The sequence below is a fragment of the Cebus imitator genome, unplaced genomic scaffold (genome assembly GCF_001604975.1).
Source record: "Cebus imitator isolate Cc_AM_T3 unplaced genomic scaffold, Cebus_imitator-1.0 Scaffold539, whole genome shotgun sequence".
Classification (NCBI taxonomy): Eukaryota; Metazoa; Chordata; class Mammalia; order Primates; family Cebidae; genus Cebus; species Cebus imitator.
The window spans coordinates 630,973-703,061 of record NW_016107854.1 but is presented as its reverse complement, the minus strand read 5'-3'; the positions used below and the strand labels follow the sequence as shown (position 1 = coordinate 703,061).

The 72,089-nt window shown below is 40.1% G+C and overlaps 1 protein-coding gene and 1 pseudogene across 2 annotated transcripts; both read left to right on the top strand.

The window, feature by feature from the left end:
- The first annotated feature begins 17,325 nt into the window (after positions 1–17,325).
- On the top strand, positions 17,326–56,541 carry SUCLG1 (succinate-CoA ligase GDP/ADP-forming subunit alpha). The gene is made up of 9 exons (XM_017514958.2): positions 17,326–17,632; positions 28,023–28,126; positions 36,644–36,760; positions 38,571–38,783; positions 38,925–38,982; positions 45,632–45,715; positions 47,433–47,584; positions 54,447–54,635; positions 56,296–56,541. The coding sequence occupies exons 1-9, from the start codon at positions 17,536–17,538 to the stop codon at positions 56,320–56,322; spliced, it is 1,041 nt and encodes a 346-aa protein (XP_017370447.1). The 5' UTR covers positions 17,326–17,535; the 3' UTR covers positions 56,323–56,541.
- On the top strand, positions 29,949–34,355 carry LOC108293515 (annotated as a pseudogene). Its single transcript, XR_001820719.2, has one exon. The product of XR_001820719.2 is annotated as an adenylyl cyclase-associated protein 1-like (transcript).
- Positions 56,542–72,089: the final 15,548 nt, after the last annotated feature.

Sequence of the window (72,089 nt, the reverse complement as noted above, 5' to 3'; positions counted from 1 at the left end):
CCAAATGAGCTCATCTGTGCTCCCTGTAACTCACCATCTACATTCCCGCCTCCAGTCTACACATAGTGGCAGCTCACCCCAAACAAAGTTTGGTTCAGCAGTAATGGCCCTACATCATCATTTTAATGCCTGCTATGGTAGAAAGAATAATAGCTTCCAAAGTTGTCTTGGTCCTCATCCTGGAACATGTAAATATGTTTCCTTACATGGCAAAAGGGACTTTGCAGATGTGATTAAAGTAAGGATCTTGAAATGGGGAGATTATCCTGGATTATTCAGGTGGGCCCAATGAAGGATCCTCATAAGAGGGAAAAGGCAGGAAGATCAAATTAAAAAAAGAAGTGATGGCAGAAGTAGAGGTTGGAGTGTTGTACTTTAAAGCTGAAAGAAGGGACCAGGAACCAAGGAATGTAGGTGGCCCCTAGAAATTGGAAGAGATAAAGATTCACTCCTAGAGCCTTCAGAAGGGATGCATCACTGCCCACACCTTAATTTAGATTTAACTTAATTTTAGATTTCTGACCTCCAGAACAGCAAAAGAATAAATTTACATTGTGTTAAGCAACATTACCTTTGTGGTAATTTCTTACTCCCACTGTAGAAAACTAACATTATCTGCCTAGTATTTCCTATCTTTGGGCATCTAGACCAGTTCTTATTTTAATTTGTACATCTTTGTAAGCATAGATGAATTATTTTCTTAGGACATTTTTTTAATGCCTAAGAACAGAGTACTTGATTTATATTCCCCAAACTGAGTATAAAAGTAGACTGGAATCCTAAGTGTGTCAGTTGACAAAAGACAGGATCCCTTTAAAAAGACAGCTTTGAAACATACAAATATCCCACTGTGTCATGATGTCCTAGAGTAGAGTGTTTGTCCACAGGAATGTACTTTCTTCTCTTTGCAGTTTTCCCCATAGACAGGGACTTGGTACCAGGTCCAAAGAGTATAATCACAATTCAGTAACAGGTTTTAAGTGCTGATCTCAGGTCTCCCACTGACCTGGAAAGGGGGCCTGCCCTTGCTCTCTGGCTTCTTCCAACAGTGGGCCCAAATATTTGTGAAATTCAAGCAGTGCTTCATCAGGAGCAGAATTTGGCCCCTATTCACTGGCAGCATTATTTGGCAAGTGTCTACAAGTGCTGCTTAGGATTTAACAACAAATCTTCCCTATATTGTCTATGGCTTTAATGCAAGAGGTAAATTTGGGTTCTGTCTCCTCCATCCAGGGATTGGAGATAACAAGCATTGTTGGCTCTGCAGGAAGTACTTTTTGTGATCCAGGGGTACAACATGAGCCAGACTCCATATGGCTAGGGGGATGAATACCACCGCAGTTGCTCAAGCTGTCAGTGATAAGTTGGGTTTTTTCAATTCTTCACGGGGTCCATATTCTAGTCAAGGCTGTGCCTTTGATAACTGTGGTGCCTGGATTTGAGGCATTCAGATAATATAATATCCTATATTTATGTAGCACCTTCTACTGTCCAGTGGAATTTCAATGCACATTGGATCCTCGAAATAGTTCTGGACCAGAGGAGGGGTAGAAATAAATGTTGCTACTTGGCAGATGAGAAATCTAATGCAGAGAGAAATTGTACCTTTAAAAGTCTTATGTAATCAAAGCCAGTATGAAAATTTTGGGTCTCGTGACTCCCACAACATATTTACCCCTTCTGTCTATGGTGAATGAGTAAGAAAGAAGAATGCAAACCTGTGTGGAGCTAAAGTTTATGTTGTCAGACCTACGGCCTGTTTTTTCTGGGCTCCTTTGGCATCCACAGGTGAGTCTTTGCTCTCCAGGTATCAGAGAGCCTCTTTTGCTCACCATTATAACCTGCCACTGAGCAATGGTCCAAACACATAGATGATGCTAAATAGATATTTGTTGAATGAACAAGTGATTGATTGGTTCAAATCGTTAAATGCCTAAGCCACTGAGTCCAAGGAACACTATAGATGGTTTTGTAGAACCAGTTTCCTCTGGCCTCTTTGTCTCTTGTCTGCTGAATGTTTTGTTCTTCTACTGCATTTATGGTGAAAGAGAACTCCTTCTTTCTTGCCATGGGAAAGGCAAACAGCCACGTAGATCTGGAAGACAGCCAGGTTTGTATGGGCAATAAAGAAGGCAAGCCAGTTAGCTATTAACCAGCAGACAAAATAATTCAGATGCTTATCACATTCTAGTCACCTGCCTTTGGAGGCCTTTTCCTGACTTTTTCCAGCCCAGAGTGGTAAGATTAAGGCCTTGGGCAATCACTATGTACATTTGTTTCCCTGCCTTTCTCCAACTGTATCAAGGTGTCAGCAGGTTACAATAAACACCAGGCAGCTTGAGGTGGAACAAGTAACAGACAGTCAAGCAATCTGCAGGATAAGGGGTGAGTAAAGCTGGAGGAGGGGGAACTTCAAGAAACTGATGACTTCAAATTTATTTGGACACCATTTAAGGAGAGCCCCAAGCTTATTACGCCCGGTGGCTTCTCAAGGTTTTGGGGTCCTTGTATTTTATACTTAAAGTAAAGGTACAGAATTGTGAATATGTTAGCATGTGTTTTAGAAAGGTTGAGTAAGGGTAGTGTGTGGGATAAACTAATGTCTTTAAGAAATGAGGCAGAAAATGGAGTTTGAACTGAAGCTATAGAAGTCTCAAAGGGGTAAATGCACCAGTTAAGATAAAATATTTTCCGTGTTATGATACAAAATTGGTATCATTGGCAAAATCCCAGTTTTAACCTCTTTTTAACAACTTAGTATTGCAAGTACTTATCCTATGAGGAATGAAGATTTTTGAACATGGGGACACATCAAATAATTTAAAACTTTCATTTCAATTCTGTTTTGGAAAGCATGGAAATCAAATAAGGAGGTTGGAATTTGGGGACAAGGCCAGCAAGGTATCTTGTGAGCCCTGAAACATTTCCAAGTCCCACAGATGAGCAGAACCAGTAGTTGGGGCTGTATTAGTGTGGAGAGGGTGGAAGATCCCACAGAAACATCAATTCAGATGAGCAGACAGATGATGTTGCACTAAGAACCACTCTTGCTATAAAGACATAGAGCTGGGTTGAAAACTGAACTGGGCACATAACTGGCCTTTAGGAAGGTTTTGGGAGTGTAAATCTCCAATACTGAAGGAAAAAAACACCAAATCTCTCTTGAGCAGAAAGGATGTGTGTTTACAGCAGCACATACTACAGCCTAATGTAATCTTATTTTTCTGCCCCTCTATAGGTTCCACCCACTATCCGACTTGCTCATCCTAGGTCTTCAGGCAGGAAGATCATGAAAACACCTAGAGTTCAGATGATGGTCCAAATCGCTTCTTTACTGTCCCCATAAGGACTTTGATTCCATCAGAGTCAGTCCTCAGTGGATACCCAAAGCCCCCACTCTCCTCCCCTTTGTTGTTTTCTTCTTCTTTACTTTCTACCCTTTTGCCCTCCCCAGGGTTTTACCTGCATCCTGCCCCACCTCCATCCTGTATTTGAGACCCATGAAACTCATTCCAGACTCCCTCCTGGAAGGACAATGGTGAACAGGCTAATACATTAATTCTTAAGAGTAGAGCACCTACACCAACACCCCTCCATTAGATAACATTGATCATTGTCATGGCTTAAATTCAACACATTATTGTTTTTTAAAATTTCCCTTTCATTAGAGATTAGGATGGAGAAGAATAAAGGAGGTCAGAGAGACTCGAACTCTATTCTGTCATACTTTTACAGTTATTTAACTGCTTCTTGTATCTTGGGCTTATCTTCTGAGTTAGACTGTTAGCAAAGGCTGAATTTTTGCCTTCTCTTGAATTTCCTAAAGCACCCAGAACAGGACTGGGTTCAGAACTCAGAATTACAGAATCTCTGTAATAAAAGAAAACTTGGTGGTATCATTTAGTATTTGCAGCTCTGATACATACTTGAATAACTGGAGTGCTGTGGCAGGTAAAACGATGGCTCCTCAAAGATATCCACATTCTCATCGTTGGTATCTGTGAACGTGCTGCCTTACATGGTGAAAGGGACTTGCTGATGTGACTAAAGGATCTCAAGATGAGGAGATCATCTCAGATTATCCATGTAGGCCCAATCTAATTGCATGAGTCCCTAAAAGTGGAGGACCTTTCCCAGCTGTGTTCAGAGGGAAATGTGACTATAAGAGAATGGTCAAAGTGATGCAGCATTACTGGCCTTGAAGACGGAAACGGAGGCCACAAACCAAGGAATATAGGCTGTCTCTAGAAGCCAGAAGAGGCAAGGAAAGAAACTTTCCCCCACAGCCTCCAGTAAAGAAAGCAGCCCTGCTAACATCTTGCTCAAATATCGACTTTTGGTTTTGGTGAACATTGTGTCTGTATTACGTAGCACAACACTTTGCTGCCAGGTTTTGGTTCCAAACCAAAATGAAATAGACACACTTTACCCTATTCTTCCAATTTATTACAGCTAAAATATCTATACATTATAAGTAAGTATAAGGAGACTAAATGTGAAGAAAGATGGCAGATTGACTAGGGATCTAAGGACCTAAGGGATGATGTGATGATGAGTTTCCTGGAATTTCTTTCTGGCTCATATATCCTGGACTGGATGCAGACGTCAGCAATCCAGAAATGCTGATAGGAATAGAAAAGCATGCTCTCTCTAGCCAAAAGATGGGGAAAGGGTAGCCTAGCAAGAAAGAAATCTTTTAGAGTATAACTACCCTACCCCAGCCAAACACAATGGGCAAAAACAGTACCATCCCTGTTTCTGTCAACAAAACCCAAATAGGCAACCTAGATTTCCATCTTGCTCAGCTGTAACAGGTGTCCCCTGCACCCCCAGAGACCAAGATAGTAGGGTGATGTCTTTGTGGGGAGCTGGGATTTTTACCCCTACTCAGAAATAATAGAGCCCTCCCCAAAAGGTGTCATTGGGGGCCACACACGAAGATGCTGGACTTCCCACCTGACAATAATGAGATACCCTTCCCTCTCCCTGTCTGTTATATCAGAGGAAGACAAATGGGAAGCTGGATATGTCAGCATTAGGCATACTCCATGTCCTGAATGTTCATTGTACTTCCTATAAATCTATAATTATTTTAAAATAAGGTTTTTATATTAAACACATAAACTTTGCTGTGCTCTTTCTCATGCCCTTATGCTTATTCTAGGTGACTGTATATCCCAGGGAGGTGGGGGAGTGGAGAGAAAGGTGGGGAAAGAGGGAAGAGAGAGAGCACACAACCCACCATGACTGTGCAAATTTCTAAGATCCATGTCCAAGTTTGTGCTGTCTCTAGGCTGATCATTCACAGTTGGCAGGTAGTTTGAGCACTGCCTCTCCTTGTGGCATTCTGCTATCTTCAATATTGGCTGGCACACGTGTAAATAGCATAAGGAGGAGTATCAAGGCTTTGAGTATAAAATCCTGAGAGCTACTGGTCAAAAGCAGGGAGTTGCCAAATGTCAGAGGCGGGATGAGAGTCAGGTGGGAAGCTTTTTAAAAATACAAATTCTTGGCCAGGCACAGTGGCTCTCACCTGTAATCCTAGCACTGGGATGCCAATGCCAGAGGATTGCTTGATCCTGGGAATTCAAGACCAGTCTGGGCAACCTAGTGAGACTCTGTATTTACCCAAGAAAATTAAAAAATTAGCCAGGCATGGTGCACATGCCTGTAGTCCTAGCTATTTGGGAGACTGAGATGGAAGGATCATTTGAGCCTAGCAGTTGGAGGCTGCAGTGAGCTATAATCATACTGCTGCTCTCCTGCCTGGGTAACCTAGTGAGACTCTGTCTTAAAAAAATAAAATAAAATAAAATAAAATAAAATAAAATGTTTTACCCTCACTGCTTTGTGTTTACCTCCTACTTGTCTGACACCTGCATTTTTAAGTGTCTCCTCCTGGAAACTTGAATCCTGCTGGCAGGAAAGTAAGCCAGGAAGGCATGGAAGGCTTCCCAGGCCCCCTACACTCAATCTGTGCTCTTTCAGCACTATGATTGCCTTCAACAATAAGAACAAGTTGACCAAAATACCTACAGTGTCATTCAGAGCCACATCTGCTAGGCCCTGATAAGTCATATGCACATCTGCCCCGAGGGGCTACCTCCTGAGTACCAGTTGTTGGAGAAAATAAGCTGTGAATCTGGGGTTGCTGCCTGTTACGAGTGAGACAGCAGTTGGTCTGGACAGATCCCTCAGACTGTTTTAAGGCTGCAGGAAGACAAAGAACTCTCAGCTTCCTCTAGAAGGGAGCAGTTTGTATTATCTCTCTTGATTTATGTTTTTAAAATGAGATGATGCTATTCAATAGCCTGAATAGCATCAAGGCACATTAAGTGCCTTCCTGGTTTTATTTCACTTTCAGAAAGATCCAAAACTTTGGCCATCAATTTCACCTGGAGGTATGACTTAAATGCCAGTCAGTTCCAATACTACTGTAAAAATAAGTTAATTGCATCAGAGGGAAAGAGAACTGACATTTACCAAGGACCTTCCTTGAGCCAAGAAGTGTGCAACATACTTTTCTTGTGTGTTGTTCTTTCTATTTTGTATCATAACCCCATGAGGTAGGTGTTGTGATCCATATTTTATATATAGTAGAAGCTATACAGGAGGAATATCCCCCCAAAAATTAAATCTGTGAAGGTGTTTGCATGTGTTTGTGTTTGTGTCAGGAGGTGGGTTCCCTCTTCTTTAGCAAAAAAAAGTTGCCAGCCATGTCACAGCAGAGCCAGAGGCGGGAAACTACCTGGGAGCCTTTGAAAATGGCTTCCTTCAGATGAGCAGAGTGGGCCCATCTAGGATCACAGGGTGTGGCTTCTCTTAGAGGAAGGTATAGAGGCAGAGCCAATATTGTCTGGTGAGAATAGAGTGGGTCACAGAAACAAGGGAGGATGGTGGATGTACAAGGTGGATGTACTGGATACCTGAACCAGTACTCTAGAGTCACTGTGGTACTGCTTAGCAGGAAAGGATTGCTCAGCAATGCTGCCTGAGAATGCAGGCTTCTACAGCCTAACCTCTGTCACCTCTAACTCTTTCTGCCAGAATAGCATAGACACTTACTGCCTCCTTATGATTGTCATAAGCATCAAGAGGCAAAAATGGGGATGGGGGGGTAGATTTGAACAGCTGACCTCCTTGGTGTTTGCAGCATGTGGGGAACAAAGTCGAGCATATGAGTTGCACCTTGGGTCCTGTTAAATCCAAGCGAGGAACCTAAGACTCATAGAAGTTAGGTGATTTTCCCAAGGTAACAATGCTGTGATCTCTGCTGAAGCAGAGACTATTGATGGTGAAGTCCATGTGCATTCTTTTCCACGTTAGTGAGTTTTGTCACTTTCACCAGCACTCGGTGAATATGTGAGGCCATTTTCATTTGTTTTTCAAGGTACATCTTGTTTCTTTCCTACTTGCCATTTTATCTTGCTTCTCTTAAGTTCATAGAGACATTTTTTAAAGGAGAGATATCATCTTGGTGTTACCAAGCACTTGAAAGTCTTTGACTAAAACCATGGAGTAAATGGAATAATCTGGGACATCGGGGTTGGTGTAAGGCTTTGGGGCCTTAAGTGGTGGTAGCAGGACACAGACTCAAGGATATGCAGCTATTTGCCTGGAATATCTGCTGCCCACTGCTGCCCAATCCACTGGCATCTGCCCTACAAGTACACACAAGTCTTTCCAATCAGTTGGTCCTGATGTGTTTGCTAGAGGATCCAAGACAGAGGCGTTCTCTTATTGAAGGATTTAGACGGAACTGTGAGGATGCAGGCCTCGAGTGAGACAAGCCCTTATGACTTTTTTTTTTTTTTTTTGAGACAGAGTCTTACTCTGTCATCCAGGCTGGAGTGCAATGGTGTGATTTCAATTTACTGAAACCTCTTCCTCCTGGATTCAGTCAAGTCTCCTGCTTTAGCCAACCCAGTAACTGGGATTATAGGCGCCTGTTATCACACTCAGCTAATTTTTGTATTTTTAGTAGAGACAGGGTTTCACCATGTTCATCAGGCTGGTCTCAAACTCCTGACCTCAGGTGATCCACCTGCCTCAGCCTCCCAAAGTGCTGGGATTACAGGGGTGAGCCACCACACCAGACCGTGACTTCTTTAAGTAACTGGATCCAACTATGCCTGAAGGTTTGTCCTAGTTTTTCAGTTAAATGAGCCTAAGAAAATAATGGTCTACATTTGTTTAGTATTTATTACTGTCTACTAGGATTTAGTCTCTCTTCTATGTACTTTACACAGATTATCTCATTTAATCCACACAATAACTATATGAGGTAGGTACTATTATTATCCCTATTTACAAGTGAGGAGCTGTGGCACATAGATTTCCAGGTGAGATACAAAACTGAGAAATGTACTTACAGTGCAACAAAACCATAATCTTTGGGGTTTTCTTTTCTGCTGGATAGAAATAATTTGCATTTCTACCAGAATAAAAGTCTATTAGTCAACAGAACTTCACAGAGTCTCAGTCCTAAGCACATCTCTTCATCTATAAAAAGCCAAAACTATTGATTGTTCTTTTTATAAAAGTAATGAAGTAACTGAGGGGGAAAATCTGGAAAACAATCATAAATCCCAAAGTAGAAGTTACCTGTAAAACTTATAATGAATAAGCATATAATTTTTGTATTAACTGTGAAACCAAATCAAGTAAAGGCTCATCTTTGTAGAGAATAACTCTTTAGTGGGCTTGTTAGACAATGATGCAGAATGGCACTGAAAGGGCATGCTTCCTTTTAAGTCCAAACAGACCCCATCAACTGCTGTTAAGTGACATCACCCTGCAAAGCCCAGCACTCTCACTTATTTCACAACTACAGAAAGCTCCAATGAAAAAGACAACTTTTTCACGAAAATGCTGAAAAAGATGAATGGTGGTGCCTGAGCTAGAGCTTCCATAACCTGGTAGCTTTGGGTTTGATTTTTGTGGCATCCTTTGTCCGTCAAGAACAAGGAAGGGGGGTTATTCTTTTCCACCTTGGAGTCCTTTCGCAGGCCACAACTAGCTTCCCCAAAACTGTCTTCTTTCTTCTCCATAGGCCTCAGGGCCCGACTTTTCTCTCTTTTTAGTACTAACTCTTGGGACTCTTTTACGGTTCCCTCTCTGCTACAGAGTGGGTACGGAGTGGGTTACAATATCTTCAGTTACATTCAGGGTCTCAGGGACTCTTGCTCTCTTCTGGTGTCTTTCCAGAAATTTCAACATGAATCACTTCTTATGTGGAAACATTGGCAATCTCTGTTAGATTGCAAATGTGTAATTTGGAAGAGGCTATCTATTAAATATATAAAAGCTCTAATGTATCTAATTCTTCTGAGACAGCATTGCCCTGAAAATAGGGCAAAAGTCTTCAGAAGTTCATAGAGGTGGTGGAAGAACGGCAGGATCCAGTGTTGGACAGTATGAGAGTGGTAGAGAAACGGGGCAGGGAAATTCTGGGCAGAAGAGGCTCCCAGTGAGGGCCCCACTCTCAAGCTGAAAAGCTTGGTACTGCAGCCCAAAGTGAGACCATACATCCCTGTTTTTCTGCTCAAATGTTTCCTTTTCTAAAACCACCAATGACCTGCCCTGCCCCCCATCCTGTGCCTATAGAAACCCCAGAACTCAGCTGGCAGAGGGGATAAGCAGCTGAATGTTGGAGACTACGGTTGGACATCAGAGAGAAGCAGCTTGACTTGAGAGGGACAGCTTGATGGCATAGCATTGGAGAGGAGTCCAGCCAGGGACAGCTAAACTCCAGGGAAGATTACCTTCCCGCTCCATTTCCTTTTCAGCTCCCCTTCCCACTGAGACCCACTTTCATCAGCAATAAGATTCTCTTATTTGCCATCTTCAATTCATTGTGCAATCTCCTTTCTCCTGGATGCCAGACAAGAACTCAGGTGGTCTGACCATCTTGGTGCAATTCAGGACAATTCTAAGGGCTTTGGCCAAGATTGTTGTTGGGCCTGTAACAAACAGCTGGATGTTTCCCACTACCCAGTCTTGCTCTCTTCTCTTCCTTTCAACAGGCTTGGTCCCCAGGGTACTCTTGCATAGAGTATTTAGCATTGGCTTCCCAGGAGGACAAATCTGCAACAGGGCTCAAGTATGGGGAAAGGAAACTATATTTGGAATCCATTTCTTCTGGAGGAGAGGTCAGTTCTTGACTTTCCTATAAGGTCCAATGCAGATGGAACCTCCCCTTCAGAGGTACTGAGTAGATCAAGCATTCAACAAACGTATCACTGGCTTTCAAGAGGACCCTGCAGGTGCATTTCATAAAGCTCCTTGTCCTCATTATTTGGGAAAGGCAACTCCCCAACTAGCAGTGCCACTCCCTGTCAGAGGAGAGGGAAAGAATCTGCCTCTGCTCAAATTGGCCAGTGGTATTAGCTGGTTCTTTCTTAGAATTGTGCTGTGTGATTTTGTCTCTCTTTGAGGCTACACTTCAGAGGAAAATAATCTTTGATGCTTCTGACTCATCTTTCCTCCTAGTTCTCCCAGGAGGAAGTGTTAAGTGTTCTGATTTGTGTTGTACCATCTTCCCTAAATAAAGTGAAGGATACAAGCTCCCTAATCCCTCTGCTGGTTTTATGAAGGGATTAGTAGTACCTACAATGGGGCCTTAGGGCTTAAGCTGGCTCATCAGCCCTAGCAGCCTGACTCTCTTGGCTACACTATATTTCTCTTTAAATGTGCTTGTATCACTGGGGATGAAGCAGCTGTTTTTCCTTTGGAAGGCAGATTTTATTTTTCCGGAAAGAAGTTGTCAGAACTGGGCCTGGAGAAGGTTCTTCTTGTTCCATTTCCATGTAGCAGAGTCAGATTGCCTGGGTGAATTCATGCAAAGCTTTAGCATATCCAGATTACAGCAGTAAAATACTTTGTAATACTTACAAATGCTTTCCCTTCCCATATTACCTTCTATTCTTTGACCTTCTCCTCACAAATATTCAGCCCCCTTTCCCCAACCAATTTCTATTTGGCTTTCTTGGTCCATTGATGCAGGAAGGGAATGTGTAACTCAAAGACCTCAGGACAGAAATAATTTAGATTTAGGACAAAAATGTGAGTTAATGTCTCCAGGATCAGAAAAGGATCCTCAGGTTAGGGAAGAAGGGAAACCAGGAGAGCTCAGGTGCCATCTCCCCATCCCCACTACCCCAGCATGGAGGTGAGGGGAGGTGGGGTAGTCAAAAGAATTACCAGACAGGTTTGAGGAGTCTGTCAGAAGCATGTGAACCAGAGTAACTCCATCTTAAACAGGAGCTGGGTAAAATGAGGCTGAAACCTACTGGGCTGCATTCCCAGACGGTTAAGGCATTCTAAGTCACAGGATGAGATAGGAGGTCAGCACAAAATACAGGTCATAAAAGCCTTGCTGATCAAACGGGTTGCCATAAAGGAGCTGGCCCAAACCCACCAAAACCACAATGGGTACCAGAGTGACCTCTGGTCATTCTCACTGTTACACTCCCACCAGCGCCATGAGTTTACAAATGCCATGGCAATGTCAGAAAGTCACCCTATATGGCCTAAAAAGAGTAGGCGTGAATAATCTACCCCCTTTAGCATATCATCAAGAAATAACCATAAAAAATGGGCAAACAGCATCCCTTGGGGCTGCTCTGTCTATGGAGTAGCCATTCTTCCATTCCTTTACTTTCTTAATAAATTTTCTTTCACTTTGCACTGTGGACTCACCCTGAATTCCTTCTTGAAAGAGATCCAAGAACTCTCTCTTGGGGTCTGGATTGGGACCCCTGTCTTCTAACAATTCCACAAAGCTGGAACGTCCGGGGGAGTAGGAGAGAGAGTGAGACAGCAAGAGTGCATGTCAGAGCAAGGATGCACTGGTGGCAAGATGTAGCTAAATACTATGTTTTGGCAAGTGGGGAAGTTTCTTGTAGCCCACAGAGGGTGAAAGGTTCTCATATGCCTCAGAAGAGCCCAGAGATACCTGGCAGAACCAGAGCAAAACAAGCCATCAAAGTAGGAGTCAGTGATGATGCAGCATCAGTTTGGACCACAGCTAAGGACCAGATGGAAGGATGTACATATCAGGAGATGCCAGCACAGACAGAAGGCCAAATGCTCCTTACACTACATTCACCTCACCGTAGCATCACTTCAGGAATTTAGACCAAACTCTGGTGAAAGGAAAAGGATCTGACATTCTGGTAGGATGGGGACTCACATAAAATCAAGGGAAGATATATAATTATAATTACTTTTAAATATAAAGAGCCAATATTTCTTAAATAGGCAGAAAACCCATTGTGGATAACACACATGAGTGACTATAATCAATTTATTTTGTTAAAAACAATGTAAATGAAAAAAATGCAAATGAGAGACTTTGCTCCAATAAATTGAAACTCATTACTTAGCTCAGTCTTGTCAAGATTCTTGGTTGCAAAGAACAGGTACCACTTTGGGTTAAGTTATTCAGAAAAAGACACCCCCTGGAGCTGCTACTCTAGACACCAGCCACCCAGACTGCTGAGTCTCCTGACTCCCCCAGGCACATACCTTTAATTAACCCTGCCTATTCACACATTAGTGAGAACATGGAAGGGTAGGGTATGGGAAATGGATACATATACATATGCTTTAATACACACAAAAAATAGCTCTGGAAAGATACACAAGAAACTGGATCATATTGGCTTCCCCTGGGGAGAAATGGGTGGTGGGGAGACAGTGGAGGAAGATTTCTCACTGCTCATATTTTAATATTCATTGTACCGTTTGAATTTTGATCCATGGTAATAAATTACCAATTTCAAAAACCAACAACTAAAGGTTCCATCTAATCCAATTAAAAACTTCAACCTTATACCTAATTTAAAACACCTCCCTCCCACCCCCACTCCCAGGTCTGGCATGATCTATGGCTCCCCAACTTGCAGCTGGGAAGGAAGGGGTTGAGGTCTGTTTCCTCCCCTTCTCTTTTACTCCTCCTCCCTTCACACCCTTGTTGTACATTGCTGGAGTGGTGGGGTTTGGTTTGGACAAAATCTCTTAGATGGTGTCATTTGTGGTTCTCTCCTAATGGTCCATTCTCTCTTTGGAATGCTGGCTCTTTGTGAGAACCTCGTGGATTTTTCAGAAACTCCTCTCCCACTACCCTGCACAGTATGCTGACATGAGTTAGGTACTCTTAGGCTGGCCTTCTTATAACTCTCCCTGCCTTCCTCCTTCCTCTGGGAGTTTTCTACAGTCTTTTATGCTAGGGTTCCTTGCCTCAGAGGATGGCATGTCTCTAGGGGGAAGCTCAACTTTCTTTCTTGGCATGCATTTTACTCACGGGATTATTAACACATTTTGATACAACAAATACTGCCCTGCCTGCTGATGAGGGCTGCTCCAGCTAGCCTCCTGCCTTTACAATTCTGTAGGAAGGAGGCAGACATAAGCCTTAACAGTTAGGTCTGCCTTCCAAATTCAAGTTTTCTCAAGCATTCTCTGACCAAGACCTACTCTAGCTAACTGTTAGAAGCAAATGCTTGTTCCTTGGAGCTGAAAAGAAGAACTAGCGCTCAGACAAAGAATTTTCTCAGCAAGGCAATTTTACTTTCTGCTGAAAGGGTGCTTCACAGAAGCCTGACTGTCATGAGAGCACCATGAACAAAGAAAAGCAGAGATTTTTATCCGGACACACTGGGTCCTTACTGCTGTGTCCTATCTCTATTGGCTGAAGCCAGACTGCACAATCTAGACTGATCCCAACTGGGTAAAAACTTAAAACTTTCCTAAATAGGAAAAATGTGTGATGGAGAACAAAGAAAGGAAGGGGGTTGTTTACGGGAAACTAGGAGAATAAGAACATTTCCAAATAAGGAAGAGGTGTAAGCTATAAGCTGAGAAATGCCTGGGCATGTTTGAACATGTCTGAGCAGGCTGTAGGCCAGAACAAATGACATGGTTAAAGTAGGACATAGAATGTACCTATTCCCTTACTATACTTAACAACTACATAGGGCTTAACAAAGAGCTATTAGCAAAAACCAGGAAGCCCAAAGGAAACGTTTTTAAAAGAAACTGTTATTTAGAACACATTATTTATTCTTTAACAAAAAGGGAAACTTTGAAAAGGAACTTTTTACTCTTCACATAACTAAGGTGGGCTCATGAATTTTTGCAGTTCTGTTGGGTTTTATCCTGAAATTTAATACCAGCAATGTTTTGGTAAGAATCCCTCACCCACAAATTTGGCTAGGAGTGGAAGGAAAAGGGAACATTAAACTGACAACTCTAGACTCAGAAGCAACAAACCCCTTGTTAACCCAAAATATCTGAGACAGGTCTCAGTCAATTTAGTAAATTTACTTTGCCAAGGTTAATGACATACCCATGACACAGCCTCAGGAAGTCTGAATGACATGTGCTCAAGGTGGTTGGGATACAGCTTGCTTTTATACATTTTAGGAATGCATGACACATCAATCAATATGTGTAAGATGTACATCGGTCCATCCAGTAAGGCGGGGACTTCCCAGTTAGAAGTAGATAAGAGACAAAAGGTTGCATTCTTCTGAATCCTTGATCAGCCTTCCCCAGAACACAAAATTTAGTCTAGCTCAGTGAATCTGCATTTTTACATAAATAATAGGGCAGAGGAAACAATCAGATATGCATCTGTCTCAGGTGTGCCTTAGAGGGATAACTCTAGTTCTGGCTGTCCTTTGAACACAAGACATTTCCTGTGGGCAAACTGTGAGGGAGGTATGTAGCTTATTATTTTGTAGGTATATTATTTATGAATAAAATGGGAGGTAGGTTTGCCTGATGCAGTTCCCAGCTAGACTTTTCTCTTGGCTTGGTGACTTTGGGGTCCCGAGATTTATTTTCCCTTCACACCCCCATACAATGAATTCTAGTCTTTTGCTTATCTAAGCAGGCTGGGATGTGGGGGTGAGAATTCCAAGACAAGTTTGGCCACCTCCTATCAAACTTCAGAGAGAAGTAGCTCCTAGACAGCCCTCCTTACAGATGTGGAGGCAAGGCTTGTTGTCTTCAGCTTTAGGGCTTTAGATAAAGTTTTGAGACAAATAGAAATATCCTATTCTAATTTGGTAACTCACTTTAGTTAAAACCTTCAAAATATCATCCTACCATGTAAAAAAGACAGTTCTTATCTTTAATGATAATAACTACCATTTATCCACCATATATTTGGTACAAGGTGGCAATACTTTATATACTGAATATATTAAATATTCACAACACTTTTTTTTTTTTTTTTTTTTTTTTTTTTGAGACAGAGTTTCATTCTTGTTGCCTAGGCTGGAGTGCAATGGCATGATCTCGGCTGACTGCAACCTCTACCTCCCAGGTTTGAGTGATTCTCCTGCCTCAGCCTCCCAAGTAGCTGGGATTACAGGTGTGTGCCACCACGCCTGGCTAATTTTGTTATTGTTAGTAAAGATGGGGTTTCACCATGTTGGCCAGGATGGTCTCCTCTGACCTCAGGTGATTTGCCTGCCTTGGCCTCCCAAAGTGCTGGGATTACAAGCATGAGCCACTGCGCCCAGCCAACACCCTTATGAAATAGGGAGTTTCATCCCCATCTCCATAATGAAATCTGAAACCCAGAGGTCACATAGCCAGCAGCAGAGTTGGAATTTGAATCCAGACCCGTGTGATTCCAAAATTCAATCTGCATATATATGCTTTTAATCTATAACTAAGGTCTGAGTCCTGAAGACCTTCTTCTGGAATCTCAGTAAATTCACTTAATCTACATGGGTTTAGGTGCTGGGGTGATTACCCTTGTCTTGTCTCCTGCTAAGTCACAGAGGTTTGGGGAGTTCCTTCAGACCTCCAATAAACTTGTTTGTGGAGGCCTGAGGAGTTTCTTCGGACCCCCAATCAAACTTGTTTAATCCTAAATGGGTCCTGTTAAGAATTCTTTTGTTATTTTGTTATGCTTTAAGGCCCAGGAAAGGCCTAGGCAAAACTCTCGGTGGGCTTTTGTTACATCCCAACCTTTGTATAAGGGCACTGGCTTTTAATATTTAACTTAACCACTCAGTTAGTACTGAAACAGTTGTTATGGAGGCCTGCATTATTACAGTGCAGTTATTACAAGAGATTGAAATATCCTAAGTCCACCAAAGATTGTCTGTGGATCCAAAAAATAATCTGTATACTACCATTTCTCATATATATATCAATTCAATTCAACAATGCATTATTTGTGCCAGGCATTGTTCTAGGTGCTGGGATACTTCAGTGTACAAAACAAACAAAAATCCCTGTCTTCGTGGAAATTCAAATTTTCATTAAAAGTGTACTTACAGTATATTTTTTGTCATCATGCATTTTATCGATTAAATGAAACTAAACATATAACTTACCAAGCAACAGCTTAGGAAGAATTTTGCTATTTAAAATAGCAAGGGGTTTTCTATTTATTTGCTATAAAAATATCCAGTTTGTTACAATGAATATATTTGGAAACCACTGATGCTATTTAATTATCCCAAGAACGTTATCCACAAGGCAGGAGTCTATTTGCAGTGAAGTCTAACTGGAGAATGACAATATTTGGATCATAAAGTATTGGGCAATCTCCTTGAGTAATACCACTCATCCATCTCACAGCTCAGTGCAAGTTATAATGACTACCTAAGTAAACTAGGATTACAATTTTATTGACAATTCTGATGAGAAATCTCAGGAGCACGGTTTTCAGCATAGACGCAGACTATTTCACCTCTTGTTTACCTTTTGACTTTGGGGCTCTCTGAGGTTCCTTCTAAAGCTGTTACAGAAGAAGAGAACGGTTTGTCCTAAAAGGGAACAAAGTGGCATTTGACCTCGAATTTCAGCCCTTGGGAACTTCAGGGAATAAACTCATACACTTAGTGCTAGTCAAAGACTCTATGATTACTTAACTAAAAATCCACATTCTAAGAAACTAACTGTCATAAACACAACTTTAGATTTTTCTCATCACGTCTTTCCCTTCTCGGGCCACGAGTGCCAGTTCAGATTCCCGTCTCCCGGCAACCCTTCCGGGTCCAGGCACAAGGTGCACAGTGAGAAGTATTATTCTAACAGCAAATGAGGAAAGCGAAGGGGCAGGAAACGGGCCTAGGATACAAAGTTCTGGCACTGCTCTTCGCACCTCACCTCGCTGTTTCTTCCTTCCTTGTCTTCAAGTCCCTAGTCTCCCTGGTGTCACTGCCGTTCTCTCGCTCACTTCCCGCAGCCTCCCTCAAAAGCTACGAACCAGCCGAGGCCGTCAGACTACATTGCCCACAATGCCACTCGCCGGCCAGTCTCGCGTGGGGGTTTTCCCTCGGTTGCTGTTATAATTAATGTTAATCAAACCCAAGTTTCTAGGAAGGAGCCGAATTATTATCTCATTCTCCGATAGGATATCTTTTGATCTTCACCTGCCACCCCCGCTATTTCGTGAAGAATCCTCTAGAGTGGGAAATTTGTTCAGGCGACTACTGTGGCCACCCTCCGCCTCCTCCAGCCTTTGCCCCTGTTAGGTCCCCGGGGGCCTGGGAGTGTCATTGGCGGATGACCGCAATTCTTGCCGCTGCCGCTGACATCGCGATCATGGTCTCCGGCAGCAGCGGCCTAGCCGCCGCCCGCCTCCTGTCGCGCAGCTTCCTCCGTGAGTCCAATTAGGACTCTGTCTTCCTGGCGTTCGCGGGTTCTTAGCCCTGCCGGACCCAGTGTCCTGGCCCAGGCCGCGACTGGGTCCTCCAGGGCGGGACGTCGGCGGGGGCCTGGCAGCCGCTGGAATTCAGGCTTCGAGTAGGGAACTTCTACGGAGGAAGGAGCTTTTCTGGATACGACAGGAGTGGGGCATGACTTAGGCCGCTGGCAGATGGAGATATTGGGTGGCTGAGCTAGGATTCGGGTCTGGGAGCCCTGCAAATTTAGAAGCTTGCTTTCGGCCCCGCGGTGACGAGTGGCAGGGTGGGGGTGGCATCTAGACTGGCCTCATTTGGAGTTGGGGGTGAAGAGGTCCAGGGTGAACTTGGTGGGGAGGGTAAGTGTCTAGGTTGAGAGGTAGGGGAAGAGTCTCAGTAGGAAGTTGGGGGATGAGGGTGTCCCTACTACGGAAAGGTTCTACACCTCGAATTCCCCCTCCGCAGGATTGTCACGTCAGAGGAAAGATAGTTTCTGTACACAGAGTGAGTCGAAATGGCTGCATAGACCCCTAGAAGCTTTTGGTTGGCTGGGACCTAAACCAGCATATTTGCAGTGTCTCCACCAGGCGGTTTGTGAACACCTCAGTTCCCGAAAACTTAGCACCCAAGGTTGCTAGTCTTTGAGACATGCTGACTATGGAAAATTCTTGCTATATTCAAAGTCTCTGTGCTTGTCAGGTAGGTGATAGTAGAAAGAAACTTTGGAATCAGCCACATCATGGTTTGAAGTCTGGCTAGTCCCTTTTCAGGCTGTGTAATAACCCTGGACAGTTTTCTTAATCTGTCTTTCAAGTAATGTTTCCAATCAGATGAAAATATTAACATATTTTAATGAGTCTGACGCACCATCACCTGTAAGGTGGACCATTATTTTGTTTACCACTAACAATGAAAAACGATTGCTTATTAAAATTGTGACCACCAATGGTTGTCACATGTGTCCTGTTTTTTTTTAAAAGTGAAAAAATATGCATCTTAGAAATGATAATGTGCAGGATGATCTGGGTTCACTGCAGAATAAGTGAAGCAATTTATATAAAGTATCTCGTATGTAGTAAACAGTTTTCTTCTTTCGCTTTGCTATTAATTCTGCTGCTTGTGCTGAATATTGTATAAGACTTAATTCCTTTCTTGAGAAGATTACATTCTAAAAGTTTACATTGATGAGTGTGAACTCAATAGCCAACACTTAGTTGCCAATCACTTGAAGTCAAAGGTCTGGCTAGATAACTTTAGCAAGTATGAAATAGTTGGTTTGTTTGGTAAAGCTTTCTGGAGATTCTTATTGTGTAATTTAAAGGACAGTTGAGGGTGTTGTGAGCAGAAGGTCAAAAAGGATTCATTATACCCAGTAATCACTCAGGTCAGTAGGATTTGAGCACCAAGAATGAAGTATATTGGATATGGTTTTAAACCAGCTTAATTTGAATAGAGACTAGGTTAGAGTGTAGAAGACCAGATATGCAGCACAGCCACTGTGGTGGGAAACCCCAGGAAGAAGTTGCCCACCTGTGTCTGTCTCTTCTGTGGTCTTGCTAGTCTGAGGTTCTGAAAGATCCTAGCTTCAGGTAGGTCTGCTGCGTACAAGAATCTAGAGGAGAAAGGAAGAGTGTCTAAAAGATCTAGTTCCTTACTCCACCTTTAGCAGTACTCTCAATCCTCTTCCCATAGAACTGGAAGTTCATTCTTCCTAGACTCCCAGAACCATTTGGTCTTAAAGTGACCATCTGGTTTAGTTTTGTTACTGGAGTGGGCTTGAATTATCCAAGTCACGTGATTAGCTTGTTATTAAGGGTCTGAAATCTAAACCAAGGTATATTCTATATTTAGAGGAGTTACAGACAACAATGTTTAATGTATAAATACCTCTATATTCACAAACCTCTAATTCCTTTTTCCCATGCCACATTTCTGAGCCCATTTTCACTTCCATGAGAAAAATAGCAGCCACAACATCACCTTGCAAACTTTTTTTAAAGGGGCCATAAATTATTTAGGCTGTGAAGCTAATAGAGCTACAGCTGTTAGGGAATTTTGTTCCCTCTGTTAAGTTTCAACTTATGGTACATTACTTGCTGAAGGTCATAGTGTTGAAATATTGATTAGAGTTAGCAGCAGCAAAGAAGCTCAGAGGAGCACTGCTAAAGGCCTTCCAGAGCCCTGTTGGAAGGAAAGAAACAAAATCTGTTTTATAGCTTATGAAAAAAGGAAAAGGATCCAGTTGAAGTGGAGAGAGAAAATACAATGAAAAAATGAGAAAGGTTTCTTCCATGAGGAAGTTAAGGATTTCATAAGCACCCTTGAAGTTGAAATAGTGAAGTGAAGTTTAAAAGTTTTTTTAAAACTGGTCAGTAGTTTTTGTAACTTCAGTCTTTTAGAATAAATAGGGAATAAGAGCTAGTATTTTTGAACCTCAGAATTATGGTATTTTAATGCCAGAAGGTAAACCTTAAAAACCTACTGGTCCCATACCTTTGTATGGTAGGTGAAGAAATCCAGAAAGTTTCCAGCCAGTATCAGAAGGGGCCCTAGCACCCAGGTCGTCTGTCTTTGCAGTATCTGTTCCATCGGCATGTACTGTGTGATATTTTCAGCTTCTTTTTTTGAAGCTCTGAATTTTTTTGGCAGCCTCAGTGGTGTGTTGAGAAGGTGACTATCCTGTTCAAAGGTGCTGCCTGGCCGGGCACAGTGGCGCAAGCCTGTAATCCCAGCACTTTGGGAGGCCGAGGCAGGTGGATCACGAGGTCAAGAGATCGAGACCATCCTGGTCAACAAGGTGAAACGTTGTCTCTACTAAAAATACAAAAATTAGCTGGGCATGATGGTGCGTGCCTGTAGTCCCAGCTACTCGGGAGGCTGAGGCAGGAGAATTGCTTGAACCCAGGAGGCGGAGGTTGCGGTGAGCCGAGATCGTGCCATTGCACTCCAGTCTGGGCAACAACAGCGAAACTCCGTCTCAAAAAAAAAAAAAAAAAGGTGCTGCCTTCCTTTTCACCATGTTTGCTAAGTGTGTAGGCCTGTTTTTAGAATCAGAGATGCATTTAAAGTGTAGTTTGGAAAAGGAGATCCTCAGCAGTGTTGTTTTGAATACTAGTATCTGTTGCCATTGCATCTAAGAATCAAATCATAGCCTTGATTCAGATGTACCAATGTAGCCATGAGATTTGATTTTCTGACATCAAATTTGTTTTTTCATAGAAACGTAATTGGGAATGTTAAAAACAATTTCTCTGAAGTATAGGGCAACAATTTCATCAAGGGTCTGCCATGTCATAGACCCACATTTTTTTACATTATAACAATTCTTACATTAGGATGTGTCTTATTATTGATATCTTGTTTTTTGTTTTTTTTTTCGAGACAGAGCTTTGCTCTTGTTGTGCAGGCTGGAGTACAATGGCGCAATCTCGGCTCACTGCAACCTCCACCTTCCAGGTTCAAGCGATTCTCCTGCCTCAGCCTCCCGAGTAGCCGGGATTACAGGCATGTGCCACCATGCCTGCCTAATTTTAAATTTTAGTAGAGACGCGGTTCTCCATGTTGGTCAGGCTGGTCTCGAACTCCCAACCTCAGGTGATCCGCCCACCTCATTTTTTCTTTGTTACCAGTAATTAATAGTACTTCTTAAAAATCAATGATATTTTATATTTGATGAAATATGGTACTTACAGCTTATTAGCTTCACTTGTAAGTCAATATTAAATGAATATATAATTTCACATTTGAATAGTGGGTTGTTTGGAGTTTGTTGGTAAGTGGCTGCTAGCTACTCTGCAGTATTATAAGGTCCTGTAGGTATAGACTACAATAGCCTGTGTCTTACATACGCATAATACCTATGGTTAATACGTGTACATTTGTTAAATTCATGAGTATGTGCATGAATAAATGTTTATCAGGGACACAGTTTGAGAGGTGAGTTGAAGGAGTATTGAGTATTTTATGAATAGAGTCTCAGGTTATTGGTTAGGAACATGGTACTGGTAATATAAGGCCATGGTTTGAGTACCACCTGGGCAGGTGCTCTTTGGCCATAGATTGTATCCTTTATCCTACCAGCCGTCTTATAAATGATGTGGTTACTATCTGTGGTGAAGAAGACCAGTATGTGGCTGGCAGGTACAAATCTATCACCCCTGTTGAAAATACATCTCTCTCAGGTTACTCAGTCTCTTTCCTTCATTGTCTTTACTACAGTTTGTACTTTTGGTAGTTTTGTTTTTCTTTGTGTAATGTTTGGCTCTTTTACAGGGCAGGAAACTTCATGTGGGTAGGGCCTGAGCCTGTCTTGTTCACCTGTGAATCCCTAGCACCTGGTAGATAGCCTGTCACAGTGAACATCTCAAAGCAGTTTGGTCTACTCATTCTGCATCGGTCATAATAATGATAATAAAACAACAGTTAGGGATATAACACTTGCTCTATCCCAGGCACTGTTTTAAATGCTTTGTATATTACTAACTCGTTTAATTCTCACATCAGCCTGTGAAGTGTATACTATTATTGTCCCTGTTTTATAGTGAGGGCTGTACCTTTACAAATGTATTATATGTGAAAAACTTAGAAGTATATTTGTGCATACTGCACATTATATGTAGACATGGATTAGTATGTTTATAAATATATATAAGATGCGCACAGGGGCATATAGAAAACATTTTTGGCTAGAACTTACGTGATTTTAAAATAACACTTTTTCCTCTCTCTTTTTAGGGAAATATTTGCCTTTGTGTTCATGTGGGTTGTAAACCCAGTTTTGGGAGTATACCAGGCACTGTGCTACCTGGTGCCAGTTTAAGGCGTGATTTCATATTAACATCACAGTCTCCTGGGGCAGTTGTTATTCCACTTATAGATGGGAAGACTAAGGCTAAGGGAGATCAAAAGAAATGTCCTGGATTATGTGGGTGGTGAAAGGCAGAGCATAAACTCAAGACCAGGCCTGTCTGATTCCTGGGCTGATGTTCTCATCTGCTCCTGGGGACACAGTCTCAAGGTTAAGCTGGACAATTTCTAAGAATCAGAAGAGAAGGAGGTGATCTAGGATGTGGCAACTACAGCATTCACCATCAGAAATTATTCCTGGTGGCCAACCTCACATTTCCTGCTCTAATATTTAATTTAAAATACTTATTTTCAACCAGGCGTGATGGCTCATGCCTGTAATCCCAACACTTTGGGAGGCCGAGGCAGGCGGATTACTTGAGGTCAGGAGTTCGAGACCAGCCTGGCCAACAAGGTGAAAACCTGTCTCTGTTAAAAATACAAAAAAAAAAAAAAAAATCAGCCAGGTTTGGTGGTGCGGGCCTGTAGTCCCAGCTACTCGGGAAGCTGAGGCAGGAGAATCGCTTGCACCCGGAAGATGGAGGTTGCAGTGAGCTGGGATCATGCCACTGTACTCCAGCCTGGGTGACAGGGTGACAGAGTGAGACTCCATCTCAATTAAAATAAAATAAAATAAAATAATACTTATTTTCTTATTATAGTAAAGCTAGGCATCTTGTCACATATTGATTTGCACTATGTCATCCATTGTATTTCTTGTTCATGACCTTTATCAGTTTTTCTCTTAGGCTTTGTGTTCCTCTTTTTGTTGGCTCTTCATGTTGCCCAGGTTAATTCCTTGTCTGTTAAATGTTATGAAAACACTCCCCTGATCTGTCATTGCCTTTAACTCTGCCTGTAGTGTGTTTTACTCTGTCTGAATGCTTGCTTTTTTCATGTAGGGAAAGAGTCAATCGTATTATTGCCTTTGGGTTTCATTTATTTAAAAAATATTAGCAAGGCATTTGTACTAGATTAATGTAGCTTTGGGCACCAGCAGCATTTTAGGGCTGAACTTCTATGCAGTCTCAATGTGAATTTTAGAGAAACCTATGATTTTTATATGTACAAAAATAGATACAGAGTTCTTTTCTCTCTTTCCTGATACGTGGGAGTTCAAGATTGACTTTTTCCAACTCACTGAAAAAGAGATGGACCTTATCATATTAACTTGGTATAAGTGTTTCTTTTGGAGACCCAGTTTCTTGTCCTGGAATTCAGTGAAATGTTTCCCATGCACCTGCTGTGTATAAGGCACTGACCATATATCATAGGCATCAAGATGAGTAAGACATGGTCCTGACACTCATGGAGTTTACAGTTAGCAGTCCTAAAGGTATTTAGATGGTACTTGAAATAACCTTGAAGTAAATTTAAACTTGGACAATTTTACTTAGAAATAATGTGGTAAAAAGAGTAAGAATATGTATGCATTCAGTAGTATACTGTGTGATGATATTTATTGTATACTACATGAAAGTGTTCGTAACTTCTATTCTTCTTAATCTTGGATCCTTTCTAAAGTTCCCCATTATATTCATAAATCGTGTATATCATGTGAAGATTTAGGAATTCCTGACTGTAATGTTCTATTTAAATGTTAATTTATTATGGATTAATGTAAGCAAAATTCTCAGGAAGTTGAGGACATTAAATCTTTAATTGAAATGTAAGAGATATTTGTAATATTGTTTGGCCACTAATGTATGCCTTGTGTTCTAAATTTCACTTTAGGAAATCACTCACTCTAGTAATTTGGTGGCTTTGTCACAGAGATCAAGTTTGTACTTAAAACCAAAATATGATTAAGCAGTGGACAGTGGAAGATTTGCACTGTGAACTACTTTGCATTCTCGAGCAGAAGTGGAGTAGACTATTTTTAATTGCTTAAGGTACTTCATTGATAATTTGGGTAGAGAAGAAATAATTAGGGAAAGTATAGAGTCAGTTTGATTTAATATTTACAGCAGCTAGAGGTTTGTGCTCTTTACCAGCCCAAATTAAGGAGAGTAGTGGAAGGGTTCTAGGAGGGAAGGTGAAGAGCTGCAGTAGTGGAGATGTGGGGAGGCTGCTTTTGTGGGAAACCTCTAGCCTGAAATTCTGGGCCTTAAATTATTTAAGGTGGGGAAGAATAAGGAGAATGAGAGTGATTTAAAATTTGGTGAGTTTTACTTGGAATGTAGGCATATTTTGCGTTATTTCCATTTGATTGCAAACACAGCAACAAATAATTTCCTTCATTCTATGATGTCAGCAATAGTAAGGCTTATCATTGATTTGATAACAGTATTGCCTCATATAGATCCACCAGTTGTTAGGTGTGTCATGGTAGCATGGAGTGGCAGGTGACTGAGAGTTGGTTCTTTCTGGAGTGTGTTACCTCAAGCTGTTGAGGAGGCAGAAATTAAGGTGAGGAGTATTATAACACAAGTCGCCTTTAGGTCCTCCTCACAGCCATGGCAGGTTGGAGAGCATGCTTGGTATAAAGAGCCTGCGGTAGCATGGGTTCATCTTCTGGCGTAGGTTGAGTTTCTGGGATTCAAAATGCATTTGTGGTGATTATGCTATAGTTTGCTGGGCTCTTTAAGGTTTTTCGCTGGGTTTTAGGGGCTGCTCTGATTGCCAGCATTCCTCCTTTGGCTAACCTAACATATCTTAGAGCAGTATTCTAGAAGAGGAAGCATATGATGGTCCATAATTCCTTGTCTGGATCTCCTGTGACAAGTTAATTCCTACTGTGCAGGGGCAGCTATCAGTTTAGGTGATATGGGTTCAAGTTAGGTAGCATGGGCCAGGGCTGGAGCAGAAGTGAAGAGAGTTTTTAGTTGGGGAGAGGTCGTAACAGTGGCCCAGAAGCTGAATGAATCTCTTTCCTTTCTTCAGGAGCTTGGAGGTGAACTTATTTGGGGTTTTAGGACTGAACTACTGATAGCCTAGGTTTCAATTTGGAGGTGATCTCAATGAGGGATTCATTCCTTAACTCCACCCTCCCACCTCTCACACATACATAGACTTCTCTACCTTGAATAGGGATCCCAAATGCCCAAGGCTTTTTCTTATTTTGGTACTTTACACACCATGCAGTTGTGGCCCACTTTTATGTCAGTTCAGATAGATTGTGAGTTTTTTAAGAACTGAGATGCTGTCATTCATCACTTTATCCTTAACACCTGGCATTATGTGGCATTATGGTGGTATAGGTGCTCCCTAAATGTTGGCTGAATAAATGAATGAACTCACATTTCAATACCAGATGATAACCTTGTCTGGCATCATACAGGTTTCTTATCAGGATGGAATGTGATCAAGAATTTCACTTCCTTGTCTTTGAATACGTATTTTGGATTTGCCTTTAAGATGATAATAGTCTATTAGTTCCAGCTCATCTGGAAGTGGGTCTGTATGAGCTTAAGCCTGGTGCATGGATGGAGAGATCACACATGCATGAGCCTCTAAGATGATAATAGTCTATTAGTTTAGCTTATCTAGAAGTGGATCTTTATGAGCTTAGGCCTGGTACATAGATGGGTAGATCACACACATCTACATCTATGCATTAGAAAATTTCCAAGGTTTACTTAATTAGATGCTGTAGGCTCTCAGCACTGGCTGAGTAATACTAAAAGGCCAGGGGATTGGGAGGTGAGCTGCTGTTTATCACACTTCTGATATACTTTTTGATGAGCACCAAAGATCTGATGTTGTAACATCTTGAGCTCCATAGAATTGATCCAGGAGTTCTGGAGTTACTATGAGAAAGTAGAGATCTTCATTAGTCTGTTATTGTAGCTGTGCTTTAGGGACACAGACAGACCTGTCTTTTCTCAGGGTGACATCTCCTGTGGAAGGAGAAGAGAATTGTCTGATCTCTGTTAAGTTAGTGAGTATAAGAGTACTTGTGGAGAACCAAACTTTACCTACAAAAAGTATTTTGTTTTAACAAGTAGGGACTCCAGATATCCTGATCATAACATCTGATCTTTTAATCAAATCTTTTACCTTCTTGTCTGAAAACTATGATATGATATGACCATTCGTTGACGATTCCAGGAATGGGAGGGACTGGTAAAGCCGATTCTGCCACTAGTCAGGAATTGTAGCAGGGTAGGAAAGGGTGTAGCTTCTACACAAATATCATCATTGTAGGTGTTCATCTGGGAGAAGTAGGAGCCAAGGGGAAGAATGGGTCTCACGTGACACCACTGGTGAGGGTGGGCTGTGCTGCATAGCTCAGTGGTGCCAGGGTCTCAGGCCACAAATACCTGCTATGTCCGCTAGCCCAGAGTCAAATGCTTCTGTGACTGCTATGCCAGACCTTGACCTGCAAAGCTCTCTAATGGCCCCTTGTTGAGCACAGTTCACTCTGAGAAAGCTGTCTGTTACCTAGCAGTTCTTTGTGTGCAAGATATGCTACCCAGGTGGTTAGGGCTAAATCTGAACCTGTGTCCTTCCTGGAGGTATAAGGGATTCCAAATACTTCTCCCAAAAGCAGATCTTGTTGCTCTTTCAGTTATGGAGTGTGAGGTCAGGACTTAGGTGGACATGAGGCAGTGATTTAAGGCAGAAAGCTTGGAGTGGACTCTGGGCAAATACATGACAACATGTTCTTTTTTTTTTATTCAATAGAGATTACTCCTTATGTTCTTTTCTTAGACTTGCTTCATGGGCGACCACAATGATAGGTAGAAGGCCTGGCTACTTTGAAGGGGCCAGGGATGGGTCACAGAAAAGGCACGTTGATAGTATTAATGGAGGGTTAGAAAGTAGCCCACAGTTTTGTCATCTATATTCTTCCTACTGCTTTTTGAAATGTGGGAAGCTGGTTGTAGTAACTACTTAGATTTTTCAACCTAGGTCTTTTTTTTTTTTTTTTTCACAAGCTGCTTCTTCTCTTGTCTACTTTTCTATTTATTTTATCCCTGTTTCTTTTATATATGAGTTCATATCAGAAGAGATTAAGTGATTTTGGATTGTATTTTAGATAAGTTTTATTCTATGACTTAACATTTAATATGTTATTTGTACTAGAGAATGAGTTGCTGAGCGATTTTTACTTGTATTCCTGACAAAGTTTGCCTCTTAGCTATTTAAAGGTATGAGGCTTTAAAAATTTGGGCCAAATGGGAAACCATGTGGCTGTTTAGTAAACATTATTAATGGAGGTGACAGTTTTCAGTCACTGGATTTAATTTGAACCATTTATCTTTGAGCCCCAGTTTTTTTTTTTTTTTTTTTAGGAAATAAAAATGATAAACTTTTTTTTTTTTTTTTTCAGTTCAGAAAAATCAACAAGGTTGTGGTTCTTGATGAGGGGATCCTGGAGAATGGAGCAATGTCTTTTTTTTGTTTTTCTAACTTATTTCTGTGGTCTCTTGTGTCTTATTTAAAAGGTGGCATTTAGGTTTGCCGTGATCACAAGATAGCTTGTGCATTACAGGATGTTTTCTTGTGATCAAGTTGAATTCTGGTTCAAAGTTTAGAAAAATTATAATGTGTCTTTTTTTTTTTTTTTTAACCTCTTAGTGCCACAGAATGGAATTCGGCATTGTTCCTATACAGCTTCTCGGAAACATCTCTACGTTGATAAAAACACAAAGATTATTTGCCAGGGTTTCACTGGCAAACAGGTATGTGTATCTAGATTTTTGTTTTCAAATGTAGACTAGAGATATAACAAATGAACTACTTTTTTATTTTTAATATCACAAAAATAATGTATCAGATTGTTGCAGAAAAATATACTGTACAGCAATGGGGTTGTATGTCAGGAGGAGGTTAGTTGCTATTGTCAGCCTATAACATAAAAATTGTATTTAAACTTACTTTGCGAAGGAGTATATTGCATGCTTACTAGGACTATATTGTATTGGAGGCCCACATACTTTCTTTCAGCAAATATGACACTTGGTTTTCCTATAACGTTGAAACAGATTACTGTTTCTTTGATTGAGCACTAGGTAAACTAGATTCTTGTGTTAGGTTTTGTACAGACAAACAAACAAAAAATCATATTGTTAAATACAGAATCCGTATTCAGTGTGGAGAAATGCTCAAACCCACAGAGTCTCTTGGATAGTGAGACAAGCAGAAGAACCAGACCACTGACTTTTCCCAACTTATACTCTCTCTGGGACCATGATTGGGACTACCAGGCAAAACTCCCTGAAGTGTTTTAATTTATTCTCATTTGTTTATATTCATTGTCTCATCCTCTTTCCTGTTCACATCATAGATTTTGTATAAGTGAAAATATATCTGTGATGTGATTCTGTAATAAAATACCACCTAAGAATCTCCTTTCCATTTTCCTACCTTTCTACTCCCCAGGAATTCCTTCTGTTAATAAATTGGCATGTATCCTTTCAGATATTTTTCTTGTGCATACAAACGTATTTATATAATATGTATTTTGTAGTGTTTATTATACAGAACTGTACTTATGTAATGTTATCTAGCATATAATATATATGATGTATATATCTATAAAATAGATACCTAAAAGTAAAATTGGATGTCATATGGTCTGTGTATTTAAAATTTTCATAGCTAAATTGAACTTTAAAACGTTGGAGCAGATTTATACTTCCACCATAGCAGATGTGCAGAATTTTTTAAAATGAGGAAGTACTACCAAATCAATTAGAGTATAATCACTATACTCTTAAGTGTCTTAACCCAAAGTATCCCTTTCTTTATTATTAAAGGAGATATGGCAAGATAAAAGCAGTCAATAATTATTTTATAATTTAAGTTTAATGATTTTTCTGTAATTAAAAGAATTGTCAAGTCAATTCTTCAGTGTTTTGGTAATCTAGAGCAGAGGTGACTAAACTTATTCTGCAAAAGGCCAGTTTGTAAACATTTTAGGTTTAGTGGGTCATACAATCTCTGTTACAGCTACTAAAAAGTGTTATAATAGCAAAAGCAGCCATAGAAAATAATGTCAATAAATGGGCCTGGGTGTGTTCCAATAAAACTTAATATACAAACCAGGTAGTGGGCCAAATCCTGTAGACTGCAGTTAGCAGGTTGTTTCATATAAAATGGTTCTTTTGCTTTTTTACTTTTTTTCTGAAATAACTGAGCACACAAATGTGTTGCAGTGGACTTTTCTTCTTTTTCTTCCTCCATTCCTCTATAACCTTAAAATAAAATCTACCAGGCCGGGCGTGGTGGCTCAAGCCTGTAATCCCAGCACTGTGGGAGGCTGAGGCGGGTGGATCACGAGGTCAAGAGATCGAGACCATCCTGGTCAACATGGTGAAACCCCGTCTCTACTAAAAATACAAAAAATTAGCTGGGCATGGTGGCGCGTGCCTGTAATCCCAGCGACTCAGGAGGCTGGGGCAGGAGAATTGCCTGAACCCGGGAGGCGGAGGTTGCGGTGAGCCGAGATCGCGCCATTGCACTCCAGCCTGGGTAACAAGAGCGAAACTTTGTCTCAAAAAAAAAAAAAAAAAAAAAAAATCTACCAATAACAAAAAATGAAGTACCCACTAAACCCTGAAATTTTGTTCCTGCTAAAAATGGCTGGGTGTGGTGGCCCACACCTGTAATCCTAGCACTTTGTGGGGCCAGAGCAGCAGGAATGCTTGAACCCAGGAGTTTGAGACCAGCCTGGGCAATATGGTGAGACCCCATCTCTAAAAAAAAAAAAAAAATAGAAAAATTAGCTGGGTATGGTGGCGCATGCCTGTGGTTCCAGCTATTCTGGAGGCTAAGGTGGAAGGAACACTTGAGTCGAGAAGGTTGAGGGAGCAGTAAATCATGATTGAACCACTTAACACCAGCTGGGATGACAGAGTGAGACCCTGCCTCAAGAAAAAAAGGTTTATTCTGATAGCCAAATGTCTTATGTGTATGTCATTTCCGTTATATACATTCTAAGGAAAGAAGATCTTCATCCAAGATTTGAAATGTGTTCTATCATCCCCTTCTCAATTGATGTTATATTCAGCCTGTTTTTTGTTATATATTATTAGCATATAATCAGAAGATGTTTGATTAACCCAAATTCCCCATGTAAATTTATTATATATAATTTTGTTTTTCTGTTTGCAAAATATTATATGATCCTGTGACATTTTAAGCTGTGGGCCTTTTTATAAGAACCATTGCCCATGGTGTAAGCACTATTGAGAACTGTCTCCATAATCTAAATTAGGTGATGGTTTGCCTAAATATTTAAATCAAGGGTAGTTTTAGTGTTTTTCAGTTACTTGCATTTGCATTGTTTCTCATTCACTATCCTTGTTTTTGTTTTTAAAGTAAGTGAGTGTTAATTTCCTCAGTTAGGTTTGTTGATTCAGATTCATTATAGACTTAATGATGAGGGCTGAAATTTATAGCTTACTTCCACAGTAAATCTGCATATTGTCTTTTTAGTTTGTTTTCTCTGTACACACATTGTTCTGCATAACGAATGAAAAATCCTTGTATTTTAGGGTAGGTTTCAGCAATGCAGATTTCCATTGGGTGCCATGTTGTTTCTTACACTGGCTTTATAAGCTGCTAAAATTATTCCTATTCCTAATTGTATACTAGCTGGTGATAATGGTAAAACTAAGGAAAATAAGCTAACTTTGAATAGATGTGTTATTCCTGTTTAGCACTACTTTATGATTAAAATTTGGTGCTTTTGAATTTACCTGGCAGTGTAGTCTAGGGCAGTGCTTTTTAGTGTCTATAGCAAAAAACCCATGTGGGTGTTTGTTTTTAATTTTCAGTCTAATATAGATCAGTACTTTTATAAAGTACAATAAAAGCTTTAGTAATGTCATGCTGCTATATTTGCAAACATTTTTACTTTTTTTAAAATTAGATTCCCCTCCCTTCCTTCCTTCCTTTTTTTTTTTTTTTTTTTTTTTTTTTTTTTTTCCTCTTACCTCATTGCAGAGCAGCAAGAGTCTGCATACTGTACTTTGAATAGCACTGTTTTAAGAGAGCGAACACTGGCCTGTGGTTCTCCCAAAACTCTGCCCCTGACTTTAGACAGATTAATTAACATGCTTGGGGCCAAGTTTCCTATTTTGAAATATAATTTCAATCAGAAAATTTCTGAAGTCCTTCTTAAGGCCCTACTTTTTATTCCATTAGTAGAATGTCAGTAGTTGGGACCACATTTTGAATGACCACATAGATTCATTCATTTTTCAACAACTATTTATTGAGTGCCTACTGTATGTTGATTTAGGTGTCATATTGCAATGAACAAAGTACACATAAATCACTATCTTCATGGAATTTACATTTTAGTGGTTGGGGGGAAATGTATCAACAAAATCAATGAGTAGATTATGTGGTATGTTAGAGAGTACAATTGCTCTGGAAGAAATAAGCCAGGGAGATAGTTGGGCAGTTCTTGCCGGAAGTGGAGAGTGGCTGATCAAAGTCCAGAGGTGGTACATTATGGCTGACATGCAAAATCTGGTAGAAAGATTGGAGAGGGCAGTGGGCCACCTGGAGGCAGTATCCCATACCTCTGACATGCACTGTGGGTATGGAGACAGTCCTTCAAAAGCAGGAGCAGCTCCCTATATGCAGGCATTTGACTCACTGCTTGCCAGTCCTGTGACAGAGTACTTGAAGATCAGTAAAGAGATTGGGGGAGACATGCAGAAACATGCGGAGATGGTCCATACAGGTTTGAAGTTGGAGCGAGCTCTCTTGGTTACAGCTTCTCATTGTCAACACCCAGCAGATAGCAAGCTTTCCGATTTGTTGGCACCCATCTCAGAGCAGATCAAAGAAGTGATAACCTTTCGGGAGAAGAACCGAGGGAGCAAGTTGTTTAATCACCTGTCAGCTGTCAGCGAAAGCATCCAGGCCCTGGGCTGGGTGGCTGTGGCTCCCAAGCCTGGCCCTTATGTGAAAGCATGAATGATGCTGCCATGTTTTATATAAACTGAGTCCTCAAAGAGTACAAAGATGTGGATAAGAAGCATGTAGACTGGGTCAGAGCTTAAGTATATGGACAGGGCTGCAGGCTTACATTAAGGAGTTCCATACCACCAGACTGGCATGGAACAAAACGGGGCCTGTGGCAGAAGAACTGAGTGGACTGCCTTCTGGACCCTCTGCTGGATCAGATCCTCCTTCCCCTCCACCAGGCCCCCCTCCTCCGCCAGTCTCTACCAGTTCAGGCTCAGATGAGTCTGCTTCCCGCTCAGCACTGTTTGCGCAGATTAATCGGGGAGAGCATCACACATGCCCTGAAACACATGTTTGATGACATAAAGACTCACAGGAACCCTGCCTTGAAGGCTGAGTGGTCCAGTACACAGTGGCCCAAGCCATTCTCTGCACCTAAACCCCAAAACAACCCATCCCCCAAACCAGCCATAAAGAAAGAGCCAGGTGTACTTGAACTGGAGGGCAAGAAGTGGAGAGTGGAAAATCAGGAAAATGTTTCCAACCTGTTGATTGATGACACAAAGCTGAAATAGGTGGCTTACATTTACAAGTGTGTCAACACGACGTTGCAAATCAAGGGTGAAATTCACTCCATTGCAGTAGATAACTCTAAGAAACTTGGCCTGGTATTTGATGACATTGTGGAGATAATCAACAGTAGGGATGTCAAAGTTCAGGTAATGGGTAAAGTGACAAGCATTTCCATCAACAAAACAGATGGCTGCCATGCTTACCTGAGCAAAAATTCCCTGGATTGTGAAACAGTCACTGCTAAATCTTCTGAGAAGAACGTCCTCATTCCTACAGAAGGCAGTGGCTTTAATGAATTCCTAAGCAGTTCAAGACCCTATGGAATGGCAGAAGTTGGTCACCACAGTGACAGAAATTGCTGGATAAGTGAAGTGTCACTGGGTTCTTTGCCCTCCCTTCACACCATGGGATAAATCTGTATCAAGATGGTTCTTTTGTAGATTTTCTCTACCTTTCTGCTCTTAAAACTGCTTCTCTGCTCTGAGAAGCACAGCTACCTGCCTTCACTGAAATATACCTCAGGCTGAGATTTGGGGTGGGATAGCAGGTCAGTTGATCTTCCCGCAGGAAGGTACAGCGCTTCCATATCAGCTCAACCATGCCACCAGTCCATAAGGAACTGCCAACCAGGACAACATTTTAGCTTTGAGCTTTTGGGCATTATTCTACCAACAAACAGTCCATTGAGAAGAAAACAGTCCCAGGAATTAACAGATCAGAATGTTCACACTGGTTAATCTTTTTCTAACAATGAGCGTGAAGATAGTAGAAGCTGGTGTGTTTTCAGATGGTTCTTCTAACCAAACTAATTTTTTACTGTTGACAAGTGAGGCAAGGGTTGCACTGGACCAAAGGCCAAGGCTTAGCCATCCAGCATTCCACACAAAATTGTTCCCTATAAGCATTCCTTTTATTCCCTATTCCATCGTGGATCTGCCCCAACCATGCTGTGGCAGTGCCCTTCGTCCAGACCAGTTAAAGGAGTCTTGGACACTTTCTTTCTCTAGGATTCCTGCCCAGCAGTTAAAAGGAAAAAAAAAAAGAAAAAGAAAGAAAAAACACATCATTCCGAGAAGTCTGGCATTCCTGAATCCTCTTTGCCTGCTAGGTGCCTGTTACCTGTCTTCACTGTCTCCTTTTCCCTGTCATGCTCATCAGCTATGGCTTCTGTCCAAGCACTTGAACAGAGGACTAAAAACTCCATTGCAGGCTGGTTTTAGGTCTTGATTTATGTAAGAATCTTACACAGCACTGCTAATGTAAAGTTCAGGTTTTTCCCTCTAGGACAAACGCTTACCAAATGTGCAACTTTTTTTGGTGGAAAGAGAGATTGTCCTGTGATTTCTACCCATTTCCTGAGGCCTGTGGAAATAAACCTTTATGTACTTAAAGTTTAAAAAAAAAAAAAAAAAAGAAGCCAGGGAAAGGAGGAATGTGTGTAGTCCTGGTGGTTAGGATGGAGGAGAAGGAGATTTTATATCAGGTGGTCAGGGAAGGCCTGATCTCTGAGTTAAGATGTAAAGGAGACATGGGAGTGAACCAAGAGGATATTTTAGGGAAGGTTATTCCATGCAGAGGGCGCAATGAGGCATGAGGCAGGCATATGCCTGCTGTGTGTGGAAGCCACAAGGCCAGCATGGCTGGAGTGTAATGAGCAGGCAGGTATATGACTCTGGTGTGGGGAGACAGCTTGTAGATTAACTTGTAGACCAGTATATGGAGTTTGGCTTTTACTTGACTGAAATCTAAAACAATCAGAGTATTTGATTAGAGGAGTGCTGTGATCTTATGTTTTGACCAGATCACTCAGGCTGCTGTGGAGATTAGATTGAAGGGGAGCAAGACCAATAACCCGTCAAGGTTGAAGTGACTTAGACCAATGTAATAGCAGTAGAAGGGGAAGGAGTTGTCGATTATACTTTGAAGATAGAGCAGTAAGATCTACTAATGGATGTAATATGAGATATATGAGAAAGAGAAGAATTAAGGATGACCCATATTTTTGATGTGATGATCTATAAGGACTGAAGTTGTCTTTAAATGAGATGGGGTAGATGGAGGGGAATGATTGGGAACTCAGTTTTGGACATTGTAAGGTTTACTGCTGATGTAAAATGAGGAAATTGAGGCAAGTATGAGAAAATGAGAAGCCAATTTATTCAGCTCCCGGAGAGGTTCTGTGGTCCAGGAAGGGGCCAAAGAAGTTGTGCCAGGCTGTTTAGGTCATGGGGTTTTATCGGAAGGGAAGGCGATTGATTGGCTATTGGGGAAACAAAGCAAAGGCAATTTTATTGGCTGTCAGGAAACAGGAAGTGCCTGAAACTAGTTGCTATTGGTAGTCGGGTGGGGCTTTGGGTAAGGGGGTCTTGATTGGCTGTTGGGGAAACAAAGTGAAGGCAATCCTATTGGCTATTAAGAAGCAGGAAATGCCTGGAGCTAGTGGTTATGGGTAGGCGGGCGGGACCTTGGCTAAGTGGGCCTTCCAGGGACATACAGAGCAGACTGCTACTGGGCAGGGTCTGATGGGGCTTCCTTTAAAAAATTTTCCTGTAGGGTTTATCAACAGTGGGCTGGGGGTTGAATGCATAATTTAGTGCTAAATGTGGGCTTGGGTCTGGTATGCGGAGGTGGGTGCGGGGAAGCCATACGGCAAGGCCAGATAACGAGCTTGGGTGATGACGCAGCTATCAGGTGCGGAGAGAGATGGATGTGTCCGTTTAACCCTCTGTGAGGCAGCCGGCCTTACAGACATGTTGAGTTTGAGATGCTTGCTAGTTCTCAAAGTGGAGGTGTCAGGTAGGCAGTTGACAATGTGAGTATGGAGTTCAAGGCTTAGATAAGTGGGGTGTTTGTGTCTTTGGACGAAAAAGAGAAGTTAAGGAGAGAGAAAGAGAAGAGGAAAACCAGGGGAAGTAGAGCCCCAGAAGCCTAGTGAAAAAGAATCTTTCAATCCTTGGAGCTGTTTTTGATTGTCATAACTGGAGGGGGTTATGACAGTTAGGAGGGTGTGGTACTGGCATCTAATGAGTGGAGCCCAGGGATGCTGCTACATGTCCTACCAGGCACTGGATGACCTCTCATAAGAATGAATCATCCTTCCAAAATGTCAGTAATGCTGAGGTTGAGGAGTAAAAGTGAATGGATAAAGAAATACAGTTTGTTGACTGGGCAGTATTAAAGGCTTACTTAAGGTAAGTGATCATTAATTTAAAATGAGACCAGTTGACATGTTTTCTTTTCTTTTTCTTTTTTTCCTCTAGCCTCTTTTTGGCTGCACATGTCTAGGCTTAGAGTAGGGGGAAAATTGGATTTAACCCAGGTTGTGGTTTTGCCAGATGTTTAAGTTGAAGTGAGAGAAAGCCAAGGTGATTGTGGGAGGGTAATGATCTACCATGAATTTTAAACTGAGGAGTGTGAGCACATGAGGAGTTGAAAAACAGGGAGTTTTTGATCACTAGCCAAGTTTGAAAACAGGGAATCAAAGAGGCCCCTGTTTATAGCTATTTTGGCTTTTCAGGGGCTTGTTTTGCTTCAAGCTTCAAAGCTATGTTCAGTAAATAGATGGGGATGCTTCCTATAGTTACTGTCTGGGAATAGTTAACCTATTTGTTTTTCTTTTCCTAAGTTGGTAAGATTGCTTTTGCTTCTCTTGGGCTTTCCAGTCTGCTGTTTCTCATGGATCTTGTGCTTTTTCCCCTCAGGGCACCTTTCACAGCCAGCAGGCATTGGAGTATGGCACCAAACTTGTTGGAGGAACCACTCCAGGGAAAGGAGGCCAGACGCATCTGGGCTTACCAGTCTTTAACACTGTGAAGGAGGTAATTAATGCTACCTGAGTTTGGCAAGACAAGAAAAGCAAGAGAAGAGTGAGCATTCTTTGGGTAGAGATCTTAATTGTGTTTCTTTTGGGAGAGTCACTTGTTGTTTGAAAATTCAGTAACCTAGAGAAATTTGAATTGCCTTCAAAACCGGTGTGTCATTTGTGCTTCTAGGCATGCATCAGCCCTTAAGGGAAGAAGTGCTGTGGCCAGGCTTCTGTTTGTCTTTTTATCATTGCCTTACTTTTCTTCTTCCAGTATGTTAGTACAAATGTCAGCAACCACCCCCTAATTCTTCCTTAGTGGGGACTATGCAGCAGGCACTGTGCTAGGTGTTTCATTCCAATTGCCCCGTTCAGGCCTCACTACAACCCTTGGAGGTAGGTGCTGTTATCCTCCTCATTTTAAAGGTAACGATGAGGTTGAAGATCTTGCCCATGGTCTGACAGCTGATAAGTGGCAGGCTTAGGATGGCTCAGAATAAAGAGTGGTCCCATGTGAAGAAACTAAATTGTAGAGTTATATTTACAAATCACAGTGTCCTAAATTCTCAAATTACGGATTTCTTGTTAATACCTTTAAAAATTATTTTTGAATTAAACTTTAATTCTTTGTTACAAAACTGATATGTGCTTTTTGTAAAAATTCAGATGGTATAAAAGGTAAGTAAAGTTAAATTTTATAGTGTCTTCAACATCTCAGATTTTGCCTCTGTAGGGAGCTAACTTAAGCTTAGTGTGTAGTGTTTCACTCTCTTTTTACTCTTATATGAATATTTATAAAACCAATAGTATTTAAAAGAAACCGTAGTGTAAATTATTGGGTATTTAATTTTAAAAATCTAAGAAATAAACTTAGTTTTTTGGGATGATGTGTTGATCAGCCTTAAATGTTTTCTTTCCCTCTTCTTATGCATATTTTTAAGGTATATTTTAAAACATTACATTTTTTAAGGCATAAATTTAAAGCCCTTCCTGCCTTAAATTCTATTATGGCTGATTTTATAACTTCAAAATATAGAGAGGAGATGCTTTTTCACAATTCCTCTAGGTCGGCTTTTCTTTTGTCATGAGCCTTTTTTTGCTTTTTTTTTTTTTAAGAAAGCCTTGTTGCTAAGCAATCCATTTGTTATAGTGACAAAAATAGTTGTGGCATTTGGAATATTCCGTAAGTTTTTTTTTTTTGACAGATATTGTTTATTTCTTACCCATTCTGCTCTTACAAAGAGATTTTTGAATGAGTAGGGTTGTTACCTTTCATCCATATGATTTCCTAGCACGATATTTGCTGTTGTCACAGTCTAGCTTCTGGAAGTATTGTAGCCTTTAGAGGTAGAGAACAGTGTACTGTAGTTACTTTTCAGTAAAGTACCTCCATGCCCATGATTTGACTTCTTTTGATTCCGTAACAGTTTTAATATTTTTTTGTCTCCCCCTCTATTATCATCTTGAACAGAGTTTTAAAAAATTATTTTTAACCTCTGGCATCATTTGTGGATGATATGTTGGCGTCCTTTGACTCTGTTCACTGTCAGGATGCTTTTAGGTTTACTGACATGCCATAGTCTAAGAGAGTGAGATGTCACAGAAGCTTTCATTTCACAGTGGCATTCAAAGGGGGCTGAGAAAGGGCTATGCTTAATTCTACTCTACTCTGACAGTGTAGTGAATTTGAGAATGGGGAGAATGCTATGTCTTTGGGTAGTGTCCTTTTCGTTACCGCAAGACATTATTAAAATGATAGTATTGAATTTATTTTACAATGTTTATGATTTAACCAATAATAAAGTGCTTCATCGTTAATGTTTCAGGCCAAAGAACAGACAGGAGCAACGGCTTCTGTCATTTACGTTCCTCCGCCTTTTGCTGCGGCTGCTGTTAATGAAGCTATTGATGCGGAAATTCCCTTGGTTGTGTGTATCACTGAAGGTATCCCACAGCAGGACATGGTGCGAGTTAAGCACAAATTGCTGCACCAGGGAAAGACAAGGCTAATTGGGCCCAACTGCCCTGGAGTCATCAATGTGAGTGCAAAACGTAAAAAGAAACCCAGATGAAGCCTCTCACGAGGCTAAACAGCTTTGAGTGAATGCAAGTGTATTTGTGTGTATGACCTGTGAGTGACTTTTTTTTTCAACTTTTCTGAAACTATGATTTACTTTCAGCCTGGAGAATGTAAAATTGGCATCATGCCTGGTCATATTCACAAAAAAGGAAGGATTGGTGAGTTTGTTTGTTACTTTCTTACAGATTAAAACAAAAAATTATTTGCCTTAAACCCTCAAAACTCACAAAGAATTTGTGACCTTTGCAAATCAAGTTTATTTTCATTAAATTGACATGAGTAGAATTTACCAGGGAAGTTTTGTAGTCTTATCAATTCTGTATCCTGAGTATAATAAGTTTATTTGAGAAGCCATTACAGTTCTACAGAATCAGTGAAGACTTTGGTGGTGGGAGTTTAAATATTTTTTTCCTGCACAGCATTCTGTGTATTCTTCCATGTGTTTGCATGTATCAGCAGTTAATTTCATTAACTATTATAACTTAGTTACTGCTAAGTAGTATTCTACTGTACAATTATACCACGATTTGTTTATTCGTTTTCCCATTAATGAACATTTGAGTTGTTTTCACATTTGAGCCTTACGAACAAGGCTTAGGTCAATATTTGTGTATAGGTCATTTTGTGGACAGATTTTTGTTTCTCTTGGGGAAAATACATACGAATGGACTTGCTAAGTCATGTTCATAGGGACATAAGTCGAGTATGCTCAACTTTTTAAGAAACTGCCAAATAGTTCTGCAAAGTGGCTATATCGTTTTATATTTTCACTATTAATGTAGGAGAGTTTTAATTGCTCCATGTCTTCACAAACATTTAGTATTGTTAGTCTTTTTAAATGTAGCCATTCTACTGGGAGTAACATGGTATCTCTTGTGGTTTTGAGTGTCCCTGATGACTAATGATGCAGAGCACCTTTTCATGTGCTTATAAGGCCATTCACATACCTGCCCAATAATCACCTTGCTCTTTTAGATATCACAAACTTTCTCAAAATGTTTTGGGTTTATGGGCACCTCAGAAAGCAGGGCAGTGATCAGAAAGGCAAATCAGATGGCCTATCATAGGAAAATTATATTGCTACTTGATTAGTTCCTTCAGGAAATAGCCAAGGTAACATTTGAAAGTTAGCCACATTAGGCTTGTGTTTAGACTCTACACCAAACTTTATACTGTTTTTCAATCATAATAGATGATTGACAGTGTTTTTCTCTATCTATAAAGCATGGCTACTAATAATAAATAAGGGTAATTGTCATAGTGGGTGAGTGTCGGTTGTGCAGTTTACAGGATTCGGTTAAAGGTTATGAGTTTTCTTTATTACTAATGTCTCTTGGAGCTGTCAGCCCTGCTGCCAGTGGCAGCACTTGATAATTTTATGAGGGGTTACAGGAAGCTCCATAGGCCATCTGAATTCCGGTGGGGCCTGATCCATGTATCACTGATGCTCTTGTTCATATTTGAATATTACTTAGATTCTTTGGTCTGTTTTGAAGGTGACTGCTGTGCTCTTAAGGCGAGCATTGAAGGAATGCTCTGTGCTGAGTTGCTTTTCTGATAATTGCCCGGCTTTCTAAGGTGCCCATAAACCTAAAAAATGAAAATCAAGAGAAGTTCAGGGAAGTCCTTTAGACATTGGTTTTGTGAATGGTCATAACACATTGATGAGACAGTCCTCTGGGAGACTGCTTTTAATTCCTTTGAAAAAGGGCTTTTTTTCAAAAGAAAAAATACATGACACTGCAAGATTTTTGAGAGGATGAGGAGAAGATGGTTATTTGTACCAAATATTCCTATTTTGGTACTATTGCTAATAGTCTCAATAGCCTCCTTGACTAGTTAGAGAAAGAAGGATTTTTCAGTCCTTTAGCTGTTTCTGAATGGAATATAATGTAATGTGATAGCAGTATAATAGTGTAATGGATTTCCAGTTTTTGTTAATAGAAGCTAATGAAATTGCATATCTGCCAATTGAGTGTTATTGAAGGAAGTGATTGGATTCCAAATTGATGATATTTAACTGTACCATGTTTTTTCTTTTATGATAGACAGTTTGTTACTCTCAACCATGTGTCACATGTTTGACTATTCTGTCCTGTTTTAAAATTTTAATTAAGCTGCCTATATTGAGATAATTATAAATTCATGTGTAATTGTAAGAAATAATACAGACAGATCACTCTTTATTCAGTTAGCCCAATGATTGACATCTTGCAAAACTATAGTATTTTCATAAACGGGATGCTGACATTGATGCAGTCAATACAGAAAACTTTTACATCACCACAAGTTTCCTTCATGTTGCCCTTTTCTAGTCACTTCCCTCCTGCTTCCAACCCCTTCTCAATTCCTGACAACCAGTAATCCGCTCTCCAATTATATAATTTTGTCATTTCAAGAATGTTATATAAGTGGAATCATATAGAATGTAGGCTTCTGGGATTACCTGTTTATATAGTCAGAGTAAGTCTCTAGAGATTCATCCAGTTTGTTGTATGCATCAATAGTTTCTTTTTATTACTGAGTATTGATGGTATGAATGTCCTTCATTTTGTTTAACCATTCACCTGTTGAAAGACACCTGGGTTGTTTTTCAGTTTGGCCTATTACAAGTACGGCTGCTATGGACATTTGTATACTGGTTTTTATGTGAACATTGTCTTCATTTCTTTGGGCCAAATGTCCAGGATCATGGTTGCTGGGTTGTATGATACTTGTATTTTAGTTTCTTAAGAAACTGCTAAATTGCTATCCAGTGTGGCTGTGCTGTTTTACATTTCTACCAGCAATGTGTGAGTGATCCAGTTTCTCTGCAGCCTTGCCAGCATTTAGTGGTGTCACTGTGTTTTTATTTTAGCTATTATGGTAAATGTTTAGTGATAGCTCTTTGTACTTTTAATTTGTATTTGCCTAGTGACTAATGATATTATCTTTTCATAGATTTATCTGCCATCTGTTTATCTTTTTCAGTGAAGTGCCCCACCTTGGGTTTTGTCCATGTTCTAATTGGACTGTTTATTTTTTATGGTTTAGTTTTGAGAGTTCTTTATATATTCTAGGTACTAATACTTTGCTGGATGTGCAATTTACTTTTTCATATTTATTTTAAAATGATCATGTTTGTATCTACAAAAACTCTTCTTGGGATTTTGATAGGAGTACGCCATTACATAAGTAGGTAGGCATTACCCACCTAACCTTCTCAGTGATGAAATGTCCCATAGAGGGGAGGGACAGTGTTGAGGACAGAGGATGTGGACGGGACAAAGGCACTGAGAATAGGGAAAAAGTGATAAATGAGAAATATGGGGGTGGAAGTTGTGGTGGTTGTCATTTCTTATGCATTAGGGTTAAGTTAGTGAATAATCTTAAAACTATTGAAATTAAATTTCACTTAAGAGGGTGGTCTTACTCCATTGATGAGTTTTCAGTTTCAACTCATTTATTAACATATATGAGCACCTTGTGTGCCTAGAACTGTGCTTTAAGCTGGAGACATAGGGGTTGTGAAGACTTATTTATTGACCCGTTGGAAATTATAGTCTAGTGAAGAAGGTAGCTTCCATGGAATCTCAAGCAACATTGGTGGTCTCTTACTGAACCAGGTGGTAGGAGAACATTGTTCTTAATTGGAGAATCAGTGTGGTCAAGATATTCAAATTTCAGGCTGGTTGATCAAGCCTGACTATGTATTTATTTTGCCAAGCCAAGGTTATCAGATAAAAAATAAGACTTGAAATTTATCCTTTCCTTTTTTTCTTATGGATCTTTTAAAGATGGACCATTCCATTTTACTGTGTCAGTAGTAGAAGGCCATGTTACGTGGTAGACTCAAGGGCAGGGCTCAGGCCAGGAGGTGGTCTCCTTAGAGATGTTAAACTGTTGATCAGAGGCACTGTCCTGCCTTCTGAATAAAGAATTTGTGTTCGTTCCGTCCCAAGGCAGGTTTTCTGTAATGGAAATAGAAATAACTGCCCATTCAAGCTAGGTAGAGTCAGTATTTTAGGTCAGGTTTTAAGGACTTCTGCTTTTGGTAAAATTATTTTTATTTTTTAAAAAGCATTTCTATGATTTTAATATAATTCTTAACAGTGTTGAAAGTATTAGCTAAAAGTGACCTCAAACTTAGCAGTGTTTGCTATAACACTAGAAAAAAAAATTACCTGTAGTGTTCTCTTCATGATCCTCCCTCTGTCCTCAGTATTTGGAATCAGTACCTGCCTTAACCTCAGGAGCAAGAAGAGTTGACAAGAAATGAGCCCTTTAAACAGAGTTTATTGAAGGAAGATAAAGTACATTTAAAGAGAGGAGCTGCTGATCAGTTGGTTGACCACCTGGAAAACAGCTGTGGCTGGTCTAGCTGGAAAAATAGGAGGGGGTGTCAGTTGCAACCATGTTTTAGGCGACTTCCTTGTGTGCACGTGCTCTGTAGTTGTGCATGTTAGTATACACATCACAGGTCTCATTAGCATTTAAAATCTCCACCCAGGGGTGTGGTTTTTACTATTATAATGAACAAGAGGCTACTGTAGGGCAAGTTATTGGAGGAGCACACACGCTTGTCAGCAGCGAAAGCCCCTACCATGATTATCTCCAGCTAGGGCCTGATAAGTCCCCTTCAGGGCCAGAGGAGCCCAACCACAGGCCAGAAGTAGCCAGTGTAGCCATTGCCTTTTTGTGGACTATCAGTGGGCAGTGCCTCCAGGACTTTCCACAGGGCTCTCCTGATTGCTCCTTTCTGGCCATCTGCCTACCCTGACATTCCTACTGTATCTTATGGTAACATTAGGGCTAATAGTGAACCATTCAATGAATGAAGTTGTTTCTACCCCAAAAATACTTATGGTTTCACAGTGGTAGGTAAGGTACAACTTCTGCTTATTTCCTAGTAATAAGGGCAATAGGAAATATAAAACCACTGAGGAGATTTAGAGAAAGAGATTTTATCTCACTTCTCTTTGGGTGTGATTAGGAAAGACCTCAAAGAGAAAGTAGCATTTAATGTGGACCTTGAAGGATGATTAGAAGTTTTGTCAGATGGTGGAGGTGAAACACTCCATTTTAAGCAGAGCAAATATGAAAAGATAGGAGAGCATGAAATATCAATGAGGATTAACCCAGTTTCACTGGGTAGGGAAATAGTAAGAAACAAGTCTGGAGAGGGAGGCTGGGGACTGTGCTGGGCTGGAGAGTTAGAGCAGAGTTCCACATAAAGTGAGGCATCATCGAGGACACAGGTGTCACTGTCTAGTGAAATGCATCTAAAAGAGCAATATGACAGTGTTCTGTGGGGTCCGTCTAGCAATGACTGAGTTACATTCACAGTGTTCTTTCAATTTGACTGGTTGGTATGGAGAACCTGAAGTTATTGTGTGCCCAAATGCATAGTAAGAAGAGGTGTGTTTATGCATAGGTCACACACTTAGTACACATAAATATACAATGGTAATGGTGACATAGCATTTTGCTAAAAAAAAGTAAACATGTTCTATGGAAGTTGAGGTAGTTTATGGTTATGGTTTTTGTCCCAGGCTGACAAGAATTCTGTTTGCCCCAGTAGGGTGATCATATTGTTAGAAAAGGGTCTTCTGAGTTCTTGAGAGTTGCTCCAAGGCAGAAGTTTAAGGAAAGTAAACCATGGACACCCGGGATTGATTTTTCTGTTTGTCTAAAGTATTACATAGATTGTGCTTTGAGTAAATTACCTTTTTGAAAGCTCAGCCAAGCATAGTAAACTACAAGAGAAGACAGCTAGCTGTCACTCCTTTCTGGCCCCCACTGACTCTCCTCCTTCAACACACACCTAATCCAGATGTGAGATTAAGTGCTTTCACACAGGCCCATTTATAAAGGAAATTAGGTTGGAGACTTGATTCCAGAGGGATCTTGACCTTGTTCCCCAGTTTTCTTTATATTGATTTTAGAGCCTATATATTGGTTCAAAATTATTGGGAAAATAGTTATGAAGAAGATAGGTAGCATTTTAAAATGTAGCTAATGCTAATTTTGATGGTTTAATAGTTTGGGTACTGTATTAGTCTGTTTTACATTGCTACAAAGGAATATCTGAGAATGGGTAATGTATAGGAAAAGAGATTTGTTTAGCTTATGATTCTGCAGGCTATACAAACATGGCATTAGCATCTGTTCAGCTTCTGGTGAGGCCTCAGCAATCTTTTACTCATGGTGGAAGGTGAAGGGGGAGCAGGCATGTCACATGGTGAGAGAGGGAATGAGAAATTTCAGGATCTTTTTAAGAACCAGTTCTCATGTGAAGAAATAGAGTGAGAAGTCACTCATTACCATGGGAGGGCACAAAGTCGTTCATGAAGTATCTGTCCCCATGACTGAAACATCTCCCACTGTGTCCCACCTCCAACATTTGGCATCACATTTCAGCCTGAGATTTGGAGGGGACAAATATCCAAACTATATCATGGTAATATAAGCCTAATCTGTTACATTCTGCCACTGTAAGTATGATTGTACCTACCAAATTTATATTGCTATTATCCTCTTCATAAATATTCTCAGAAGAAGTAATTTAAGTCTTTCTTGCATTGTTTTTATAGTCATAAAATGACCTTAACTAATAATGTACTTTCTCCTGTGTCTAAACTTAAAAACCTCCCTGCTTTAATTTAAGCCTTTCGTTTCATCATTTGAAGATACTATTGATTTTGATGGCAAATCATGGAATGAATTTTATACCTATGTTAGTCACTCAAAGGGTTTGTTAATTTAGTTGACCATATTTTAGTCTAACATAGACACACAATCTAATGTTTTTGAATTTCTTTCCTTAAGGCATTGTATCCAGATCTGGCACCCTGACTTACGAAGCAGTTCACCAAACAACGCAAGTTGGATTGGGGCAGTCTTTGTGCATTGGTAAGAGATTTTTGCTAAAATCCTTTTATTGGCATGTAGTGTGTTCGCTGAATGAGTATAATTATAATTACTGATTTTATTATTTGCAAAAGATTTTGATACTGTTATAAAAAGAATATTATGATCTCAAATTTAATTTGCTTAAATGTGAAGTTGTTCTGTAGTTTTTCAAGATTCATGGTCCAAAGTTTTATTTCCAGGTTGAAGAACTAACTAACATCTTGAGACACGTGGCTCCTGGAGCACCTTGGTGCCTGAAAACAACACTTGTTTTGATTACTCTGAAGAAATGCTTCCTTATATTAGGACTTTTGTTGTCATTGCCATTATGTTTACCAGTGCTTCATATTTATTGAATTCTTTGCCATTCAATGTCTCATTCTTAAGGCAAGCCTCTCAGGCATCTCTGAGCGAGAAAATTGTACTGTTAGAGCCTTATTGGCGAGAAAGTCAAGGTTGAGGAAGGTTCACTTCCTCAGAACCTCTCTTTTTATCACACCATACTGCCTCTCACTTGAAAAAAAAATTACAAGTTTTTAAAAAAAATTTATTTATTATACTTTAAGTTCTGGGGTACATGTGCAGATCGTGCAGGCTTTACATTTTAAAATAATTTCAATATTTGCTGCCAAAAGCCAAGGCAAATTACTCATTTTCATATTGATAAATATTCCTTCAATTTCTTAGAATATCTTTTAGAAGTATCTATACCAAAAAATCATAACATACAGGTGTTTTTATTAACATCCAAATTCATAAATTAAATATTGAAAACATTCATTGAGCATTTCTACATGTAAAACATAATTTTAAGTAGAAGATATTTTAGTGTGACAGAGAATAAGAAATGGTTTGAAATAGGCTTACCAATTCCTTCTTTTTTAGCTTCAGTTTTGAGTTTTTAAATGGAGGCTAATAATGCCTATCTCACAGAAAGGGTGAGAGAATTAGAATGACAGAGCTAACGTGTGCCAAAGCATAGGACTTGACACATGGTTGGCACTTAATAAATGCTGGTTTCCTTCCTCTACTCCATTCTTCAGAGATGCAGTGAAAAGTAAGAAATCAGTCCTGCCCTCATTAAGTTTGTAATTTAAAAATAAAAAGTGGCAGCCTATCTGTATGGAACATTTACTTTAACCCTGTCCAAGTACTCTTTTTTAAATGTTGTATAGTAGGGCCCTGATATGCAGGTTCTGTCATCATCCACTCTGGATCCAGAACAGGAGGGGTCAGGGCACTCACGTCACTCATTGGCACATGTATCTTAAAACTTGTGGGTTTCTCTGCAGCATACCTCATCAGATAGTTTCTTTGCTCAAAGAAATTTGTTAAATATTTATTCTTTCCTTTAGTGTGACATCAACATCTTCCTTAAAATGTTAATTTCTAAAGAGTTATCTGGGAATAATTTTGTGGGACAGAAGAGGTTTGATAAAGGAGCCAAAGCAAAAAGAGGGGATTGTCTTTGTTACAGCCCTAGAATATTCCTGGGATATCAGGAACCAACCACTATTTAGCATTCATATAATATTACCAACAGAAATAAATGTAGCATTTCGTGATTTTAAAATATTAAATGTAAGAATAATAATACATTTAAAAATATTAGGGAGAAGGGGAAGAAAAATGATAAACCAGTTAAAAACATTTCTTGACCTAAATTCCATGGTTTATCTTTAAATTTCCAGCTATTGATATTTTTTGACTTTTTCAGGCATTGGAGGTGATCCTTTTAATGGAACAGATTTTATTGACTGCCTTGAAATCTTTTTGAATGATTCTGCCACAGAAGGCATAATATTGATTGGTGAAATTGGTGGTACTGCCGAAGAGAATGCTGCAGAATTTTTGAAGCAACATAATTCAGTAAGTTTGGATTTGGAAAAATACAGCTCTTTGCTCTAAAAACAAGCCTCTAAAGAGGCTTGTTATTTTTATTTTTTCGAAGATTAATTTTTCAAGAAAACATAAAAGATAAAACTTTCTGGCCAGGTGTGGTGGCTCACGCCTATAATCCAGCACACTTTGGGAGGCTGAGGCAGGTGGATCACCAGGTGGGCAGATCACGAGGTCAAGAGATAGAGACCATCCTGGCCAACATGGTGAAACCATGTCCCTACTAAAAATACTAAAATTAGCTGGGTATTGGTGGCGCACCCCTGTGATACCAGCTACTTGGGAGGCTGAGGCAGGAGAATCGCTTGAACTCAGGAGGTAGAGGTTGCACTGAGCTGAGATCGTGCCACTGCACTCCGGCCTGGTGGCAGAGTGAGACTGCCTCTCAAAAACAAAACAAAACAAAAGGGCCTCCTGTACTGGACACTTAGACAATTCTGGATTATTTCTGGGTTGATTCTCTGCTTCCCTATTCTGAACTCTTCCTCCCTAGGCATGACCCCACACTTTGTGGTAAGTAAGTCGTTCACCTGCTGAGTAGATACATTCAGGCCATCAGCCTCGAGCCCCCACTTGACCTGCAGACTTGGTTTTCACCTATGGCTGGTATTCTTTCTCCTGATCTCAGAGGGAAATAGTGTTCTTTCTCTTTTTCCAGGCTGACCTAAAGATCCTATCCTCATGCCTTTTTTTCAGGATCTTGCTTCCCTCTAGTTTTAGACTTTCCTTGTGGAATGACACTTCCCTTCAGAGATCAAGTAGAAAAGCTTTACTGTCTACATCCTGCGGAGGCTTTCCTTGTTGCCTCTCCCTTATAATCAAATGTAAAGGAATAGTGCTGAGTTGTGTCATAATTCTATTTAGCTTAAGGGAATTAAGCCCTATTCCTGCGATGAAAGGAGAGATTGGGGTGCAGTAGTGACTGAAGCAGTTTGGTGTCCACCAGCCCCTACTCAGTGAATTTGTGCTGTGGCCATGATTGTATCAGAGAACTGTGGGAAAAAAATCAAGCAAGTGATTTTCAGAATTTCTCTTACACTGATGAATGAATGAAAAATCCTCTTCAGGAGACTAGGCAAGAGAGTGGAGATAACTTTTTCTCTATGCTTATGAAAAAAATCTACCAGTGAATAAATTAAATGCCACAGAAAAATAATACTGGAGAGTTAAAGGAACAAATAATATCATGTAAAGGGTAGTTTACACAAAACAAGACATATTTATTTGTGTTTCAAAGAATTTTAAAGGGCTATTTTGAATATTCTTAATTTTCTTCTTTGGTGACTTTAAGCCCTAACTCCCATATTAGATATGATTCAATTTTACCCTCATTCTTTCAATTTCTTTCCTTACTTTTCATTCATTCTTGAATCTTCAGCAGTCTGGTTCCTGTCTGTCACTTAGAAGCTATATGACTTTGGGAATACTTCTGAATCTTGTTGCCTCACTTTCCTTATTGGAAAAATGAGGATATAGTAGTGCCTGCCCCCTAGAGTTATTTTAAGAACTGTGAAGTTTAAATGACTTGGTAATGTATAGCATGGTAGTGCCCGGCACTTAGTAAGCAGTCTTACTGAGCTGTTTGCTGCTTTGGAATCTTCTTACTCTCCTGATACTGTTTTTGTAGAGGTCACCAGTGGCCTTGATTCATTTGTCATCCTCTTTGTCCTCTTGGTTTCTTTCCTGGCTTTCCTCTCTTTATCATTCCCTGGATCTGTTTTCTGTGCCTATTAGGTATGAATTGTTATTTTATATAAGCAACTTCATACTTAATGCAGTTTCTATGGCAGAAACCTGAGAACTATCTTTTATTTCTCTCTCATCTTGTTTCTACTCAGTTACCAAGATCTGTCTCTTAGACATGAGTGGTTTGTCTAGATTCAGATCCTTGTCTGTACATAGTACATCTACTTTGGTTTGGGTCCTCATCCCGTCTCATCTGGACCATCTAAATAGTTTCCTTCATGAGCTCTCTCATTTTCTCCATCCACCTCCCTTTACTCTTAGGCCATTCTGCTTATGGCCACCCAAATTATCTGCCCTTCTGAAACACAGGCATTGGTCTGTTTATCCGTGGTTCACATCAGACAGTGTTTCCCATTACACGTCAGTTAAAGGGCAGATTTAGCATGAATTCCAGTCCTTTGCGTATCATCCTAACCTTCCCTTTCAGATCCATTTTCCATCTGACATGCCAGTTTTCATTCTCACTTGCCTTTGTTTGTTTCTTCTGCAAGGCATGCTTAATATCTGACTTTTACTCTAGACTGTGTTATGGACTGCAGGGAGCTGTTATCCTCAGTGCCCCGCCCAGTCCCCTGGCACAGCAGGCACCAATAGAGGTCAGGTATTGGTGGAATGGAAGAGTAGATTATTAGGGATTGGAGTAAAATGTTAGATTTCCTTGAAGTCAGAAAGTTGTATAGTTTGAAATTTAAGTAAAAACTGACTTCTTCAAAAAAAGAAAAACGTTTGGGTTAATACAGCATTGTACTATGTTAAATTGAATTTAAAATGTATTTGAGACCAATTCTGAATCCCTTGAATAACTTAGTATTTAGTGGGAAAAATGAAACAGACATTTTGTTTCATTTGGTACATGTTTCCTGTTCTTGGTTAGTTCTTATGAAATTAATTTTTATTGAGAACCTAATGTGTACAAGATTCTAGGTTAAGCAGTTCAGATGCTGCATTATATAAAACATCTAGTATACTTGGCATAGAGTAAACACTTGATAAGCATGATCTGTTACTGCCTTTCCTGCTATTGTTACAATGATAATAATTATTTGCAAAAGTTCTGGCGTTTAACTGTTATTCTGATGCTTTGGTAAGATGTTTTCATTTTTTCTTTATGAATGAGGAAACTGGCACAGGAAGATTAGTAACTTGCCAAGGGTAGGTATACAGTACAAGAACCTGGGGTGAGATTCATACCCAGGTTAGCCTGACTTCTCCATTTTACCATGGAAGGATAAGGAGTCAGACTGAAGGAGTTAAGGACAGAGTCATCAGTTATGGGCATAGGCTCAGACTACACTGAGAGCATTCTAACTGGCCTTTCTGCTTTTAGACATTCATACTTTCATCATTTGTGTCCTATTTTCAGACTACACTTCCCCATAGTGTTTTAGTTGTAGTTTTCTCCACTTAAAAAACAAAAAAACCTCCAATGACTATTTGTCAATGGGACAGATACAAATTTGTTAGACATTCTAGACTCATCAAAGTCTTGATCCTTTCTTATGCAACAATATTCCCACTTTTGGGTGGAACAGGAGAGCAGGATCAAGTAGAAATAAATGCCATTCAAACATGAGATTCTCATATTCTATGTAGGTCTTATGAGTGAAATAATAACTTGTGGAGTCTTTTCTTTTTAATTCTATACCACAGATACTACAGTAGGTGCCAGGCATACTGAAATTAGTGAAAATATAACCTCTGTGTTCAGGAAATTCATAGTTTAGTAAAAGAACACATGGGGAATAGGTTGTAGCCAGCTTGTTGAATTTTATAGTAGAAAGTTATAAAAGGTACAGCACTGATGAGATGATCAACCATGAGGGCATTTGTAGGGAGGGTGAGAGGAAGAGTCAGAAAAGGCTTATAGGAGAAGAGGAAGCTAGAGTCAGATCTTACAAGTTAAGTAGGAGTTTGTGAAGTGTCCAAGGAGGGTGGAGAACATTTTCAGCAAAGACACAGAGCTAGACTGGGGTGGAAGGTGGAAAGGCGGGAGATGAGGCAGGAGTAAGCAGTGTCTGACCATGTAGTTCCTTGCATGCTAGCCTCTTAGCGGGAATCAGGGCAGTCAATGGAACCAGAGTAGTAGTCATTCACTCCCATGTACCACTCACAGTGAAAAGAAAAAAAAGCCAGTTTCACTTATGAATATGCTTGATGAAGTGATAAAAATTATTACTTTTATTAAATTATGACCCTGGAGTCGGTATTTTGTGATAAAATGGGAAATAAAGCCCTTTGACAATTGAGCTGTGAGCTGAACTAGCTGCCCTTTTCATGGAACACCAGTTTTACTTGAAAGAGTGATTGGCAGACAAACTAGTTGTTCAGACCTGGGTATTTGACAGATCTCTTCTCAAAAATGAACAAAGTAGACCTGCTGTATCAAGGAAAACAGTTGATAGTATTTGTTAATAATAATAACATTTGAACTTTAAAAAAATTTTTTTAAGTTCTGGAGTACATGTACAGATCTTGCAGGATTGTTACATAGGTATATACATGCCATGGTGGTTTGCTGCCTCCATCCCCCCATCACCTACATTAGGTATTTCTCCTAATATTATCCCTGCCCAATCTCCCCACCCCCTGCTATCCCAACCCTAGTCCCCTACCCTGCAACAGACCCCAGTGTGTGATGTTCCCCTCACTGTGTCCATGTCTTTTCATTGTTGAGCACCCACTTATGAGTGAGAACGTGGTATTTGGTTTTCTGTTCTTGTGTCAGTTTGCTGAGAATGATGGTTTCCAGATTCATCTATGTCCCTGCAAAGGACATGAACTCATCGTTTTTTATGGCTGCATAGTATTCCATGATATATATGTGCCACATTCTCTCTATCTAGTCTATTTTTGATGGGCATTTGAGTTGGTTCCAAGTCTTCGCTATTGTAAACAGTGCCGCAATGAACATACGTGTGTGTGTGTCTTTCTAATAGAATGATTTATAATCCTTTGGGTATATACTCAGTAATGGGATTGCTGGGTCAAATGGTATTTCTGTTTCTAGATCCCCAAGGAATTGCCACACTGTCTTCCACAATGGTTGAACTAATTTACACTCCCACCAACAGTGTAAAAGTGTTCCTATTTCTCCACATCCTCTTCAGCATCTGTTGTCTTCAGATTTTTTAATGATCACCATTCTAACTGGTGTGAGATGGTATCTCAATGTAGTTTTGATTTGCATTTCTCTAATGTCCAGTGATGATGAGCATTTTTTCATGTTTCTTGGCCACATAAACGTCTTCTTTTGAAAAGTGTCTGTTCATATATTTTGCCTACTTTTTGTTGGTTTTTTTTTTTTTTTTTACTTGTATATCTTTAGTTCTTTGTAGATTCTGGATATTAGCCCTTTGTCAGATGGGTAGCTTGCAAAATTTTTTCCCATTCTGTTGGTTGCCTATTTCAACTTTCAAGTGAATAATTAAAATTTTGGAAAGCTTGGATCTGAAACTGTGAGCTTGACAGCTTCCTCCTACCTAGGGGCTTTTCTAATGAGCTTGTTGGTGATACTGATAACTGGTTTGTTATTAAATGGTGTGTGTCAGCATTTGGAAGATCTGCATAACTCAGTGAACTCACATTTCCTAACTGAGGAATGCATATTACAAAATCATTATAGTTAAAAGATCACTCAAAGTGCAAGACAGATTAATGGGTTTCAAAGTAACAGCACAGAAAGTTCACTGCGAGGGTTTCATATTCCAACATTGCACCTAACCTTTAATAAATGACCACTTGAAGAGAGTTGTGTAGTATCAAAGAAGAATACTCCCAATTATCTGTAAGGCAATCAATTAAAATATGTCTCCCTTTTCCAATTATATATCTGTGTGAGGCTGGATTTTCCTTTCAGATTCAATGCAAAAGCAGTTACCAGAATCCACTTGTCTTTTATTAAAGAGTTGAAAATATAAGTGGTAAAATAATGCAACTCTTCTCACTAGAGTGTTTTTTAAAGTTTTAAAAAGTTATTTTTAAGTGAATTAACAAATATTTATAAAAATTGTTTTAATTTCTAATATACTAAATATCATTAGATATAATACATATAAACAAAACTCTTTGAGATCCTCAGTAATTCTTGTAAGTATAAGGGACCCCCAGACCAAATTATTTGAGAGCTGTTGGTCTGGGGGGAAGACAATAGTACCTAAGTAAAGGCTCTCAGGTTCCACTTCTGCTCAAGTTCTGCCTTCTCCAGTCCTCTCTGTTTTACCTGGTTCCTTATTATCTCTGGACTTCTATTATGAACATGATATTACCATTCATTGTGAAACTTAATCATATATTCATATATTAGTTTATGGTATCTCTTAATGGATTGAGGTATATATACATATTTTATTTCTTCAACTACTTTGCAAGTCTAGAGTACAGAAATTTTTATATTTTCTTTGTATTTTTTTTCTTAAACCTCAGAATCTAGTACATAGAGATTGTACATTGCAATGGATTTTTGCTGAATAAAACTAATTTTGATATTCCTTCTTAGATATAGAATTCCAGAGTGGAAAGAGCTTTTGGGCATCAGTCTAGTTTAGCCATTTTATTTCAAGATGAGGCAGCAGAAGTCTAGAGAAGTGATATGCCTTGTCCAAGGTCATGCAGCTTTCCTTACTAGGAAATTAAGTCCGAGGTCCTTTCCTGTATACTTCACATCTCGTCTTTTTCTTTTAGCACATTCATTAAGGGTGAACCAATAATAAATTAAGGCATAGCATTAGGTTGAAGTAAAGCGACCCAGTCTTAAGTCTTAAATTATTATTATCGCAAATCATATAACATTTTCCAGTACGCTTTTTTACTTTTCAAATGAAAGAGTCACATGGGTATTTGTGAAGTGGAAGTTTTGTATTCAACAGGTATAAACATTGGCTTAGTGTTGTATTCCTCAGTTTGTATGGAAAGTTAAAGGAGAATGCAGTGGTTTCAATCATGATTTATTAGTGTTGGTTTTCCTAGGATGAATGGTGGGCTTTCCCCTGCCCAAGCCATTTACCATTTACCAGCAGAGTCATGAATTTGAGGTCCAGTTTTGATTAACTTCTTCATTAGAGCACTTAAAATATTACTTTCTTTCCAGGGTCCAAATTCCAAGCCTGTAGTGTCCTTCATTGCTGGTTTAACTGCTCCTCCTGGGAGGCGAATGGGTCATGCAGGAGCAATTATTGCTGGAGGAAAAGGTGGAGCTAAAGAGAAGATCTCTGCCCTTCAGAGTGCAGGAGTTGTGGTCAGTATGTCTCCTGCACAGCTGGGAACCACCATCTACAAGGTGAGCTCCACCAGTGACCCAAGTGCTCTGAGGTTGCAGGCTTTCTCTGTGTATGGCCACACTGGGTACTTGGAAATCATGGCCTTTGCTTCTGGAACTTACTTGGTTTTCTGATGTGCAGCTTAATAGTTTTTTTTTTTTTTTTTTGTCAACTCTGTTAATGTCCTAGTGCCCTAATTGGGCATGACCAGGAGTAATATTCTGATTTTAAAGCTTTCTTCTTTAAACATTGGGATTTATATTTTTGTAAATGGCAAGATATAACACACAAAAAAGCATCTTAAAGATTGTATGTGTCATGATTTCCATTTTGAGGGTTTAGGAGGTAGCAGAGAACTGCTTTATGTTTTGTTACTTGCTTTTTCCTTTGTGATACAGCCACCCTGGCCCCATAGGTTTCTGTTTCTAGGAAGAAAGGGTTGAAGGCTGAATAACAAGAAATGGAAACTGGATGAAGAAGGAGTTGGGATGGAAGGAGATCTAAAGAGGATGGGGAGATTGGTCCTGGCTGTGTTGTGATACCATTGTTACTTATAGGTTGAAGGAGTGACTTTTTAACCTCTTTTTCTTTTCTTTTTCTTTTTTAATAGAACATTGTGGGTTAAAATATTCTAAGTAATTTGATGTCTTTTATAATCTCTTTGCACTGATTTTCAGCTTGTCTCTTTGAGTGATCATTTAAGGCTGTCTCTCCCCTCATTATTTTTATGATGGTATACCCTTGCCAAAAAAAAAAAAGGAGCAAAGAGCAACACAAAATTATTTTCTTAAGCATGCTGAACATAGGTACCAGCTGGTTTCCTAGCAGTGAATAGCATTCAGAGAGAATTTCAAAAGCCTGATTTAGTGGTCTTCTTTGCCCTTGTCTTAGGGATAAATAAAGTGGACTCCTTGTTTTATTGAATCTTTGCATGATCCTGCTTTTGAAATATAACACTATGTGCCAAAGTGTTTGAAAGAAATATAGGTGGTTAGTGAATGTGAGAAAGAATTTTATTTGAAGGTGGGGAAAAGGAGAAAAGCAAATGCTTAAATTCATATTGGAGATGTGTGTTACCATTTTCTTCCAGTAAGTGGCAGCAGGCATCTACACATTGTATCCTAATTGTTGCAATCTAAAAAAATAGGATTTTTGGTATTGTTTTCTTAAACACTACTTTGCTTAGGTATTTGTTTGTTTCAGGTATTTCTAAGGTTCTTGACATTTTGTTAAAACCCTAACAATCTGTCTTAGCTTTATTCTCTGAGAGACTGAACAAACCTGTTTCCATTTCCTTATTAGAAGGGCTGGATGTAGTTCATATATATAGCACTACAGTTTGGATAAGCACAATAAAGTTTCTCAACTCCTAAAATTATTATTATACTGCTGCGAAAAAAATAAATATTATTCAAAACCTCCCTCTCCTTTTCTGGGTTTAGGAAAAATATAAAGTTGAAGCTGTGCTTCTTGTTACATGAAATTCAAGCTGACAGACTAATTTTGAAAGCTGTTATTTTGTGTTCAAACACCCTGATCCTGGTACATTTTTCTTCTGTAATTTGGTTGTTCAAAGGATCCTAAAGATAATGGATTTCAAAATCATTTTGACCATAAATGTAATTTGGATCTTTCATCTTTTTATTCATTCCATTTCTCTTCTCTCTTTTGTTTCTGAAGGAATTTGAAAAGAGGAAGATGCTATGAAAGAAAAAAAAAAATCTCCTAAAACTGTGGAATGGATCATTTAGACATGTGACCCAGCAGCAGTTTGCTTCTGTTGTCTACTGATTATCAGCCTATGTGCCTGGCATTGGTCTTTCAGTGTAACTGGAAGCCAAAATAAGGTGGAGGATGTCCTGAATTAAGATGTTTTCACCTCATTGTATAACAGAGAGAGCCAATAAATCTGCCATTTGATTTGAATATTGTTTTGGAGACTTATTATTGTTCCAGTGTGAAGGATGAGGAGAGTAGGAGAAATGGAGGTGTATTTATGTGTATATGTGTTTTAACGGGTTCTTTAGAGAACATTGTAACCCAGACCTCTGGGAGAATGAGGCTGTGACAGTTTCAACATGGCATTTGTCTGTCTTAAACATAGAATGATTTCAGGTATCTTTTGAATTATAGTATTCTCATGTATGTACATAACAATCTCCATCGTGCAGGGTAGTTCAAAGGGTTGGAGATAGTGCATGAAGTCCCTGGCATGTAGTAAGGCAGCTTAATTGTCATCAGTGCCTCCGTCATCACTACCATCACCACCACACCATCATCATCATTATCATCATCAGGATTAGAGGCAGAAGCTCATTTATATTTCAGTTTCTGCCTCATTGGGAAATGGAGAGTCTTCACCAATGCCATGCTTTTCTGTGGTTCTGCAGAGGGCTCTACCCTTTTCCATCCAGAGCCTACATTCTTTCTTTGAGATTTAAGACAGTCACTGCTAGAAAACTGGAAAGCTGTTAGCCATCCTACTTCATGTTCAAAAGGGAACTTCTTATAACAAGAAGTAATCCCAGTGGGTAATTTTCACTAAACAGGACAGAGAGGGTGCCTGTCATTAGGAACTTACATTCTAAACCAAAATATTATCAGATAGTATAACTGCCCTGAAGGAAACAAATAAGAGCTTCAAAAATAATTAATAATAATAATAGGGAGAAGCCCCTGAATAAAGGAAGACTAGGGAATTCTCCCTGGTGATGGGACACCTGAGGACTGAGAAGGCACTAGCCATACAAAAAGGTGTATGAGCACTCAGGTAAGGGAACAGCATGTGCAAAGTCAGGGAGGGGGAAGAGCTCATTTTGAGGAGGTGAAGGAATACTGGGTGGCTTGAGATGGGTTTGGGGACATTTGAGGGGCCTGAGGAAATGTGTTTTGGGAGCTTGCATGACCATGCCCAGGCTGCTGCTCAGGACACAAAAAGCAGGTGTCAGGTGTCACAGACCAAGGAATTCTGCCCAGACCAAGGGACACATGATGATTGACTTTCAGGTCGAGTAGACTTCAGTTTCTGCTTGTTTCCTCAGCTTGAAAATGTGGATAATGGTTCCCATGCCAGAGCGTACCTGGGTATACGTTATGTGATATGTGAGGGCGCTCATCACAGGGCAGGCTTGGCTAGGGCTTGGCATTGCTCCGTAAACTTGAGTGTATCCTGCTGTTGTGCTTGGGGCAGCCCAGGCTGACATTACTGGCCCAGGGAGGAAGGCATTTCTTCCTCTAAACCAAGGACCCTGTACAGAAAATATGTTGGTTGAACTCACTGGGACTTTGTGACCAGGATACAACTCAGATGATAGGTAGGTGATCTGTTTTAGCTCAGGCTACTATAACAAAATATCATAAACCAGATGGCTTAAACGTGTATTTCTCATAGTTCCAGAGGCTGGGAAGTCCACTCTCAGGATCCAACAGGGTCAGGTTCTTGGTGAAGGCCTCCCCCTGGTCTACAGACAGTAATGTAGTAATGTGTCCTCACAAGGTGGAAAGAGCTAGCTAGCTTGCTGGTCTCTTAAAAGGGCATTAATCCCATTCAGGAGGTTTCTACCCTCATGACTTAAAGTCCCACCTCACAATACCATCGCATTCTGATTAGGGTTTCAAAACACAGATTTGGAGTGACATAAATATTCAGTCCACTGCATGACCTTAACAGAAGACATCCTTTTCAGAGTCTACCCAGACTCAAGGCTCCTCTGGGATTGCCTCAGCACCCTGCCCTATCCCCTGAGCATCTGTCCCAAGACTACATGTCTCTCTTCACCCCTCTGCTCCTGTTACCTAAACTAGGGAACTCGGTGTCTCTTTCATCTTCTTCCACCATCGCCTCCATCTTCCCATTCCCTTTTATCTTCCTTTTGCCACCTACCCTCTCTGTTCCTCCTAGGATCCTGTGAGGCCACCTTCTTTTGACCATCTCTCACCTTTCCCCTCCTACAACCACCACCACCTGTGGTCTGACAGCTCAGACAGCAGTGGGTGAAATATTAGGTTCTGGTGCTTCCTATTTCAGTTTTATAACCAAAAAAAGTGAAAAGGCAACTCACAACTCCAGGGTATTTGGGAAACTTCTGTTATGCAAACTTTAAAACATTTACAAAAGAATTGTGATAGCATAATGTACTCCCATGTACCCATCACCTAGCTTTGAAAATTATCAACATTCTATCATTATTGTATTATCAGTAAGTATCTCCAATCCACCCATGTCCCAGAGTGGTGATGTTGTTGTAAGAGTACATGCCTGTTTTGAAGATTGCTAGAAGATGCTAGCATGAGGATGTTCGTAGATGTCCTTTAACATGTCAGGTAAATTCCCCTTTATTCTAAGTTAGCTAAATGTCTTTGTTAATCCTGTGGGGCTTTTTTTTTTTTTTTTTTTTTTTTTTTATTGGGTAGGTGTTTCACTATGCTTCCCAGGCTAGTCCCAAAATCCTGGCTCAAGCAATCCTCCTGCCTTGACCTCCCAAAGTTCTGGGACTACAAACATGAGCCACTATGCCCAGCCTTGTTTATTTTTAAAATCACGAATGGCTGCTGAATTTTTTCCAGTGATTTTTCCGAATCTATTGAGAGAACTATGTGTATTTTTTATTTTATTTTGTTAATATGGTCAATTTAAATGTTTGATTTTTAAATGTTAGCTTGCATTCCTGTTTGTAATTGCCACTTGGTCATGATCTTATCCTTGTCTTATATTGATGGATCAACTTGCTAATAGTTTGTTAAGAATTTTTATGAACATCATCATGAGGGGTATTGATCTTTATTTTCTTGTAATGAATTTCATACATGTCGTTGCCAAGTTCAGCATCAGGGTTATATTGGATTTCTACAATAATTTGAAAAGTATTCTTTTTTATTCTTCTTTCTGAAAGAGTTGGTGTAAGGTTGATATTGTTTCTTCCTTAGATTTAATAGAATTCACTAGTAAAACCATCTGAGCTTGAAATTTACTTTGTGAAAGCTTTTGATTATAAATTCAATTTCTTTGATAGATAAAGGGCCTTTCAAATTTCCTATTTGACCTTGTACGATTTTTTTGGTTTTTGCTACCTACCACTTGTTGGAAAAGACCTTTAAGTGAAAAGCTACAAACTCAGAAATCTCACCTGTCATAGTGACCTCTTCACAGGTAATCTCCTTCACTGTCTGCATGATATTGGTCACTCTACAATGCTTTCAGGTAATTGTTATCTTATAAAGAATTTGTCCAGATTTAGTAATTGTTATCTGCAGGAAGGTTAGTTAGATCAAGCTATTCTATCATTGCCAGAAACTGGAACTGACTGCATCTTTTAACACAAATGAAAACCCCCCTTTTCTTGGCCAGCACTGCCACTACCCTAGAATGAGTAGCGGTGAACAGGGCAAGGCATGTCATTCCCACATGTAATCAGATTTTATTTTACTGAGGGTGTCAGATTTCACCCTGTCCTGTGAAAGTCACATGTAATGGCTTTCAGATACATCCACGTCGTGGGTGAAGAAGTCCAAGGCCAAGATTTTAACAGATTTCTGTAGCCTAAAGCTCTCTTGATCACTTCTGGTCTGGTGTTATATTGCCACTGTTTTATGGCTTTGAATATCTCACACATTTACCATATCCCTAGGTCCACACTTCCCCAATGCAGAATGTAGCCCATTCTTGAATTCTCCACAACCCATTCTGGAAGCTTAGTTTGTGGTGGACTTTTTTCAAGAGAAGCAGCAGAGTGTGCTCAAGCTGGGAATGTCAATCATACCTTTTTTGAGTCATAGCAAGGCCACAGAGAAATCCTTTCCAAGGCACTCTTCTCCTGCAGCTCCTGTTGCAAGCCTTCACCTGTCTCAGGCTGAGTTACTACTTTTCCCTTCCACCCCAAGCTCCCCTGCCAGAGCGCTGCATCTCTACACTGCTCCGGTGCCAGCCATTGCCAACTCTGAAAATCACTTTCATTTCCTCTGCAGAGCCTTTAGCACTTACTGCATCTTTGCCCCAGCATGTCCCAGCTTTTCAGGATGTCCTGATCTTCAAAATCAAACACGTTAACACTCTCTAGACAATCACAATCACAGGGTCCCCGTGGGGGGACAAAAATACAAAGTACATTACAAAATAGGACTCTCTTTTTGTCCTGTTTCTCCAGACTACAACCTGTAATCTGGCTGATTCTAGTTCAGTGTTATATTCCACCACCAATTCACCAACACCAACTAGGTGTCCTATAGTTCTATTCAATTCTGACACTAACTACCTGAAGTTAACACCGACCTCATGGGGTAAGGGACTCAACCCCACAAGGCTGTTTCCATTCCAATGCCAGCCAAAAGTCCTGATTGTGCCTTTGCCACCCACAGTTCTGTCTTATTTGGCTACAAATCTGGGGCTTCCCATAATCCCGGTCAGATTCAATAATTTGCTTGGAAAATTCAGAGCTCGCTGAAGGCACCATACTTACGATGATCGCAGTTTTATCATAAATAATACAACTTCAACAGCCAAATGAAAGAGAAAGGCAAGGTCAGAAGGACCTTCTATCCCTGCAGGGTTGTGGTGTACCATCCTCCTGGGACACAATGTTGGTGCTGAGAGAGTAGAAAGGAGCTGAGATGTTTCCAAAGAATAAAGAATGCTGAGTGGTAAAATAGGATTAACTGGAAATGATTACCATTTTTGGCCCCAGATCCCTTTTCAAATTCAATTAATGCTATGGACTCTTTGCCCAGAAATATACACCCTTGGACATCTTGGGTCCCAGGGTTAAATCCCTTGACTTAAAGCTTTTCCCTGAGGCATGTGTATCATAATATTCAGCTCTTGGAGAAGTAAAGACTAAATCTTACATGAGAATTCCAGGATTCATTGTGTCTCTCATCATTGAAGCTAGTCTATCCTATTCAGGCAGCTTATACCTGCCGCTAGAAAGGTGAGCATAATTTCCCACTGTCAATTCTTTGGAAGCATTTTTGCTTGTTTCTGACTGGCTTTGTTTGATCCTGTCTTTTCTAGGTTCTGACCTTTCTGGCTTTGCATCTTCTACTTTGATTCCTGGTCTGACTCTTGGACCGGACATCAGGAGCTATTCTCCCATGTATTTGAATGTTGGCTTTCCTCAGTGGATTTTGGCTTGGGTGACCCTTTAGTTTTCACCACCCTGAATTGTCCCTGGTAGGCGTCAGATGGCACACCCAAAGGTGAAGCTCCCTGGGATCAGCAACAGTGAGAAGCCATTACCACTTTTAGGTCTGAATTGGCAAGGGGTGGGAACTATTCCTAAAGCTGGTGAGAGGCCTCTGGCAGAAGCTGTGGCCCTGTGTAGAGGAACACAGCTACTACCCAACTCAAACCTGACATGCAGGGGTGAGGGGAATAAATGCACTGACCTCACACCTCTCGGAGCTCCTGTCAGTAGGAAGATTGGCTGAACTCAACTGGAAGTCAGAGAGTGGGAAAGTGCCAATTATGCCATGCCAAGAGTGGTCTCCTGGGGGCACACAGCAGGGCAGAGAAGGGTAGAAAATGGATCCAGAGGGCTGACTGGAAAAATCCCAATTCCATCTACCCTGACTCTCACACTTGGTCAACATCCTGGCCAGTGTAGCAGCAGGACCCTTTTTGGGGGAATTTGTGGACAAACTAGATATTAGATACTGTGGAAGGTTAGTGTGGGTCATATTTGGGGCAACATCTGATGCCTCCATGGAAGTCCTTGGTGGAATTTGGCATACACCCTCTACCAAGTGGTATTCTCCAGGAAAAAGAGAAAAAGTTAATATTTACTGTGCTCTCGGAGGTTTTGAAAGATAAAAGGGCATTTGCAGGGAAGTGTGCTATGGTATTAGGTTTCTTGAGTGTCCCATAAGACAAGTAAAGATAGCTTTAGGACTCTTCAGGAAGTGAGGGTTATAGCTGCAGATGAGCACCCTGGAGCCCAGGAGGTGAAGGGCCTGGGACCTGGGAGAGGAGAGGTCAGGAGGCTGGACCAATGCAGTGTCCCTGGAGAGTCCAGGATTCACACTGTATAGTTTCTCAGAGTCCTCATGGTAATCGTGCAGTTGTAAGTTTTTTGCTCTCTGTCTGGGTTTTCTTTTTATTTTTTCAGTTTTTATTTTGTTTTATTTTTAATTCTTTTCCTTCAACTTTTATTTGAAGTTCTATGGTACATGTGCAGGAAGTGCAGGTTTGCTATATAGATAAACATGTGCCACGGTGGTTTGCTATGCAGATCAACCCATCACCTAGGTATTAAGCACTGAATCTGTTAACTATTCTTCCTGATGCTCTCCCTCCCCGCCACCCAAGAACAGGCCCCAGTGTGTGCTGTTCTCCTCCATATGTCCATGTGTTCTCATTTTTCAGCTCTCAAAGTGTTTCTCCCAAGGTCACCTGGTAGGAAACATTTTGCCCAGAGCAAGGCAGGCAGGATGGGACTTCTCCCTGGGGCTCACAGGCAGGTAACACTGGCCAAGGGCACAGTTCCCTTTCTGTGGTTTGTATGTGGTTTTTCTTTGCCTCTTATTTTCTGGATGACAGAGAGGTACTGTAACTGAGAATATCTCTAAAGATTGACCTAACTTTATTTTTCAGACAGGAGAGCCAAGATCATAAAGTCTAAAATCACGGCTGAGTTGGTGACAAACTGAAATTTGAACTGGGATTGCCTCTCCTGGCTTCCAGACCTGTGCCTCACTTTGGCAAGGGGCCTGCCGAGGGCATATGAGCCAGATCAGTGCGGAGGGCATATGAGCCAGTCAAAGTGGTTCAGAAGTGAAGGGGAGGAGCTCAGAATAGGCAGTGCTTTTAGGGACACCATAAGCCACAGAAGTTATTCAAACAGAGTGAATTATACTTGTGACCTACTCTCTTCGAATTTTACATATTCTAGAAGTGGAATAGGTTTGCACTGAGATGTGGGGAACAGTCTGAGTGTGGTCTGTGGCCATAAGACGGAGTCAAACTGAAGGGCTGGGCAGGAGTCAGGACCTTGCCTTTGTCTTCAGGGGCTCAGAGCTCACCGCTTCTCATTAATGAGCTGACCACAGATGATTGAGATGGATGAAGCAAGAGGGTTGTGGTAGCTTTAGGAAAGGCCATTGGAAAAGGAATGGCAGTTCCGCATCAGTTACACTTCATCAAGAATTCCATCAAAGCTCTTCAGGGCTGGGCATCTCTGATGTCAGCTCTGTCCTATCTGGAACTGAGATTTGAAATTGCTCATGATCAAAAGCCTGATTAGGTATGCTGCAACCCAAGGGAAAATTGAGCTGATAATGTAAAGGTCAGTACTCATAGCTTTTATTCAAATAAAGGAGTTCTGCCTTTTAATAACTTTTTAGCTCATTATTATTCTGATATTATGGAAAGGAAAGCATCTTCGTAGCAGCTGAATTAATGATGTTTCAATATTTGAGAACTTTAATTTTGAAACAGGATAGGGAAGTCCTCTGCAATATGATCTGGTTGGTTTCTGGTGATTCCTAGCAGCTGTGGAAGGTTAAGCAGTGACTCAGGGAAGAGTATGTCCCCTCCAACCAGGTACCTGCAGGTGACAGATTTCCGTGATGGGATGAAGTAAAGGAGGTGCCCACAGGAGAGTCATCCTCAAATATCATCCAAGACTGGTGCTGTATAGTTGGACAAACCCTAAGATAAACCATGTATGTTTTGTTCTTCACTCAGACCACCTCACCTGCGTAAAGTCCGTCTTCTTATAAGTCTATACTTAACCCAAATGCCACCCCTCCTTGCATCAATATTCCCCAAACCCCACTGTCCACCCCAAAGCTCTTAGGAACTATGATTGGCATTTGACTTCCTGTGACCCAAATTATCTGTGCTCCTCATGGCGTTCAACTGGGCCTGCAATTTGTATTTCCTACATCTATCTGTCTTGTGCTTCCCAAGCAGACTATGTTTCTGAAGGGCAGAACCTGCATTTTATGTTTCTGTGTGTCTCTCGGAGTCATGCCCCTATACCTATTTGGTGTTCAATAAATATTAAACAATAAATGATACTTTTTAGACCCAACTCTGCAGGGCTCAAAGGAATTGTTTTATGCACAAAATTAAGAAATAAAAAGCCAAACTCCAGCAAAATCACTTTCTTTTGCATTTTTCATTTTGATGAAGTCTCTAAGGTGTGTTTTTCTAGATTCTTTATGCCCCTAATATACTCCAAATTACCTTATATTTCTGTTTTATCTAATAGATAGGAGGTGACATGTAAGGATACAGAGCCCCGGTCACCTAGAGTCATATACCAAAATCTGTCAGAGTAATCTCAAAGAGATCACACCAGAACATTTTATTAAAGGTATTTACCTTGTACCAGGTAATTAGGCACTATAAAGTTAATTCATACTGGAAGGAAGAAACAGGAATGTGGGGTGTATGTAATTCAGCCAGTTGAGACAATGATGATTAGGATTACTCTGGGAGAAACTACCATATATCATTCTGATCCAGGCACTATTTGGAGGTCATTGAACAGATGCCATTGGAGATACTGCTATACACTAGGAAAAGAGGAAAGTGAGAAAACAGCAGAAGATTTGAAATGATTCATATTCTGTGTCCAAGGTATTTAAACCCATAAACTCTTCAACCTGCCCTCATTGCAGGGACAAAGTTAATCCATTGAACCTTCAACCTGAACTCAAATTAACCTACACTTTGCTTTTACGCAGTAAGTAGATAAATGGTAATAGTTTAAGGATGTGTCTCCCTCTAAAAGCAGTTTTTAAAAAATGAGGGCTGACCCATTTCTCTCTTGCAGTCATTAGTCACCTGAGTTACTTTAGGGCAGTTGGTTACTCAGAATCGGCTCACAGGAATCCAGCATTCATCCAGCTTTCACCCAGCCACAGCCAAATCCTGCTCTTAGCCTTCTTTGCTGAAAAAGACCATTGCCACATGGCCACAACCACACCTGCAGAAATTCTGCCCTTTGCTTCCTCACCAGACTCTATTTCCACCTGTAAAATCAAACTTGACTAATTGCTAAGTCCATCTAAACTGTCTTACACAGAGGAATGGTTTATTATTATACATAATATATGTGTGTATATGAACACACACACACAATCTGCAAAGATGCAGCAAGCAGCAGAATCTTGGGGATCAAGTGCACCCATTTCTCTCACAAGGCAGTCTTTCTATGAGAGTCTGTGAGATTGTCCTGCTTTTGTAGGATGTCATAATCTCAGCTTTCTCTTTCTCAAAAATTACTAAGACAGATGAAAAATGCTCAATTTCTGAGACCGACAAGTGTGTCTATCAAATTCACAGCTGTAGCCTCAGAATCTGGTACACAGTAGTTGTGAAATACTCCTTAGCTCATGCCCATAGACTACTAAGTGGTTTATAATAGTCAATGAAGATGGTACATTTAAGATATAATCTAATAAATACATGTACATTTGTTAAATGACTAAATGAGTTCTGACTGCCTACACTATTGCTCTCTTCTGGCTGCTGGCCCAAAGGTGAATGAGTGTGGTTAGAAGGGAGTGTTAGCTCTTAATTAGGCAGTTCCACTGGGAGGCACTCACTCCACTCAAGGCAATAGGAGCAGGATGCAAATAGAGGCAGCTGGGCAGGCTTACCAAGGGGCCAATCAAGCCTAAGCCCCAAGGCTTCTTACCGCCCTTGCCCTTCCAAGGCTCTGTGAGGGGGTACTGGCAATTCTGTATTCCCTACCTTGCATTCCTTTAAAAAAATATTTAATTAACACATCCACCACTACCCATAGTTACCATTTGTGTGTGTCTGTGTGTGGTATGAGGACACTTAAAATCTGTTATCAAATTTTAAGTACAGCACCATGTTATTAACTATAGTCACCATGCTGCACAGTAAATCCCCAGAAAGTATTAATCTTATCACTGAAAATTTGTGCCCTTTGACCAGCATCTCCCTAATCCTACCACCCCTCATCCCTCAGCCCCTGGTAACTACCATTCCTCTCTTTGCTTCAGCAAATTTGACTTCATTAGATTCCACACATGAATGAGATCATGCAGTAATTTGTCTTTCTACTTCTGGCTTATTTCCTTTAGCATAATGCCCTCCAGGTTCATTCATGTTGCTGCAATTGGCAGAATTTCCTTCTTTCGAAAGGCTAATATTCCAGTGTGTATGTGTATACAATCATGCACTGCTTAACAATGGAGAAATGTTTGAAGCAATGTGCCATTAGGTGAATTAGTTATGTGCACATCACAGAGTATACTTACACAAACCTAGATGGCATTACCTACCACATATCTCGGCTCTGTGGTATAGCTTATTGCTCCTAAGTTACAAACCTGTATGGCATGTTAATATGCTGAATACTATAAGCAATAGTAACACAGTGCTAAGTATTTGTGTATTTAAATACATCTAAACATAGAAAAAGTAAAGTAAAAGTACAATATACAAGAAAAAATTAGTGCACCTGTATTAACATGTTTTTACTGTGACATTTTAATTTTATCAACATTTAAAGTTTTTAACCTTTTGATTCTTTTGTAATACTACTTGGCATAAAACACAAAAGTATTATACAGCTGTACAAAAGTAATTTCTTTCTTTGTCTCCTTATTCTATAGGCTTTTAACTATTTATTTATTTATTTTTAAAGTAGAGATAAGGTTTTGCCATTTTGGCCAGGCTGGTCTCAAACTCTTGACCTCAGGTGATCCACCTGCCTCAGCCTCCCAAAGTGCTGGGATTACAGGCATGAGCCACCACACCTGGCCAAAAAATTTTTATATTTTTACTTTTTAAACATTTTTCTCCAAGACAAGGAGACAAAACACACACATCAGCCTATGCCTGCATAGGGTCAGGATCATCAGTGTGACTGTCTTCAGTCTCCATATCTTGTCCCATTAGAAGATCTTCAGGAGCAAAAACACACATGGAACTGTCATCTCCTAAGATAACAATGCCTTTGTCTGGATAATTCCTGAGGGACCTTCCTGAGGGTCTTCTTGAGGAGGTGTCACTCTTTTCAGAAATATGTGCATAGTGGCTTGCTTGGTTTAGTTCTTCTTTTCATTGTAGATTTGCTTGTAAGCATATAATGCACCATGAACATTCCTCTCTATTAATGAAAAGCTTTCAGCATGAGGGGCCATGTTTTCAAACTTTTTAAGGAGCTTGTTGAGGTTTGCAAAAGCTTCTGCTAAAGCATTCACTGTGAATTTTTGGGGGCATTCTTTTTCCTCTCCCACAGTTTCCTTTTTCTTGCTTCTTCTTCAACTATGTGCTCCTGCTCCATCATAATCTTACGTGGTTCATCATTGACCAAGATGTTACGTGGCTCATGACCACCTATACCAAATTTTTTTAAATCTATTTATCTGTTGAAGGACACTTAAGTTGTTTTCATATCTTGGCTATTGAGATCAATGCTGCAATAAACATGAAGATATATTACAGATATCTCTTCAAGATACTGATTTCATTTCCTTTGAATATTTACCCCAAAGTGTATAACCTGAAGTGAGATGGCTGGATTGTGTAGTAGCTCTATTTCTAATTTTGGAGGAACACCCATGCTGTTTTCCATAATAGTGGAATTTACATTCCTATCAACAATGTACAAGGGTTTCCTTTTCTCCACATCATCACCAACCTTTGTTATGTTTTTTTTTTTTTCTGTTTAATAATAGCCATTCTAACAAGTGTGAGGTGATATCTCATTGTGGTTTTGATTTGCATTTCCCTAATGATTAGTGATGTTGAGAACCTTTCCATATACCTGTTGGCTACTTGTATGTCTTCTGTTTCCCATTTTTAAATTGGGCTATTTGATTTTTGCTTTTGAATTGTGTGAGTACCATATATATTTTGGATTTTAATAAAATCTTTATCACATACATGGTTTGAAAATGCTTTGTCCCATTTTGTAGGTTGCCCTTTCATTTTCATTGCTTCCTTTGCTGTGCACAAACTTTTTAGTTTGGTGTATTTCCACTAGTTTATTTTTGCTTCTGTTGCCTATGCTTTTGGTGTCATGTCTAAATAATCATTGCCAAGACCGATGTGAAGGAGTTTTCCCATTTTCTTTTAGGGGAAACAGTAAAACTCCTAAGAGAAACTTTAATACATTTTGATGTAATATAAGGATCCAATTTCATTCTTTTGCATGTGGCTATCCAGATTTCCCAGCACCATTTATTGAAGATACTATTGAAGTTACTATTGAATTTACTATTGAAGTTACTATCCAGATTTCCCAATACCATTTACTGAAGATGCTATTGAAGTTTGATAACTATACCTATATAGTTTGAAATCCCAGTCAGTATCATGCTGTTTTGATAACTATACTTTTGTAATATAGTTTGAAATCATTGTGATGCTGCCATCTTAGTTCCTTTTCTTTTTTTCTTTTTCAGACAGGGTCTCACTCCTGTCACCCAGACTGGAGTGCAGCAGTGTGATCCCAGCTAACTATACCCTTGACTTCCCAGGCTCAGGTGATCTTCCAACCTCAGCCTCCTGAGTAGCTGGGACTACAGGTGTGTGCCACTATGCCCAAATAATTTTGTATTTTTTGTAGATATCGGGTTTCACTATGTTGCCCAGGCTGGTCTTAAACTTCTAGGCTCAAGCAATTCACCTGTCTTGGACTCCCAAACTGCTGGGATTATACACATGAGCCACCACGCCCGACCCCATCTTAGTTCTTTTTGCTCAGTATTGCTTTGCTTATTAAGGGTCCTTTGTAGTTTCATATAAATTTTAGGATTATTTTTCTACTTACATGAAAAATGTTATTGAAGTTTTAATAGAGATTACATTGAATCAATCTGTAGATTGCTTTGGGAGACATGGACATTTTCACAATATTAATTCTTTCAATTCATGCACACAGGATATTGTTTTATTTATTTGTGTCTTCTTTAATTTAATTTAATTTTTTAAGAGACAGGTCTCACTATGTTGCCCAGGCTGGTCTTGAACTCCTGGGCTCAAGCAATTTTCCCCTTTGCAGTGTCCCAAAGTGCTGTGATTACAGTCATGAGTCACTGTGCCTAGCCCCTTCAATTTCTTTCCTGAATGCCTACAGTTTTCAGTGTTCAGATCTTTTACCTTATTAAGTTTATTTCTAAGTATTTCATTCTTTTTGATGTTGCTGTAAATGAGCTTGTTTTCTTAATTTTGGGGGGATTGTTCATTGTTAGTATATAGAAATGGTATTGATATTTTCGTGCTGATTTTGTATCCTGCAACTTTACTGAATTTGTTTATTAGCTCTAACAGTTTTTGGTGGAGTATTTATGGTTTTCTATACATAAGATAATATCATCTGCAAACAGACAATATAACTTCTTTTTCAATTTGGGTACTTTTTCTTTCCCTTTTCTTGCCGATTTGCCCTGGCAAGGACTTCTTGTAGTATATTGAATAGAAGAGTCAAGAGTAGGCACACATGTCTTGTTTATGATCTTAGAGGAAAAGCTTTTAGCTTTTTTTCTTTTCTTTTTGCAGTTTTCCTCTGAGATACCTCACCTGTTATTCTCTTTGCTTCCTCAGCCTACATACACTGTTAGACTGGAGAGTTTCTTCCCAGCTATTCTTCAGGTCTATCTTCTCAGGTCCTCCAAATCTATATTTTGACCCTTTCCCTGCCCTTACTAATTTTCTTTCAGTAGTAGCATGCTGATTTCTACTCTACCAATTATCATATATATATTTGGCTTAGAGTTTGATATGGTTTGGCTCTGTGTCCCACCCAAATTTCATCTGGAATTGTAATCTCTACGTGTCAGCAGAGGGGCCTTGTGGGAGGTAATTGGATCATGGGAGTGGATTTCTCCCTTGCTGTTATTATCATAGTAAATGAGTTCTGATGAGGTCTGATTGTTTAAAAGTGTGTGGCATTTTCCCCTTCTCTCTCTCTCCTGCTTTGCCGTGGTAAGTCGTGTTTGCTTCCTGTTCACCATCCGCCAAGATCGTAAGCTTCCTGAGGCCTCCTAGCCATGCTTCCTTTACAGCCTGTGGAACTGTGAGTCAATTAAACCTATTTTCTTCATAAATTTTGCAGCCTCAGGTATTTTTTTATAGTAGTGTGAGAACAGACTAATACCGAGTTACATGCATGCTTATCTGTTTCATATCTATCTCTCCCATAAGGTTGGTGAAAGTAGAATAACCTATTTTGTTTATCCATGTTGACCATAGTAGACTCAGTGCCTGGCACATAGTATGTGCACATTGAATGCCTAATGAATAAATGAACAGATACTTTCATGGTACTGAGTAAAATCACATTGCATTATGGTTTACTTTGCTTTATTTTGCATGTTTTTATATTATTATTTCTTTCATTGTACATTCCTGCTCTTAGGAGGCAGGAACCACATGTTTTCGTATCATTTGTGTCAGGCACATAGATAGGTGCTTAAAGACGTAATTTAAAAACTCCTCTTATGCTCGCCCAGTGCTAATACAGTACATATGCTGTGATATTGCCAACTATTTGCTCTGAGGCGCCTAGGGCCTACCTTGACATGCATGGTTTATTTTCCACTTTAGTAGCTGAGCTAAGGGAAGAATCTCTGAGCTCCTGCTGCTTTTGGTATCTTCTTCCCTGTCCTTGTTGGCGAGGAAGCAATAAATTCATGTTTCCTTTGCTGGCAGCTCTAAGCAGCGCCTAATACTGGAGCTGTGATCCTCAGATTGTGCACAGCAGGCTGCTGGGGAAACTTCCAACACCTGGGCCTCACACGAGTGTGATTACAGCGTGACCTAGGTGGTGGGTGTGCCACTGAGGTGTTTTGAATTCTCCCAGGTGATTCTAATGTGCAGCCAGGGCTGAGACTGTTGGGGAAACAAACATGGGCTGTGGCATCTTCTGGAGATGTTTTCGTAGAATCTCTGCTGGAACTGGTCTAATTTTTGTGTTAAAAACTCAAGCAGGGAAGCTTTGCTCCCAGGCTATGATCCATTTCTGTCATACACAAATGTGGAAGGAATAACCCCCTAAAGTCCCTGCGGCTTGCAAAACTTTGAAAGAGAAGGAGAACTTTGGGGCCTGGAGTTTCTCCTTTGATTCCCTATACTCTCTAGTCTGCAGAGCAGGCAGAATTAAATGAGGTGTGCAGCCTGTGGGGCCAATGTGATTTGGAACTTGATTATTTGGGGAGTCAGAATAGTTACAATGGAATTGTCACCAGGTGAAACAAGTGACATTCATCTAGCCTTAGGCCTTTCAACCTGGGATTCTAGGTGCTGGTTCCATTTGCAGTCAGAAGGCCTAGGTTTGATTCTTAATATTAATACTTACTATATGTGTGATTCTGGGCAAGTTAACTCTCTGAGCCTCAAATCTTTATTTGCCAAGGGGAAGAATGGTATATGCGTCACTGGATTTTCTTGTGAGGATTAAATGAATAATGTTTGTAAAATGATCATACTGAGTACATAGCAAATACTCAACAAATGGTATCTGTTGGTAATAATAAAAGCAAATATAAGCTCT

Coding starts and splice junctions, on each gene's coding strand:
- SUCLG1 (XM_017514958.2), top strand. CDS start 17,536: ATGACCGCAATTCTTGCCGCTGCCGCTGACATCGCGATCATGGTCTCC. Junction 17,633..28,022: donor CCTGTCGCGCAGCTTCCTCC/GTGAGTCCAATT, acceptor TTAACCTCTTAG/TGCCACAGAATGGAATTCGG. Junction 54,636..56,295: donor TGGGAACCACCATCTACAAG/GTGAGCTCCACC, acceptor TTGTTTCTGAAG/GAATTTGAAAAGAGGAAGAT.